Source organism: Bufo bufo, chromosome 6 (assembly GCF_905171765.1).
Source record: "Bufo bufo chromosome 6, aBufBuf1.1, whole genome shotgun sequence".
Classification (NCBI taxonomy): Eukaryota; Metazoa; Chordata; class Amphibia; order Anura; family Bufonidae; genus Bufo; species Bufo bufo.
In genome coordinates this window covers 362,097,548-362,169,636 of record NC_053394.1, presented here as the reverse complement: position 1 = coordinate 362,169,636, position 72,089 = coordinate 362,097,548, and the positions used below count along the sequence as shown (strand labels likewise).

General features: G+C 43.8%; 1 long non-coding RNA gene across 1 annotated transcript; it reads right to left on the bottom strand.

The window, feature by feature from the left end:
- Positions 1–37,197: 37,197 nt before the first annotated feature.
- On the bottom strand, positions 37,198–52,064 carry LOC121003824. The gene is made up of 3 exons (XR_005779609.1): positions 52,053–52,064; positions 41,344–41,357; positions 37,198–37,302 (listed from the first exon to the last, which is right to left on the bottom strand). It is a non-coding gene; the product is annotated as an uncharacterized LOC121003824 (long non-coding RNA).
- Positions 52,065–72,089: the final 20,025 nt, after the last annotated feature.

The following is a 72,089-nucleotide window of genomic DNA, read 5'->3' as shown; positions in this document are numbered from 1 at the left end:
GCTCTGCCCACTGATATAGTTAGGTTTTAGTTTTTAAACTAGTGAAAGGTCCTCTTTAAATACCGCCATTTGGTGCACCAATATTGAATTCAGGCCTACACTGGTTCAGGCCCTGTGAGATACACCCTCTACATACAGGGGTTTGATTCAGGGATTTGAAATACAGCCATTTGAAATACAGCCATTTTGGGCAAATTAATATTTACTTCAGGCCTACACTGGTTCAGGCCCTGTGAGATACTCCCTCTACATACAGGGGTTTGATTCAGGGATTTGAAATACAGCCATTTGAAATACAGCCATTTTGGGCAAAGAAATATTTACTTCAGGCCTACACTGGTTCAGACCGTGTGAGATACCCCCTCTACATACAGAGGTTTGAATCGGGCATTTGAAATACAGCCATTTGAAATACAGCCATTTTGTGCAAAGAAATGTTTACTTCAGGCCTACAGAGGTTCAGGCCCTGTGAGATACATCCTCTACATACAGGGGTTTGAATCAGGCATTTGAAATACAGCCATTTGAAAAACAGCCATTTAGGGCAAAGAAATATTTAGTTCAGGCCTACACTGGTTCAGGCCCTGTGAAATACTCCCTCTACATACAGGGGTTTGATTCAGGGATTTGAAATACAGCCATTTGAAATACAGCTATTTTGGGCAAATAAATATTTAGTTCAGGCCTACACTGGTTCAGACCGTGTGAGATACACCCTTTACATACTGTCGTTCTATTCTACTATTAATTAAACACCCATTTAGGGCAAGATCCTAAATTCGAAAAATATGAGGAGAGCGTCAAATAAGGGACGTGGCCCAGGTCGTGGTGCGGCTGGTGGAGCTCCTGTTGCAGGGAGAGGACGTGGTCGATCTGTGCCAGCTACACGCACAAGTGGTGCGAGTAGGCGACAAAACCTGCAGCGGTATTTGGTCGGGCCTAATGCTGCTCTACGAATGGTGAGGCCTGAACAAGTACAGGCTATAGTAGAGTGGGTTGCTGACAGTGGATCCAGTTCCTTCACATTGTCTCCCATCCAGTCTCCTGCTGACAGACCACAGTTGGCACCTGCAGCTGATGTCCATCAGTCTTTCACCTCACCCCCTTGCAAATCAGCCAAGCAGTCTGAGCCCCAAGTCATGCAGCAGTCTCTTCTGCTTTTTGATGACTGTTAGCAGGGTTTCCCAGGGCCATCCACCTAGCTCTGCCCCAGAAGTGGAAGAGATTGAGTGCACCGATGCCCAACCACTTATCTTTCAAGATGAGTACATGGGAGGACCATCGCAGCACATCTCAGATGATGACGAAACACAGGTGCCAACTGCTGGGGCTTTCGAAAGTGTGCAGACCGACAAGGAAGGCAGGGGTGAAGACTGGGTGGAAGATGATGTGGAGGACGATGAGGTCCTCAACCCCACATGGAATCAAGGTCATGCGAGTGACCTATGTAGTTCGGAGGAAGAGGCGGTGGTCGCACAGAGCCACCAGCAGAGCAGAAGAGGGAGCAGGGTGCAAAAGCGGAGTACGCCTCCTACTGCCCACCGCAGCAAGGGACTGAGCACACCAAAGCCAGCTCAAAGGAGTTCCCTGGCGTGGCAGTTCTTCAGACAATGTGCTGACGACAAGACACGAGTCGTTTGCACGTTGTGCAATCAGAGCCTGAAGCGAGGCATAAACGTTCACAACCTGAGCACAACCTGCATGACCAGGCATTTAAGTGCAAAGCATGAGTTGCAGTGGAGTAGACACCTTAAAAACCAAGAAAGGTCTCTGGCTCCTCCTGCTTCCTCTTCTGCTGCAGTCGCGGCCTCTTCATCCACCTCTGGAGTGACAGTGCCACCTGCCACCCCGCAAACAGAGAATCTGCCAGCAACACCAACACCTGGGCCACCAAGCATCTCCACAATGTCCCACGGAAGCGTTCAGCTCTCCATCTCCCAAACGCTGGAGAGGAAGAGGAAGTACCCCCCTACCCACCCGCGATCCCTAGCCCTGAATGCCAGCATTTCTAAATTACTGGCCTTTGAAATGCTGTCATTCCGTCTGGTGGAGACGGATAGTTTTAAAGGCCTTATGGCAGTGGCTGTCCCACAGTACGTCGTGCCCAGCCGCCACTACTTTTCAAGGCGAGCCATCCCTTCCCTTCACAACCAAGTAGGGGACAAAATCAGGCATGCACTGCGCAACGCCATCTGTGGCAAGGTGCACCTGACTAAGGATACGTGGACCAGTAAGCACGGTCAGGGCCGTTATATCTCCATAACAGCACACTGGATAAATGCAGTGGCGGCTGGGCCTGAGGCGGATAGTAGTTTGGCGCATGTCCTTCCACCACCGAGGATTGCAGGGTGCTTCAGTTTGCCTCCTGTTGCTTCCTCCTCCTACTCTGCTTCCTCATCCTCTACCAGCTCCTCATCCGGTCAGCGTAACACCTTCACCACCAACTTCAGCACAGCCAACGACAGCAGGCAGTTTTAAAACTTATCTGTTTGGGGGACAAACCCCACACCGCGCAGGAGCTGTGGACGGGCCTTGAACAACAGACCGATGAGTGGTTTGTGCCAGTTAGCCTCAAGCCTGGCCTGGTGGTGTGCGATAATGGGCAGAGATTCCTTAAAAATTACCCCGATATGTCAGAGCTGCTGCATAAAGTGTGGGACGTCTGTGCGCTCTTTCGGCATTCCCACCCTGCTGCTGCTCGCCTGTTAGCGCTGCAGCGTAACTTCGCCCTTCCCGCTCACCGCCTCATATGCGACGTACCCACAAGGTGAAACTCCACCTTGCACATGCTGGCCAGACTGTGCGAGCAGCAGCAGGTGATAGTGGAGTTTCAGTTGCAGCGGAACAGCACCACTTTACCACCAATGACTGGGCCTCCATGCGAGACCTGTGTTCCTTGTTGCGGTGTTTCGAGTACTCCACCAACATGGGCAGTGCCGATAACGCCGTTCTCATCGTTACTTTCCCACTTCTATGCCTCCTTGAAAAAACGCTCCTGGCGATGATGGAAGAGGATGTGGCACAGGAGGAGGAAGAAGGATCATTTCGTAGGGTTTCCGGCCAGTCATTCCCAAGTGGCTCCGAGGGTGGGTTCCTGCACCCACAAACCCAAGGTACACAATTGTCCAGCCAGGGCACAGTTCAGGAGGATGACGAGGTGGAGGAGGAGGAGATGGAGGAGGAGGAACCTGTCACGGATGGTGTTGCAGATAGCTGGAAGTTATGGATAAACATCCGACTGGCTTGATCCCAAACTAAGGAGCATAAAGGTGACCCCTATAAAACCCTAAGAGCTCACCCTGACTGCTATGCCCATGCAAAGGTCTTTATGGTAGACGATGGCATGCCCCCGTACCTTACTATGTGACACCTGAAAACCCTATAATAGTGCGGGGACACGACCACCGGCTCCCTGCACTTAATACGGACGGAGTCAGGGTCACCTACAATCAAGCCAGCCAGGAAACACAAATAAAGGAAACAGACTTATCAGGAGAAGCAGGAGAAGCAGCATCCAGCAGTGAACAACTATCCAGGAAGAAGTATAAACCGCAAAGTGAGGTAGTATGGGAGGGAATATAAAGGGAGGCAATCAGTGTAAATAGGTGACAGCTGGGAGCAGGAAAGGAGATGACAAAGTGAAACCAAAACAAAGAACATCATGCAAGAGGTACAGAAGAACGTCTACCAGACCTTCTGAGAGAGCTGGCGGTGACAGAACCATGTTCACAGCAGGGTGGCACCCAGACCAGCTCATGGCCATCACTGGTGCGTGGATGGGGGGATACAGAGGACACAGACGATACACCTCCCACAGAGGACAGCTTTTCGTTGCCTCTGGCAGCCTGGCACACATGAGCGATTACATGCTGCAGTGTCTCCGCAACGACTGCCGAGTTGCCCACATTCTAACTTGTGCTGATTACTGGGTGGCCACGCTGCTAGATCCCCATTACAGGATCACTGGAGCGTGATCGTAAGATGCGCGAGTACAAGCGCACGCTGGTAGACGGGCTGCTGGTGGCATTCCCACCTGACAGCAGGGGCACAGTGGAAGCACAAGGCGAAGTCAGAGGACAAGGAAGAGGTCGCCAACGCAGCTGGGGCACCGCCAGCACCTCAGAAGACAGGGTTAGCATGGCCGAAATGTGGAAAAGCTTTGTCAGCACGCCACAGCAATCAGCACCACCAGCTGATATGGAACATCTTGGCAGGAGGCAGCATTTCACCAACATGGTGGAGCAGTATGTGTGCACACGCCTACACGTACTGAATGACGGGTCTGCCCCCTTCAACTTCTGGGTCTCCAAATTGGGCACATGGCCTGAGCTTGCCCTTTACGCCTTGGAGGTGCTGGCCTGCCCTGCAGCCAGTGTATTATCTGAACGTGTGTTTAGCACGGCAGGGGGCGTCATCACAGACAAGCGCAGCCGCCTGTCAACAGCCAATGTGGACAAGCTCACATTCATTAAAATGAACCAGGCATGGATCCCTCAGGACTTGTCCGTACCTTGTGCAGAATAGACATGTATACACTTAGCAGCCATTGTTATACTGCAGCACAATTGCTCATGTTTGTATTTTGGATATTTCACACTCTTTTGGAGTGTACCTTAATTTTACTAAATTAACTAAAAACCAAAAACCTGTGTTGGCTATCTCGTCCTCCTCCACCGCCTCTTCCACCTACTCCGATACGTCCACCGCCTCATCAAACTCCTACTCCATATGGAACTCCACCTCATACTGTAAATCCATTTTTTTTTTTGTACGTGTTTTATTTTATATCATTTCACTACTTTGTCCTTTACATTTTCGGGTGAAATTCACCAATTTTTGGGTGTATAGTACCACTGCTATACCTAGTAGGCCGGTTAAAAAAAAATTGTCATTAACATTTTCGGGTGAAATTCACCAATTTTTAGGTGTATAGTACCACTGCTATACCTAGTAGGCTGGTTAAAAAAAAAAAAAATTGTCATCTACATTTTCGGGTGAAATTCACCAATTTTTGGGTGTATAGTACCACTGCTATACCTAGTAGACCAGTAAAAAAAAAATATAAAAATTGTCACTTACATTTTCTGGTGAAATAAACACATTTTTGGGTGTATAGTACCACTGCTATATCTAGTAGACAGGTTAAACAAAAAAAAAAATTGTCATTTAAATTTTCGGGTGAAATTCACCAATTTTTGGGTGTATAGTACCACTGCTATACCTAGTAGGCCAGTTAAAAAAAAAAAATAAATCTCATTTACATTTTTGGGTGAAATTCACCAATTTTGGTGGGTATAGTACCACTGCTATACCTAGTAGACCGGTAAAAAAAAAAAAAAAACAATTGTCAGTTACATTTTCTGATGAAATTAACAAATTTTTGGGTGTATAGTACCACTGCTATACCTAGTAGACAGGTTAAACAAAAAAAAAATAGACAGTTATATATTCTGGTGAAATTCACCAATTTTTGGGTGTGATGTACCACTCCTATACCTAGTAGACCGAAAAAAAAAAACTTTGTCAGTTACTTTTTTTGGTGAAATTCACCAATTTTTGGGTGTAATATACCTCTCCTCTACCTAGTTGACAGCTTAATAAATTTCAATAATTTTTCTGTTACATTCTTGGGTTGACATTATACAATTTTAGACGTGAATAAACACCTGCTATGCATAGGTGACAGGGAATAAAATTTAATATATTATTCAGTAATTAATGTGTGCCACATCCTATCATTCAATGCTTAAACTTTGAAAAGTTGTCACACTTTTATGCTTTAATAATTTCTCCCATATTTCAACTCTATATTTATTCCCCACCACACGTGATCACCATGGTAGGCGCATAAAAGAACATCGAAAGTTGATAGAGCAGATATCAAATTGGATCGTGAACATCACGGGGATGTGTGACATGGTGGGGCAGTAAGTATGCACACGCCTACACGAACTGACTGACAGGGGTCAGCCCCTGCAACTTCTGGGTCTCCAAATTGGGCACATGGCCTGAGCTTGCCCTTTACCCCTTGGAGGTGCTGGCCTGCCCTGCAGCCAGTGTATTGTCTGGACGTGTGTTTAGCATGACTGGAGGGGGTTATCACAGGTTATATTTCCCAATGTTTTGGGGTGTACCCTAATTTTAAAAATAAAATTTAAAACCAAAAAGCAGTGTAGGCTACCTCCTCCTCCTCCACCGCGCCTTCCACCTACACCGCCACATCCACCGCCTCCTCAACCTCCTACTCCATATGGACCTGGTCCTCCTAAATCAAGATTATTATTTTTTATTTTTACATATTTTATGTTATTTTAAGTCATTTCCCTATTCACATTTGTTTGCAGAGCACTTGCCATGCTCTTAACCACATTTAGATGCCATTTGCAGCCCTCTAGCCCTTTCTATGACATTTTTACAGCCATTTTAGTGCTCAAAAGTTCGGGTCCCCCTTGACTTCAATGGGGTTTGGGTTCGGGGTCAAGTTCGGGTCCCGAACTCGAACTTTTTTCCGAAGTTCGACCGAACCCAAACCCGAACATCCAAGTGTCCGCTCAACTCTATTTGTAAGATCTGGTCCTTTTAGTAGATGATCGTTCAATGCAACACCATTGTACTTTGCTGAGCAATCAAATACTACTCTAATCTTATCTGGTTTCTTTGAGTAGTAAACACCTTGAAGTGGGATGTACCACACTTCTGCTTCTTTAGGTTGGTTATTAACTTTCTCTGCATGTCCTTCTTCGAGGATGCCTTCCATGAATTTCAAATAATCATTCTGAGTTTGGGATCTCTTCCCATCCTTTTCTTCAGACATTTCAATCTTGCTAGGGCAAGATTTCTGTTATTTGGCAGACGAGGTCGTTCTCTAAAAGGTAAGGGCATTTCAAGATGATCTTGTTAATTCTGCTGAATACTTTCTTCTAGAGTGTGTACGAACTTTATGTCTTCTTGGGATACACTCTTTTCTTTAGAACGTATGTTGCAAAGTCGGATTCAAGGATTTTGATTACTTTCGCTGGACTTACAATTGGTAACTCTTGGACAGGTATTCGATGACACAATCCTGTCAACTGTCTTGAGTTTGCGATCTGCTGTTTTCCTCCAACAACACCCCATCCTGGATCAGTTTGAACAGCGTAGGGTTCACCCTTTCCTCCTGTGATTACCTTTCGTGGTACCAAGGCTTCAGGACAATCGTAGCCTATCAACAGTCCAATACCAGACTCCTTCAGTGGGGACATTTCATGAGATATCACAGATAGGTGCTCCCATTCATTGACTGTTTCACAGGTAGGTATGCGATCTCGATCTAGAGGTAAATCGTCTTTTGTATAAGCTGGAGGTAGATCTAATGTGAAGTTTGAATGAAGTCCTCTAACTCTCAGTCCTTTGACCCTTTGACTGTTCACTAATGTGTCTCTCCCCGTCATTGTGGTGAGTTTGGGCTTCACTGGTTCTGTAGCCACTTGTAATTTCTTGCAGATTTCTTGATCAATGATCAATGAAAGTGACGTCACTCTGGGCATCCAGTAGCTCATAGGCATATACCTTCTTGTTCCTTCTTTTAGAATTTGAAATGCAAACTGGTACAACCATTGATGTGCTGTTGCTTTCTCCTTTCCTCACTCTGTAAGAGAATGCTGATACTTTCTTTCCTTCCTCAGTATCTTTAAGTATTGAGGATTTATCTTTCTTTGGACATTCTTCATGTAGTGGTGTAGGATGGCGTCCTTTGCAAATGCTGCATGTGGCCTTTTTCTTACACTCCTTAGTAACATGGACTTTTCTTAGACAACCGAGACACAGAGCACCTTTCGGATTTCACAGGTCATTTACCTACTTACCACACATTAGGGCCCCTGGAAAATGCCAGGGCAGTATAACTACCCCACAAGTGACCCCATTTTGGAAAGAAGACACCCCAAGGTATTCCGTGAGGGGCATGGCGAGTTCCTAGAATTTTTTATTTTTTGTCACAAGTTAGTGGAAAATGATGATTTTTTTTTTTTCATACAAGGTCTCATATTCCACTAACTTGTGACAAAAAATAAAAACTTCCATGAACTCACTATGCCCATCAGCGAATACCTTGGGGTCTCTTCTTTCCAAAATGGGGTCACTTGTGGGGTAGTTATACTGCCCTGGCATTCTAGGGGCCCAAATGTGTGGTAAGGAGTTTGAAATCAAATTCTGTAAAAAATGACCAGTGAAATCCGAAAGAGGCTCTTTGGAATATGGGCCCCTTTGCCCACCTAGGCTGCAAAAAAGTGTCACACATCTGGTATCTCCGTACTCAGGAGAAGTTGGGGAATGTGTTTTGTGGTGTCATTTTACATATACCCATGCTGGGTGAGAGAAATATCTTGGCAAAAGGCAACTTTTCCCATTTTTTTATACAAAGTTGGCATTTGACCAAGATATTTATCTCACCCAGCATGGGTATATGTAAAAAGACACCCCAAAACACATTCCTCAACTTCTCCTGAATACGGAGATACCACATGTGTGACACTTTTTTGCAGCCTAGGTGGGCAAAGGGGCCCATATTCCAAAGAGCATCTTTCGGATTTCACTGGTCATTTTTTACAGCATTTGATTTCAAACTCCTTACCACACATTTGGGCCCCTAGAATGCCAGGGCAGTATAACTACCCCACAAGTGACCCCATTTTGGAAAGAAGAGACCCCAAGGTATTCGCTGATGGGCATAGTGAGTTCATGGAAGTTTTTATTTTTTGTCACAAGTTAGTGGAATATGAGACTTTGTATGAAAAAAAAAAAAAAAATCATCATTTTCCACTAACTTGTGACAAAAAATAAAAAATTCTAGGAACTCGCCATGCCCCTCACGGAATACCTTGGGGTGTCTTCTTTCCAAAATGGGGTCACTTGTGGGGTAGTTATACTGCCCTGGCATTTTCCAGGGGCCCTAATGTGTGGTAAGTAGGTAAATGACCTGTGAAATCCGAAAGGTGCTCTTTGGAATATGGGCCCCTTTGCCCACCTAGGCTGCAAAAAAGTGTCACACATCTGTTATCTCCGTACTCAGGAGAAGTTGGGGAATGTGTTTTGGGGTGTCATTTTACATATACCCATGCTGGGTGAGAGAAATATCTTGGCAAAAGACAACTTTTCCCATTTTTTTATACAAAGTTGGCATTTGACCAAGATATTTATCTCACCCAGCATGGGTATATGTAAAAAGACACCCCAAAACACATTCCTCAACTTCTCCTGAATACAGAGATACCAGATGTGTGACACTTTTTTGCAGCCTAGGTGGGCAAAGGGGCCCATATTCCAAAGAGCACCTTTCGGATTTCACTGGTCATTTTTTACAGAATTTGATTTCAAACTCCTTACCACACATTTGGGCCCCTAGAATGCCAGGGCAGTATAACTACCCCACAAGTGACCCCATTTTGGAAAGAAGAGACCCCAAGGTATTTCGTGATGGGCATAGTGAGTTCATAGAACTTTTTATTTTTTGTCACAAGTTAGTGGAATATGAGACTTTGTAAGGAAAAAAAAAAAATCATCATTTTCCGCTAACTTGTGACAAAAAATAAAAAGTTCTATGAACTCACTATGCCCATCAGCGAATACCTTAGGGTGTGAACTTTCCGAAATGGGGTCATTTGTGGGGTGTTTGTACTGTCTGGCCATTGTAGAACCTCAGGAAACATGACAGGTGCTCAGAAAGTCAGAGCTGCTTCAAAAAGCGGAAATTCACATTTTTGTACCATAGTTTGTAAACGCTATAACTTTTACCCAAACCATTTTTTTTTTTACCCAAACATTTTTTTTTTATCAAAGACATGTAGAACAATAAATTTAGAGCAAAATTTATATATGGATCTCGTTTTTTTTGCAAAATTTTACAACTGAAAGTGAAAAATGTCATTTTTTTGCAAAAAAATCGTTAAATTTCGATTAATAACAAAAAAAGTAAAAATGTCAGAAGCAATGAAATACCACCAAATGAAAGCTCTATTAGTGAGAAGAAAAGGAGGTAAAATTCATTTCGGTGGTAAGTTGCATGACCGAGCAATAAACGGTGAAAGTAGTGTAGGTCAGAAGTGTAAAAAGTGGCCTGGTCTTTCAGGGTGTTTAAGCACTGGGGGCTGAGGTGGTTAAAGAGCACACCAAATGCTTGAAATAACTTCTTTATTAACTTCAACTTTTCTTCACATATAACACTGTAGCAGATAGTCCATGTACATAACACTTGTTGAAAAGATATCACAAAATGGCGCTATGCATATATTTCTCTCTTGAGTATCTGTACTCTCCCTTTAAAGGGAACCTGTCATGTGGATATTTCATTATAATCTAACTAATTATATACAATCATTAACTACTAAAAAGTGCCTTAGATCTATTCACTTACTGGTGTGACAGATGGTTACCTCATAATATACACACAAAGATGCCACATGCCGCATGCTAATGAGCTGATTTGAGCCCAGCGTGATGTCAGTGAGTCCAGCATTTTTTTATTCAGAGCTATAGCCACCCCCCTGCCCACCTGATTCATATGGAAAATAACTGTCTAACTGTCAATCAGCAGCAGGTAGGCGGGAAGAGTCAGGAGCTCGTGAATATTCAGGACTCATCATTATGAGCTGGAGCTTTTCAATACAAGATGTTGGCAGATTGACTAGGTCAATTATAGAAAGTGACCCAGCCCTTAGTTAGGACACCATAAAACTGGTGACAGGCTCCCTTTAAGTTATTTAAGCACTTTATGATCTCTCTAAGAGGTATATCAGAGGTCTAACTAATAGTTCTACTTGCTGAATTTGGTCGCAATTTGCAGTATGCAGTTAGCAGTAACTATTTGCAGATTGGTTGAGTATGATCTGGTATGGTTGTATGCAATTTGGATTGCAATATGGAAGTTGATTGGTTGCAATTGTTTGTATGGTATTTGTAGTTTGCAATTGAATTTGTGGTTTGCAATTGGTGGAACTTTAAGTAAACACACATATAACTGGTTCAGTATACAGTTCTAATCACTATATTACCAGTAGGAACATTAAATAACTGTTTTAAATACCTAGTTTGGCCTCTCTGCTTCCATAAAACACAGCTCTTAGTGGAGTGAATGTCTGTTCAGCTTCTCTCTCTCTGTGGTGAATAATGATTCCAGCAGCTCCTGCTAGGGGAATTTCCCACACAAGCTGTGTGTGAGGCTTGCTGTAATTCGTCAACACTCCTGGTGTGTGTGAGGCTGGCTGTGATTTGTCTAGACTCCTGCCCAGCAACAACAGTTTAACTCTATGCTTTCTGTTGTTTCTGCTGTGTCATTGAGCTTACCTCAAATCCATATAATAAATCTTAAAGGCATATTATCTTTTCTGCTTCTGTGAACACAATATATATAACAGTTATATCACATCCAAACATGAAGTCACTGTAAATAACTCTGCTTTTGTCTTTAACACACAAACATAGGAGCTGTATTAAGGTTATTGGCAGGTTTAGCTGTATAAACATTTAAGCTATATTAGCAACCTAGGACAGGTCCTAGCTGGCCAGCTACACACAGTCCTTCTCTGTTCCTCTCAAGGTGGAGGCAGAGGCAGCTTCCTGGTTCTTCTTCAGACTGTCCAACCCCACTTCCTATGAATATTCAAACACTTGTACTATGTTAGTTGTGTTAAGAAACAGCGAAATCTAGTGGTTAAAGAACAGAATGACAATGCTAATGAATCAGTATTCATATACACAGTATTCGGACAATGGTGACTGTTTCTCCATCTCACATAAGCACTATGTGATCCAAAGAGGCTATGTATATAGGTAAAAAACTGTTCAACTGGCCACCTTATTTACAGTTCCTGAGTTATTGGCTGGTTGAATTTTCCCCTGGCTAGGAATAGGGAGTTCCTAGCAAGCCAAGCTAGAGAAAAGACATGTTCTGGTGTGCTCCACCAAATAGACCCTGAAAGAAATCTTCTCCAGAAAAACACTATTCCTGAGAGTCGAAAATTGCCAGAAAAAGCAACTTTGCTGACAACAACGTCTGAGAGAAAGAAGCATTGTAATTTTGCAGATGGTTGAGGATCCTGCATGCCGTGTTTGGACTCAGTCTTTTGGAGTCAGTAAAGGTAACACACGTTTATGGTTTTGGACTTTACTGTCTGTGGTCTGGGTTTTTTGCTCTCAGTGCCTACCACACTTCTGAAACAGACGTTCCATCCACTCTAGGACTGCACCCCTGGACACTGCAGATGAATTTTAGAAATTGCACGCCTGTGATCATTTGGAATGATTGCTTGTTTTTGTAAGAGAGAGATTCAGGGTGGACTACTAACATCATTGCCATCTTCTACATACAACCTTTTGGGAAAGCCTACTCTGTGAAGTACTTCAGAACTGTGCCTGCTGCATGTATTTGAACTGTGACTCCTATCATCTATTCAGTTAAGGAGAGCCTTTATTTTACCATAATCAAGCCAGCCTGTAATCTCTATACCCGATCATTATCACCCTCCTCCTGTTCTCCTGTCTCTCACCCTACTGCTTATTCTGACATCAAGGACACCCTAGCCACCACCAGACAGGAGACCCCACAAGTCCAGGGTGTGTCCCAAAGGGGAGAAGGGCTTGCATCCTCCCATTCACTGCCCACGTGTCCTGAAGGAGAGATTGAGTAGGATCAGCCACCGTAAGAACTATGAGCACTCTCATTGCCTCAGCCACCACTTCTATCCTCTCCACACCCGTGCCTCTTCCCCCTTTGGGCCGGCACATAGCAAGAGTTGTATACCTTGTGCCAAAAACTGGATTGGATCCTTTCAGAGGAAATTATGGAAGCCTTTTTTCTAACGGGATTTGATCCTGGTTTGGCACAGAGCATATGGCACTCACAACAGTGTGAATGAAGCCTTATTACAATAGGTGAACAAGTTTAGCTTGTAAGAGGGGCTAATTTTTTGCAATAACATATATTTACGGTAAAGGTTTCTTTTCTTCACTCATACTATTGATTTCTGCCAAACTTGTTGAAATGACAGTGTCTCTTCTAATATGCCTTTAACCACGTCTATTGTCATGCCACATTGCAACTGTTACTGCATATATTTTGGTGAATCGATCATTGCATGACCATTTATCAAAAGAGAGTCATTAGTCATGGTTGTCAATTTTCATGGTTTTATGGCCCAGTATTTATTAGACCATTTTAGAAGGCCAAGGGCTAGTATGGTTCAATTATATGATGTTACAATATACCTACAATATAATGACGCCATATGCAGTTTTAAAAGAAATTCAGTAGTGGCTTTATAAAGACTAAGGTAAACTGCTTACAATATACTACCCAATAACAAGATCATGAACTGCCATACTGAGAAATGCATAACACAGGAAATTTAGTCCCCACACTAAAAAATGTAGGACTTTAATATACATGTATGTGTTGCAAAGCTCATTTAAATGGTTCTCTCCCTTTAATTACGGTCTTACTTTTTAATGCAGTGAACAGATATAAAAACCTATTGTTCTGTGGTGCCTAAGGCTACTTTCACACTAGCGGCAGCCTTCTCCGGCAGGCTCGTCATAGTTTTATTCCAGCTGCCTCTCTGCATGTTTTTCGATGCTGCCACCGGAACTCTGGCCCGCCCCCATTATAGTCGATAGAGCCGGAGCGGACCTCCGCCGGCACGCATGCACTAGCGGCAGCATGGATCCGGCAGGCTGTTCACCCACCAATACAGCCTGCCGGAGAAGGCTGCCACTAGTGGGAAACTAGCCTAATACAGATGGGCACCAGGCTGCATTCCCAAGGGCTGAGTTCACTGCATCTATCCCCTAAGGTCCCTTAGGAGCTCTGGGCGATATAGGAGTGTATTTTGCCCATACAGAGGTATAGGAGGAAAGAGGTCAAAGGGGCTGTAAAAGCTTAAGGCGCATAAATGCAGGAGGTACTTGGAATAAGATATCTGCTGGGTCTTCTACTATCACGGATCTTGGGCTGTAGCCATGCTTTATTAGAGATTCAAGAACCGAAGCTAAGTGACTTCCTTATTTTTGCATGCTTACTTCATTATTCTATCATGTTTTGTACAAGGGTACAAAATTCTGCTGCAATGAAAGTTCCAAAGAACACTGTGGCCTCCATAATTTTTAAATCGAAGAGGTTTGGAGCAACAAGGGCTTTTTCTAAAGCTGGCCTCCCCTCCAAACCACAGTAAGTAATCAAAGGAAAACGGCTTTGGTTAAGAGAGGGGACCAAAAACCCAATGGTCACTAAGGCTGAGCTCCAAAGATCCTGTGTGCAGATGGGAGAAATTTCCAAAAGGTCAGTCATCACTGCAGCACTCCATCAATCTGGGCTCAATGGCAGAAAGAAAAAGTTCTCCTCAGTAAAAGACACACGAAAGCCCTTCCGAAGTTTGCAAAAAAGCACCTAAAGGACTTTCATACTGTGAGAAACAAAATTCTCTTGTTTGACAATGAGAAGAGTAAACTTTTTGGCCTCAATTCTAAGCGCCATTTTTGAGGGAAACTAAGCAATGTTCACCACCTGCCGAATACCCTCCCTACAGTGAAGCATGGTGATTAGTGTTGAGCGAGCACCAAAGTGCTCGTGTGCTCTGGCCAAACACATTGCTCATGTGTTCTACCGAGCACAATGGAAGTCAATGGGAGAACCCCAGACACCCCCTGCTTGGAAGAGAAGAGAGTGTCTGGTTCATAACAAAAGGTTAGAAATTTATAGAAACCCCATCAAAATGGTTTGGAAACAGCATTAAGAGGATAGCTTAGATGCGTCTTAGACTCCTATTATGTACAACATACAATAGACAACCACACAAAGGCTATATGCCAAAAGCCAGGTATGTGCAAGCCATCAATCTATCCATGAGACAGATAACAGCCAGCATACCTTACAATGGCAGCCTTGTGCACTATGAGATATTCCAAACCAGCTCTCATCTGACTGAGAACCAGTAAACCTCAAAGTTATTTTGCATCTGTTGGATGGCTTGGGTGGACCTGCACACCTAGATCAATATCATTAGGTCGACAAAAAGTTTTCTGATTGTCTTAACATAATATTCAATAACCTTTCTATACAGTTTTGTCATGTAAAAACTCGTTTGCATAAACATGGGCATATGGGAAAGACATGCAAATGAGCAGAATCTGCCTTGTTTTTCAGCTGTCATAAGACTATAAAAACCAATGGATGGCGCTATTGAGTTATGAACAGCACCATCTATTGGTTTCACAGTCTTATGACAAGAGTAGACTAGTAGTTTTGTCAGAAGACTATGAAACCAATAGATGGTGCTGTTCATAACTCAATAGCGCCATCTATTGGTTTCATAGTCTTCTGACAAGAAAATTAGACTATGAGTCTTATGACAAGCTTATTAGTGTAGCCTTTTGCATGAAAAATTCGCAATAAAAATTTGCGATTAGAATATTTGCGATCTACATTGAGTTATAACCCAGCTTTCCCAGTGTCAGATATCTTCACTGAGTTATTACCCAACTTTCCCAGTGTCAGATTTTATCACTGAGTTATTACCTAGCTTTCCCAGTGTCAGATATATTCACTGAGTAATTACCCAGCTTTTCCAGTGTCAGATATCTTCACTGAGTTATTACCCAGCTTTCCCAGTGTCAGATTTTATCACTGAGTTATTACCCAGCTTTCCCAGTGTCAGATATCATCCTAGTGTAGATCGCCAATATTCTAATCGCAAATTTTTATTGTGAATTTTCCATGCAAAAGGCTACACTAATAAGCTTGTCATAAGACTTATATTCTAATATTCTTGTCAGAAGACTATGAAACCAATAGATGGCGCTATTGAGTTATGAACAGTGCCATCTATTAGATTTATAGTCTTCTGACAAAACTATTAGTCTACTCTTGTCATAAGACTGTCTCATGGATAGACTGATGTCTTGCACATACCTGGCTTTTGGCATATAGCCTTTGTGTGGTTGTCTATTGTATGTCGTACATAATAGGAGTCTAAGACGCATCTAGCTATCCTTTTAATGCTGTTTCCAAACCATTTTGATGGGGTTTCCATCAATTTCTAACCTTTTTATATGAACCAGACACCCTCTTCTCTTCCGAGCAGGGGGTGCCTGGGGTTCTCCCATTGACTTCCATTGTATTAAATTGTACTCGAGCACCTGAAGTATTCGGCCGAGCAGTCGGATCTCCCGAGCATAGAGTCTGAGACAGGGAGACTGGTCATAGTTGACTGAAAGCTGAATGCAGCAAAGTACAGAGATATTCCTAATAAAAATCTGATCCAGAGAGCTCTGGACCTCAGACTGGGCTGAAGGTTCACCTTCCAACAAGACATCGACCCTAAGACCACAGCCAAGACAACACAGAAGTAGCTTAGGGAATGTCCATGAGCAGACCAGTCAGAGCCCTGACTTGAACCAAATCGATCATCTCTGGAAAGACCTGAGAATACCTGTCCAACGATAGTTCCTATGCAACATGACAGAGCTTGATAGGATCTTTACTGAAGAATGGTAGAAAATCCCCAAATCCAGGAGTTCAAACCTTGCAGTATCATACCCAAGAAGACTGGAGGCTGTATTTGTAGTGTCTCACTTATGTGTGAATGGGCCATTCCAAAATGTTTATATGCCATCCTATGTCCATTTGCACTATTAATGTATTTTCCTTTGTCACAGCTGTGAACTTCATATTGCAGGCTGGTGGATGCACTACACATATCCAACACTAGGTGTCACCCTCACACCATTTAAATAGGTCAGCACACAGGAAGAGACAGGAGATTGGAAATGGAAGTCTAGGAGTGAAGAGTTAGGAGGAGAGGAGCCAGACTTGGCTCTGTCCTCTGAGCCTTTCCCAGAGAGGGAAGCTACTTCAGCCCATGTAGTCAAAGTGTAGGACTCATTGATCCTGAAAATGTAACACCCCTACTAGGAGCCCTTCAAGGGACTAAAGGGATAATTGCTGTATCTTATGCACCTCTTCAAAGAATGGAGCAGAGTTTGCCTGCCATAAGGGAGACAGCCCTTTGGTTGCTGGATTACTGAATTACGGAACTATAGAATATTGACAAAGGAAGATAACTGCCGTTGCAGGCTCTAGTCACCTTTGCATGAGGTGGAGAGGTTCTAAGCTACAAGCTGTCCACCATCACCAAGGACAGAAAGGCCATCTGTCAGAATATTTACTTACTGAGGATCCAAACCATTATTGAAAGGCTGAGTAACAGAAAACAAGATCAGGAACCAAGTACAAGTAAGATCATCATTTCTACATAGTGGAGCTGGAACCTATAGACACCACCTCACTGAGCCTGGTATGGGAATTTACAGATTTACCATCTGTATGAATGACAAATTGCTGCTAATGGATTATATTTATTGCAAGGCTACAATTTACAAGTAACGTTACTGTTTTGTTCAACCATTGCCTATCTCATCATTCCACTCCATCTCCTCATTGCACCTTACGGTGCTGGCCTCACGAACAACACAGGGGCCCAGACACCAAAGCACCTTAAACACCTATACCATCAAGGGCACCTCCACTTCCATCTGGCTGGTGTTCCCTGCAATAGAGAGTGCCCCGGAGGATTTAGTGCAGTCTTCCCCTCCACTGCAGGACGGCCCAGGGGACAACTGAACTGTGAGTACTACTACCCTCACTCGGCACATAACCACCGTTACACTCACATGGCTCCCCTAGGGTGAGAGCTTCAACTAAGGGTACTTCCACACTTCCGTTGTGAAGATTCGTCAGGCAGCTCCGTCGCCTTAACTGCCTGGCAGATCCGGAAATCCACGTGCAAACGGATTGCATTTGTAGACGGATCCGGATGCGGATCCATCTAACAAATGCATTAAAACACGGGATCCGTCTTTCCGGTGTCATCCGGAAAAAACGGATACGGTATTAATTTTTTCTTGCATTTTTAAAGGTCTGCGTTTTCCTGGAACACTTGGTGCCGGATCCGGCATTAATGCATTCCAATGCTGCTGTATTTTCTCCAGCCAAATACCGTAAGAGTGACTGAACTGAAGACCTCCTGATGCATACTGAACGGATTGCTCTCCATTCAGAATGCATTAGGATAAAACTGATCAGTTTTTTTCCGGTATTGAGCCCCTAGGACAGAACTCTATGCCGGAAAAGAAAAACGCTAGTGTGAAAGTACCCTAAGTAAAGAGTAAAGGGTCTGACTGTTTATGTCAATGCAAGATTTTAGTTTTTTCTTTCCAATAAATTAGCGTAGATTTAGGACATTCTGTTTTCACTGGGAGAAAATGTGAACAGGTCTGAAGACTTTCCGAATGTATTGTATATTCTTTTGATGTTTTCACTGCCTTTGCATAATCTAGTAAAGTCACTTTGTAATTTACCAGTGTGGTTTGCATCCTTGTCTGTCACTATCCTTCGAAGGACTGAAGGTCACCTGAAAGCATAAGGTGGTCCTAACCCTCATAAAGTAGCTCCTAATGTCCAAGGATGTTTCTGTTTTATATGAACATGAGGGCTTCTTGACTATAAAAGTAAATGCATCATCTGGGAAAGCAAAACTACAACTCAGATAATTGTTATATAAAACGAAGAATAAATATATTCACATTTTCCCTGTTAGCACGCTGTAAATAATAGACGGGAGTGTGCACTCGGGCTGTTAGTAACCAGGCTCCGAGATTTTACACCCTAATGACATGCAACAATTATGCCTTCAGGGGCAAGCTGTTTGTTGATCTACAGTTAAATTATGTGGCTGATTAAAACTCACACATTCCCATGAGATACAGGCGACAGCTGCAAAGGTGCACTGAGCTAGGATTTCATTTTACTATCTCTCCACCTTAGCTTCAAAGAGTTGTTTGTTGTCTCTATATATATACTGTATATATACGGGTGCACACACATTTTTAATTTAGCTATTTTGCGTTTTATTACTTTAATTATGAGTAATTAGCTGATTAAAATAGATTTTCAGGGTTTTCAGTGACTTAAAAAACATGGAAGGTGGTGGTTTAGAAAACATGTTGATATGCTGTAGTTGTGTAAGGCCACGTTCACATATGCGGCATGAACTCTGGTAGTCTGTTCTGGCAGAGGAACATATTACTGGGGTTTAACATATCCTTTAGATTCCCATTGATTGTAATATGATCTGATGGTTTTCTAGCTGGTTTCAGGCATAAATGCCGGCTTTTGACTGGACAAAAAATACTGCATGCAGAGGTATTTCTTCGGCCGAAAGACAGCTTTTATATCAGGAACCATCCAGTTCCCCGTTGGATCCTTTTATAGTCAATGGGGTTCCGGTGGTATGTATTTGGCTATGCTGGATACAGTCAACTCCGGTAGTCTGTTACTCTGCCGCATCAGACTACTGAAGTTTGTGCTGCATATGTGAGCATACCCTTAGAAGATCAGACCAAGCCTGCAGGCCCATGGGATATTAATCTAAGCAAACACTTCCTGGTTTTGAATGAAAAGAGTAGAGGGATAAATAGACATATCGATGGTCTTATGGATCGACAGGCAGATAGAGAGATTGATAAATAGATAGCGTGAGGTTTACATTTATAAGACATGTATAGTACTACTTTACAGGAGTTTTCTGTGATCTAGTTTGTCCTGCAAACCCACTATAATTACTCATATCTTTCCTGTAGAAGAAAGTTTGTGATATACCTACTGTTCTTAAAATGAGTGCATCAGCCTTCCAAGAACTGGAGGTGCTGGGGAGAGGTATAGTGCTAGCCCCATCCACAGAGGAAGTAATGCCCCAGGACAGGAACCTGGTAAAGGATGGGATGTCAATGGAAGAGGGACTTTCAGTACATGATTGTCATATCATCAGGTTCCCAAGAGGCCGATTCACACAAATGTAGTGCCCTGGAGCAAGGGTACTTTAGAGTGTAAACATTTCTGGACATTTGCCCCTATTGCTGCTATGCAACTGACTATTTTAGTGCACGTTGAAGTGTTAACTTGCACTGTGATTTATCCAGTTGTTTGCACTTATACTGTTTTATGCTTTTGAATCACATTGCATATAACATATCCTGTTCATTTGCACTGTTATTGTGGAAAGGGTTAATGCGCTGCCGGTTCAAGAGACTTTGGAAATTTCCAGCCTGTGCACCGAGAAGCTAGTAATTTTGCACTGTGGTCAATAAGGACTATGCAGAGCTGAATTTTGGACGGAAAATTCACACACTTTTGACCATCATGTTTAGCTCTGTCAGATGGTTTTTTATGACGGCAAACTGCTTAGTCATTCCCATTGATTTGTATTGAGGCCCAATACAAGTCTATGGCAGTCACGAACTGCAACACTGTTTCTGTTAGGCTGTGCTTCTCCAGTTTCACCCCTCCCGCTAGAATGTTTTAGATCTGTGATGGCTAACATCCGTCACTCCAGCTGTGGTAAAACTATGACTCCCAAGATGTACACTTGCTTGGCTGTTCTCAGAACTTCATGGAAATGAATGGAGCATGCTGGGAGTCGTAGTTTCACCACAGCTGGAGTGCCGAAGGCTAGCCATCACTGTTCTAGATCAATTAGAAACTGTATACAAGTAGAGAAGTCATAGCCCCTTGTTGCCTGCAGATGAAGAGCAGTGTTTAGTAGACTCTCTTTAGAGAGACTTTGCCAGACTACACAAGTGACCACAAGAAGATGCTGAGATTTGGATACTCTGCCAAAGACCCAGAGTCACCAACCCTTTGACCAGGAAACCAGCCAGATGCCTGAGCCCACCTGGACAACCAACCCTTTGGCCAGGGAACCAGCCTTATAAGAAAACGAAGGACAGCTAGCTCAGGCCTTCCTTAAACCATTCTGACCACTCAAAGCCTTGCCTGTATTGTTTTGTACTTGCAAACCCTGACTCTGAAAACACTTTCTGCTGCTCTCAGATTGTCCAGCGCTGCTCATTTGAGCAGGACTGGACAAACAGGTAGTGTTGTGGACTACCGATGCTCAGTGTGCATCAGGTAGTCTGAAAAGCGGTGCGGTCATCTTGGACGACAGAAGAGCAGTTTGAAAATCGGCAGATGAAAAGATGTAAAGGAGGTCACCATATAAGAGTTCTATTCATTCCCTAGTTAAAGTGATTCCTAGGCCAGTCCAGTGACATCACATTCATTGGTCACATGGCCTATGTGCAGCTCAGTCCCATTCAAGTGAATAGGGCTGGCCTGCAATGCCAAACACAGCCACTATAGAATGTATTGGTAAGCTGTGAAGAGGCTACAGCACTCACAGGAGCATCGCAGCCTCTTCAAACAGCTGTTCGGCAGGGGTACTGAGGGCCGGACCCCACTGATCAGATGTTGACCTATCCTGAGGATAGGTCATCAATATTGAATTCCTGGAAAACCCCTTTAATGTTTGTTCTAAGACAACCCCTTAAACTAGTGATCCCCAACCAATGGCTCTGGAGCCTGATGTGACTTGCGACCCCATATTGTGTGGCTGGCCATAGTAGTCCTGAATTATGACCATATGCATTGGCTACAATAATAATAATAATAATAATAATAATAATAAGCTGACAGGTCAGAACCATGATGCCAATGCAAGCAGAACCTCACCTGCATCTGTGATCCTGCTTTACTTCCTGACGACCCTACCAGGAATCTTCTATAGTACAATGCTCTGTAATGTACTACACTGGATTCTGCATTCTTTTCAGAGTCTATCTTTTTGACTAGTTGTTGCATAATGTAGAAAAAAGGGAATTTAATTATGCAGGGCACCCAAGGAGGAAGACAAATTGCTTGAGCCTGGCATCAGTGTTTTTGATATTCTGCCCAATGCATGGAAAATACGGTATCTCTGCAAAGAAATACCGTATTTTTCGCTTTATAAGACACACTTTTTAACAAGAAAAAAAATCTTGTCTGTGTCCCACAACTTAAAGTCATGCAACATTTTTCATAATGATAGTCAATGGTGTTGCACTGTGACATGCAGCGACTGCAACATGACAGTCGCAAAAAATCCATCCATGTTCGATTTTTTTGCAGAATGTCACATGTCGCAGTGCGACACCATTGACTATTATTATAAAAAATGTTGCGCAACATTGGTGCGAAGTGAATGTTGCGCGATACATGTCGCAGTGTAGTTGTTTCCGATTTGCCTAGCCTTATAAACGGCAGTCAGGGAGAGCAAGCATGGCCAGACACTGCTTCCTTAATGATCCGGCAGAGCACAAATACAGCGCTTTGGCCATTGACTATTTATGTCCGGGGGCTGGGAAAGAAAGCATATCTGTATGTATCTATATCTGGGTGTTTTTAAATGTCCTTGGAGAGACAGCAGCTGCACGCTAATCATGCATCTGCAGGAGAGGATAGCCTGCAGTCATTGATAGCCTGGCTGCCCTTAGAGAAGGCAGGGTTGTTGTCTTTTAATGTCACTGCATACACAGTTCTCAAAGGGAGCTGTGTGTACAGATCAGGAAGCGGTATCGCAGCTTCGGGCGTCAGACCTAACAGTGATGTGATGTCTGGAGGGTGGGTAACTGAGTGAGCTGCTGGGTCTTACTAGACTATGTCAGCCCCAGTTACAAAGGAAATCAGCAATTAGAAAAAAGTTATGTTAAATGTCCCCCATGGGTCTCTTATAACAGAACATGTCAAATAAATGAATACGTGTCCGGTGACCAGGCCGCAGGGGCATTTGTCAATATGGGTGGCCTGATGGGTGTGGTAGTTGGTACTCATGGTTTATCAGAGCTCCTTGGGCTGGTGTGCAGTGACGGGAAGTAAGCCATTGGATTCCTTTGGGGCACACTTTGGAGTTGAGGGATCTCCTGTCAGATGTTGGATGCAGTGCCCTTGATGGTACAGGGTTTTAGGTGCATGGAAGGCAGGTTCCCTGATGTCATGGTGACGCCAGCACCTTTGGGTGCAAATGAGGTGGTAAAATAAAGAGGAGTCAGTCTGAATAAATAAATGGAACATTTACTGAGAATCACTTGTCTTGAGATAGATGTACAGCTTATTGCAATGCAAAGCAGTAGTTATAATCCATTCAAAGGACATCACAAGTTAGTTGTATCTGTAATCCTAATAATAGGCTTTGAAAAGGTATTGACTCTGGTCACACTTAGGGTATTGTCAATTCTGGCTGACTGTCTATCTTCCAGGTGTGGAGTATACATCAATAAACTTCTCTGTCTCACACAGCCAATACATATATCTTGCCTTCCTGGTTTACTCACAATTTCGAATAATACGTCCACACTGTCCATAGATGAATGTTGCTCCAAATACAGCTTGTACTTCACTGTAGACTGTGAACAGGCACCGTAGGCTAACTTCCGTCTCACATTGGGTGCTAATAGAGTCTATAGGCTGAGGTAACACTCTCACCTCCACTAGTTTCTCCTTATACTCCTCAGAACTGAGTTTCTGTTATTCCTCTCTAGAGGCCTACCTTTGGTCTGCGCACAACTCAGAGGGGTAGCTACTCGTCAGCTATCCTTTACTTCTGGGTTTAGCAGGTCCAGCCATAGCTTTGGTTAGCAGGCTCTGTTGTCTGACTCTGCAGTCTGGCTGCGGCGTCTGACTTTGGTGTCTGACTTGGGAATAGCGTCTCTTGGCTGCAGGCTAAACTTCTACTGACCTGACTGCATTCAACTATATTGCACTTTCTTGACTCCCTTAGCCTGCCTTACCATTACTACTATTACCACTACTATTAAAGAGTGGAACACTGCAAGTCAAAAAACTTAAAGTGTAAAATAAGTAAATACCATTTTTTTCACCCTATAAGACACACCTACCCATAAGATGCACCTGCCCATAAGATGCACCTAGCTTTTAGAGGAGGAAAATAAGAAAAAAAATGTTTTTCATCAGACCCCCATTGTTAATCATACCTCAGCTTAGAGCCCCAATTAAACCCTCAATGTTAGGGCTCATGCACACGACCGTATGCCCTCCAAAACATATGGTCTGTAAGCGGGCCATATGTCCCGGACTGGCATACATCGTGCGCACGGGAGCACACAGCATCATGATGCTGTGCGCTACCGTTCGCACGATGTATGCCGCTCCGGGACATGTGGCCCGCTCACAGACCGTATGTCTCGGAGGGCATACGGTCGTGGGCATGAGCCCTTAATAAGACCCCAATAAGACACCCAATGTTTATAAGACCCCCAATCAGATCTCAGATCGGATCCCCAATGTTAATAAGACCCCATTCAGACCTCAGATCGGATCAATTACCTCTACTGATTCCTTCAAATCAATTACCTCTCCTAATTCAGACGTTGCCACCACTTCTAAGATGAAGTGCTTTTCCTGGTCTTCCTGACATGCTGTGCTGTGACCCGAGGTCACAGAGCATGTTGGCATCCACACGCTCTGCCCAGGAGAAGACCAGGAAGCAGTGAGTACAGAGCTAGCACAGGGAGCGCTGAATTTACCGCTCCCTGGTCCTCCTGTACTAAAGTGCGTCTCATAGGGCGAAAAATACGGTAAGTGTAAAAAAAATTTAAGTGTTAAAAATAAAGATAAAATATCTAAAAAAATATAATAAAAAAACACTGCACACCAATTTTGCACGTTGTCCTATTAACAAAAATATGAAAAACTGTGAAAACAGATTTTTCCTATTTTTTTTTCCATTTTCCTGACTATAAAAAATAGAAACAAAAAATGCTACAATAAAAATAACATTAAAAAAGCCCCAATAAATCACAAAAAAATGCACAAAAATGATTTACGACATGAAATGGAAAAAAAAAAAGCTACGGCTTTCAAAGGCACATGAGTTAAAAAATTGGAAATTGCGCCTGGTTATGTAGGACTTTATTTTCCGTGATATATAATGTAAAAAACCGGAAGCGTTATTTGTGCCCATAGAAATGTATAAGGAAGGAGCAAAACGGAATGCCTCTTAACTCCTTAAAGAGTACCTTTCACCAGAATAAAACATCTAAACTAACTATACAGACATGGAGAGCGGCGCCCAGGGATCCCCCTGCACTTACTGTTATACCTGGGCGCCGCTCCGTTCTCCCGTTATAGCCTCCAGTATCTTCATAGTTAGGGTCCACCCAGGGGAACCTGACTGCGTCTCATTCTCCCATGCTGTAGCGCTGGCCAATCGCAGCGCTCAGCTCATAGCCTGAGAGAAAAAAAAGACTCTCAGGCTATGAGCTGAGCGCTGCGATTGGCCAGCGCTACAGCATAGGAGAAAGAGACGCCGTCAGCTTCCCCTGGGTGGAGCCTAACTATGAAGATACCGGAGCCTATACCGGGCGAACGGAGCGGCGCCCAGGTATAACAGTAAGTGCAGGGAGATCCCTGGGCGCCGCTCTACATGTCTGTATAGTTAGTTTAGATGTTTTATTCTGGTGAAAGGTCCTCTTTAAGGACACAGCCTTATTTCACCTTAAGGACAAGGCCATTTTTTGCAAATCTGACCAATGTCACTTTAAGTGGTCATAACTTTAAAACGCTTTGACTTATCCAGGCCATTCTGAGATTTTTTTTTCGTCACATATTGTACTTCATGACACTGGTAAAAAAAAAACATTTTTATTTATAAAAAAATACCAAATTTAGCAAAAATTTGTAAAAAAATTGCAAATTTCCAAGTTTCAAATTCTCTACTTCTATAATACATAGTAATACCTCCAAAAATAGTTATTACTTTACATTCCCCATATGTCTACTTCATTTTGGGAATATTTTATTTTTTGGGGATGTTACAAGGCTTAGAAGTTTAGAAGCAAATCTTGAAATTTTTCAGAAATTTTAAAAAACCCAATTTTTAGGGACCAGTTCAGGTCTGAAGTCACTTTGTGAGGCTTACATAATAGAAACCACCCAAAAATGACCCCATTCTAGAAACTACACACCTCAAGGTATTCAAAACTGATTTTACAAACTTTGTTAACCCTTTAGGTGTTCCACAAGAATTAATGGAAAATAGAGATACAATTTCAAAATTTCACTTTTTTGGCAGATTTTCCACTTTAATAATTTTTTTTCAGTTACAAAGCAAGCGTTAACAGCCAAACCAAACTTAATATTTATGGCTCTGATTCTGTAGTTTACAGAAACACCCCATATGTGCTCGTAAACCGCTGTACAGGCACACGGCAGGGCGCAGAAGGAAAGGAATGCCATATGGTTTTTGGAAGGCAGGTTTTGCTGGACTGTTTTTTTTGACACCATGTCCCATTTGAAGCCCCCCTGATGCAACCCTAGAGTAGAAACTCCATAAAAGTGACCCCATCTAAGAAACTACACCCCTCAAGGTATTCAAAACTGATTTTACAAACGTCGTTAACCCTTTAGGTGTTCCACAAGAATTAATGGAAAATAGAGATACAATTTCAAAATTTTACTTTTTTGGCAGATTTTCCATTTTAATATTTTTTTTACTTTTACAAAACAAGAGTTAACAGCCAAACAAAACTCAATATTTATGGCCCGGATTCTGTAGTTTACAGAAACACCCCATATGTGGTCGTAAACTGCTGTACCGGCACACGGCCGGGCGCAGAAGGAAAGGAATGCCATACGGTTTTTGGAAGGCAGGTTTTGCTGGACTGGTTTTTTTGACACCATGTCCCATTTGAAGCCCCCCTGATGCACCCCTAGAGTAGAAACTCCAAAAAAGTGACCCCATTTTAGAAACTACAGGATAGGGTGGAAGTTTTGTTGGTACTAGTTTAGGGTACATATGATTTTTGGCTGCTCTATATTACACTTTTTGTGAGGCAAGATAACAAGAAATATCTGTTTTGGCACCGTTTTTATCTTTTGTTATTTGCAACATTCATCTGACAGGTTAGATCATGTAGTATTTTTATAGACCAGGTTGTCACGGATGCGGCGATACCTAATATGTATACTTTTTTTTTATTTATGTAAGTTTTACACAATGATTTCAATTTTGAAGCAAAAAAAATCATGTTTTAGTGGGCCATTACCTTGGGTAGGGTATAATTTTTGCGGGATGAGATGACGGTTTTATTGGCACTTTTTTGAGGTGTGTGTGACTTTTGATCGCTTGCTATTACACATTTTGTGATGTAAGGTGACAAAAAATGATTTATTTAGCACAGTTTTTATTTTTTACGGTGTTCATCTGAGGGGTTAGGTCATGTGATATGTTTATAGAGCCGGTCGATATGGACGCGGCGATACCTAATATGTATACTTTTTTTTTTTGCCCTATTTTTTACCAATTTTTTTTTACTTTATTTGGGGAAAATGACGTTTTTGTTTATTTTACGTGAAACTTTAAATTTCTTGGGGGGAAAACTTTATTTTTTCAACTTTTTTTTCCACTTAATTTTTTTCCCACTTTGGGACTTGAACTTTTGGGGGTCTAATCCTTTACAATGCATTCCAATACTTCTGTATTGGAATGCAGGGGGCTGGATCTCACAGGCTCGTCACCGGAAGGCAGCGCGATGCCTTCCTTAGACATCGCGCTGCCTTCCATGCCATTGGGTCCCCCCTACAGCCGCATGGGGACCCGATGGCACCGCCACATGCCACCACTGCAACTTAGAAAAGCCGCAAACCGCAGGTCTGAATTGACCTGCGGTTTGCGGCGATCGCCGACATTGGGGGGTCACGGGACCCCCCGGGCATTTAGCCGAAGTGCCTGCTCAATGAAGTGCTGCGCGGCGGTGATCAGAAATACACAGGGCGTACAGGTACGCCCTGTGTCCTTAAGTACCAGGACATAAGGGCGTACCTGTACGCCCTGTGTCCTGAAGAGGTTAAAGGGTTCAGTTTTGCATTCTGTCCTAAAATTCCCTTATATTCTGTTATAACAATACGATGCAGAGTGCACACGGCTGGTGCCTGTGTTTTGCGGACCAGTGGTATGTGGTCTGCAACACGGACATTTCTGCCCCACGGTCGTGTGAATAGGGCCTAAAAGAAATAAGTTAGTAAGTGGCTTATACTGACGTGTTAGGCCCCTTTCACATGGGCAAGAATTCTGTGCGGGTGCAATGCGTGAGGTGAACGCACTGCGCTCGCACTGAATCCGGACCCATTCACTTCAATAGGGCTGTGTACATGATCGGTGATTTTCGCGCATCACCGGTGCAGCAAGCTCTATATTGTGCGTTTTTAACGCAACGCAGGCCCCATAGAAGTGAATGGGGCTGCGTGAAAATCGCAAGCATCCGCAAGCAAGTGCAGATGCGGTGCGATTTTCACGCATGGTTGCTAGGAGACGATCGGGATGGGGACCCAATCTTTATTATTTTCCCTTATAAGTTATAAGGGAAAATAATAGCATTCTTAATACAGAATGCTTAGTAAAATAGGGCTGGAAGGGTTAAAAAAAAACAAAAAAACAATTAATAAACTCACCTTAATCCACTTGAACGCTCAGCCTGGCATGTCTTCTTTCTTTTTTTGATGAAAAGGACCTGTGGTGACATCACTGCGCTCATCACGTGGTCCATCACATGGTCCATCGCCGTGATGGACCATGTGATGAGTGCAGTGACATCATCAAAAGTCCTTTATCCAGGTCCAGAAGAAAGTAGAAACAAGAAGAGATCCGCTACGCGATCAGATGAATGGGGTGAGTTAAATTTGTTTATTATTTTTAACCCCTCAATGGACATTTTACTAAGCATTCTGTATTTAGGCCTCATGCACACGGCCGTTGTTTTGGTCCGCATCCGAGCCACCGTTTTGGCGGCTCGGATGCAGAACCATTCACTTCAATCGGGTTGCAAAAAATGCGGACAGCACTCTGTGTGCTGTCCGCATCCGTTGCACCATTCCATGGCCCTGCAAAAAAAATATGGGCCACCCGTTCCGCAAAGTGCACGGTCGTGTGCATGAGGTCATGAGGTCTAAGAATGCTATTATTTTCCCTTATAACCATGTTTTGTTTTTTTTTCAAAAATCTCTTTATTGGATTGAGAAATCAGTTGTACAGCATTGGGTATCGAAACAATACAATACAGGAAATTTGCATCAAAGCACAGTTGTGCAAGCAGTTTGGAAAATAAGATTTCTCAATACACATTTTATCATAATATTCCCCAACTCCCCCCCCCCCCCCCCCCCCCCCCCCCCCCCCCCCCCCCACCCCTGAACACCAATCTAAGCTTTTCCCTTATAACCATGTTATAAGGGAAAATAATAAAATCTACACAACACCGATTCCCGAACTTCTGTGAACAAGTTCGGGTCTGGGTACCAAACATGCTGATTTTTCTCACGCGCGTGCAAAACGCATTAAAACGCTTTGCACTCGCGCGGAAAAATCGTGCATTTTCCCACAACGCACCCGCATCTTGTCCGGCCCTCACACGCGAGGCTCGTGTGAAAGAGGCCTAAGGCTTTTTTGAGATTAGACAACCCCTTTAATACAGTTATAATAATGGTGTGCATTGCTCCAGATACCTTTATTTAATATGTGGGATATCCTCTTTAGGCCACCTGCACACAGTGAATGCACATTAGATCGGCACAAATTTCCATGTGGATTTGTGTATTTAGGAGATAGGTGCGGTTCCCAGCGGTGGGACACTCAACTATCAGACAATGGGGGCATATCCTAGTGATATGCCCCCATTGTCTCAGATGAGAAAATCCCTTTAAGGTTACATGCTGTGTGTTTTGTTTTACACTATTCGCCCCGTCAAATACTGCAGATAAATTCTCAACCTTTATAGGTGTCCAAAAATTCATTAGGAACCTCTGCCTTAGGAAATACTATATAAAAAATCCTCTAACTAGAGAATTGGCTGATGGGAAAGTAGTTGATTCATTTAAACATACCTCCGTAAAAAAGAGATCTAAAATGTTCCCACGGAATGAGATAAGCAAAGAAATTGCAACCTTTCAAAAATGTGTTGAAGATGACCTAAGGAAGATGAAAGTTAGACCTCCTGCTAATAATAATTTAACGAAACGGGAGATTCAGGCCATCAAGTCACTCCAGAAAGATAACAAGGTAACTATACGCCCGGCTGATAAAGGCGGAGCTACGGTAATTCTAGACACTGATCAATATAACAAGGAGTGTCTGAGACTGTTAGCTGATCAGGCTACATATATAAAACTTAAGAGTGATCCAATACAGGGTTTTCACCGAGGTTTGGAGGATCTATGTAAGAGAGGATTGGAACAGGGTATTCTCCTAAAACAAGAACTGGAGTTTATCTTGGACACAGAGAAAAGGTTACCTACCTTCTACTGTCTGCCCAAGGTACACAAGAGTCTGACGGACCCTCCGGGACGCCCCATAGTGTCCGGAATAGGATCCGTCACCTCCAACCTATCTAGATACATAGATCTTCAGCTCCAACCTGTGGTGAAAAATACTAAAACCTACTTGAAAGATACCACACAGATTATCCAGATTCTGGAAGGATTGATAATTGAACCGGACTGGATTATGGGAACTCTAGATATCCAATCCCTATATACAGTCATAGACCATCAACGGGGATTGGAGGCAGTCGAACAACAACTGATAAAAAACGGTACATTTGAAGACCCCCAAATAAAATTGATACTGGAAGGGATCCAGTATATTTTAGAACATAATTATTTTTATTTTGAGGGGGAGTATTACTTACAGAGATGTGGCACCGCCATGGGGACCAGATTTGCCCCAAGTTACGCCAATCTATTTTTGGCAGAATGGGAATCTACTACCATCGTGCCCAGACTTGGGGCGGATCTGGTCCTATGGCGACGTTACATCGACGACGTGATATTCATTTGGAGAAAGGGAGAGGCAGAATTACTGAAGTTTCTGGAAGAGATCAATAGCAATAATCAAAATTTTGTTTTTACATCTATTATCAGGGAGGAAACTGAATTTTTGGATCTATTGATAAAAAAAGAGGGTGACCATTAATTTTGCAGCACATATCAGAAACCGACTGCGAAGAATGGTTTCATCCTCTTTGATAGTTGCCACCTACCTAGGTGGCTACTAAATGTTCCATTAGGTCAATTTCGGAGAATTAAAAGAAATTGTACTAAATCTGATAAATTTGAGGAAGAGGCAGCCAGAATGAAATCGCAATTTATGGATAAGAGATACCCAGCAACGGTTTTGAATGAATCTCTAAATAAGGTGAGAGAACTCGAAAGAAAGTCCTTTTTTGAAGAAAAAAACAATAACTGAGATAACTGAGGATCCTAAGAGTGATATCAAAGTAATCTTACCTTTTAGTAGTGACTATAAAAAGATAAAAAGTATTATATCCAAACATTGGCATCATGTTGTAAGTGATAAGGTAATAGGCTCACTACTGCCCAACGTACCGAAAATAATATACACAAAGGCCCCAAACTTAAAACTTAAAATAGCCCCGTCAGTGAAAGAAAAAGGACCCATAATGACTAACTTAGGATCCTTTATGAATTTAAAAGGTTTTTTCAAATGCGGGAGATGTATGGGGTGCAGGATGAGCCTACAAGAAAGAAAAACAACTACAGTACACTCAGCACATAATTCTTTTGTCTGGGAAATTAATAATTGCCTCACTTGCAACTCATCTGGAGTTATCTATTTAATACAGTGTCCATGCTAACGCCAATATATTGGCAGAACAAAAAGACTACTAAAAACTAGAATAAGTGAACACGTATCAAATATCAAAAAGGGCTATTTAAAACATTCTCTCTCTAAACACTATAATGAAGTACACAATAGGGATCCATCCAAATTGTTTTTTGTGGCTTTAGAAAAAATTGACAGACATTGGAGAGGGGGTGATTATATCAGAAGGATGTCCAGAGCCGAATCGAAACACATCTATGAATTTGGCTGCTTACTACCAGCAGGCCTGAATTCGGACCTGGAGATCTTCGGTTTTCTATAGGGTGCTGGTCCCTTCCCTGATGTGGGGTCCCATAGTTAGCCGTTTATCGGCTCTGGGGCCCCCCCTCGGAGTAGAGACCAGCACCCCTAATCTCTGAACCCCACTTTCTACATTTATTTCATGGGCAGAAATTCTCACTGGCAGAAATTTTATTTCTTTTGCAACCTCCATCCTTATTCATATATCTATATATTAATGTCTCCTGTAGGCATATCAGCCGATGTTTATTAATGGGTTTATAGAAAGGGTTAGTATGTATGTGTATTTATTCATTTTAACATATAGTTTTTATATTTTTATGTATTAAAGTATTAAATTATCATCTTTTATCCTAAGTACTGAGTCGGACATAATATTGCAATGTGTCTGACACAATTGGAACAAAAAACGCAATAGGTTTAAAAAAAAACGCATATATATCGCACCAAAAAACGCACCGGAAGTAATTATATCCAGATCATCCGGATTCCTGTTTTTCTGGATTACCATACAGACTATAAAAGGTGGATAACGATTAATGGCGCTTTGACCACTGAGGAAGGGGTGTAGACGCCCCGAAACGCGTCTGGTAAAGAAAAGGAAAAAAGCGCCCACCTAGTCTACTGGACCCCTTTATGGATTGCATGGCCATGCATGAATAAATCTTCAGCGAACAACTACAGATCCAGTTTGCAGCGAATACTGCTGATCAGATAATATCCTTACCTGCTGAATCCCGCGATATTGTGACGTCATCGGCCAGAGACGTGCGGCGCAAGACGCTTGAGCAGCCGGCACCGCTCGCCTCGTGGAAGGACCGTGAGACGCCACACAGCGAGACACATTATCAGGAACCAGGTAGGAATTGAAAAACTGTAGTTTGGGACACGGACTATGCCATTATCCTTTTTGGCTGGATTAAGCACTTTTGGAGGAATTGCTCAGCACGGTGACTGTCTACATTGGAGATAAGTTACTTTAAAGTGCCTATCTGAGGAATTCTCAGGACGTCTTCATTTAATGTGCGGTGTGTGATATAATATGTAGTGATTGGACACTGCTACATAAACTGTCAGAGACTGTGCTTACAGATTCTTATCCCGACATCAGTTGGATAATATTGGTACCAATTTGCAACATTTTAAGTTCATTTTATGCTAATTTATTTTATATTGTGAATGATATATTGTGAATGATATATAATTGTTTGACCGTATAGGTCTCATTAAGTAAAATAATCTATTACCATATGACGCAGATGTTGTGAGTGCTCACTCTTCTTTTTGTTCCTTGTTTTACACTATGTCTTTTGGGTATTTTGCTGCACAACAATCACCTAGCATTGCATGTGACTGTGCAATCACAGGGCCTGCAGCTAGTGACTAGTCATTAATTTGACTTATGTCTGTGACCCCTGATACATGAATCAATTCCCTTTTCCTAAATTCTGAAATATTTATCAAACAGTTGTAATCTCAGTGCCATCTCTCTTACCTATCTTTATTGTGTGTCACTTTTGAAATATACAATTCTGTCCCTACACATTATAAATACATTGCAGAATCCAAACTGCAGCCTCGGAAATACTCTACGATGATTCTCCCATCACCTCTCTAGACATGTCTGTTTTAGTAACTATTTGCATTCCCTATGTATTAACAATTCTGGAGCATCTATTCTTATAACTATTTTTTTGTTCCCTAACTGTATTATTCCTGCTAGAGTTTATGAATAAAGGTACAACTGGGTGTTACCAGTTGGGAGGGTGTCCTTGCACTGTCTGAGACTGTCCAATCAGTGCTGCCAATGTCAGACTGTGCAGTGCCACACCCCAAACTGGTTACACAGGAGCTGTGTTCAGTCCGGAGCTGTGTTCAGAATTCTGCTGGTCTCTTTTGCAAACAGTCGAAAACAGCTTTTTTTTTTTAACACAGCCGATTACTGTATACTTCCTGATGTAAAAATGACACTTTCCATAATGTAAATCACTGAAAAAAGACATTGAGACTTCAAGGGATGCTGGGAGATTGCAGCTCAGAAGCCTACAAGATTGTGAAGGCAGCTGTATGCTCAGAATCATTATCCGTGCAAAATAAGTAAACTGTAAAATTGTGCTTATAGGTGATAACACACATCAGAGGCAGCTTGCCCCTTTGGAAAATACATTTCCTGAGATTGATCCAGCAAGGATTGCTGGGAGATTTCAGCTCAGAAGCCTACAGAATTATGAAAGCAGCTCTATGCTCACAATTAGAATAGTTGTAATTGAGTAAACTGTAAAATGGTGCTTCTAGATGACCATACACAACAATGGCAACTTTTCCCTTAGGAAAATACCTCTCTTGAATTTGAGCCAGCAAGTAATGCTGGGAGATTACAGCTCATAAGCCTACACAATTATAAAGGCAGCCCTATGCGCACAATTAGGATAGTTGGAATTAAGTAAACTGTAAAATGGTGCTTTTAGGAGACCATACACAACAGATGCAACTTTTCCTTTAGGAAAATACCTCTACTGACATTGAACCAGCAAGGAATCCTGGGAGATTTCAGCTCAGAAGCCTAAAGGATTGTAAATGCAGCTCTATGTCCAAAATTAGAATAGCTGGAATTAAGTAAACTGTAAAATGACATTGAACCACCAAGGAATCCTGGAAGGATTGTGAAGGCAGCTCTATGCTCAGAATTAGGATCATCGACCACACACAAAAATTAGCTTTCCCCTTTGGAACATGCCTTTCTTGACTATATATGGTCCCAGTTCTGATAGCGTTCCTCCAACAAACTGAGTGTTTGAAATGAGCTCAGCTCAGTTAACCTCTTACACTACCTTGGGCTTTTTTGCATTATTTTGATGCAAAAAGGAAGAAATTGTCATCTGTTCATCATTTAGCTCCAAAAAATGGCCTCCCATCCCTCCACCTACACATCAGTTTTGCTTGATCCTCCTTTGGTACAGCAAGAGCCATCTCGAAACCCCAGAAATGGCAGTAACAATACAAATGTATTTGCATGATAGCCATAGAAACAGTTAAAACGGATGACGTCATGCATCCCTTACATGAACACCATGGTAGCCATGTAAATAGCAATAGAAAAAAGAACACAACAGCAGATAAAACCTACAGCACATATACATGAAAGACTCCTACACAGATGCACTTCACAATATGCAATCTTGAAAGGTATAATACGCTGAAGAGTTTCTAATCGAGAGAAATTCCGTCCTCCGTGAAAGGAACAAAAATACCTAATTACATAAAAGTACTGAAACCTGTTCTAACCGAAGGAAGTGTGTATTTTTTTCTGTTCAGTATAAGAAGGAAAGGTTTTAGAAATAAAAAAAGGTCATAAATATAATGAACAATTTTATGCTAAATACAGTCAATCACATGGCACAGCTCTGGGGACAAAAATATGGAAAAAGGGGTTTTACACTCAAAGAACCAAATGGTTCTCTATTACTGGATTTCAATTTATTTCGTATACTCACGGGAGACTAATATTCTGTATTTGAAGCTCTCAGAATCATTGCTGAAAAATAACAATTTAACTGAGATGATCTTGGTCAGGTTACCCTTCTAGGGACAATTTCTTGCTGCCGGAGCAAAAAGATTGCTATAGAATGTCTACGGACAAATCTAAAACTTTTATTTTAGAAATATACGTAATATCAAGCCATTTAGTATAGTAACATAGGACATAAGGCTGAAAAAAGACATTTGTCCATCCAGTTCGGCTATTTGGGAGTATCTCTGGCACTGGGACTACACAAGCTTTGTACATTGTGTTGTGGATGGAGCTGGCTGCTGCAGCGCTGCTTCCATTCACTTTGGTGCAGTAACCAGCTCTGTCTACTACACAATGAACAAAGCTGTGTAACTCTCACATGTACTTCCAGTGCTGAGGCTACGCATAAACAGCTGATTGACATGGGTATGCTGAGTCAGACTCCCACCAATCTGATAGTCATGGCCTATTCTGACAATATGCCATCAATATATAAGTCCAAGAAAACACCTTTAAGGGACTTAGAAGAAATTTTGGAATGTGAAAAATCCAATAGACTTATTGATATCTTCTGTTATAACTTGTTTTTTCTTTTATATTGTGTTGCTACCTGGAAACAGACAACAAGCTGCTTTTGTCAGATTTGTTACTGTGTGTCTCTAGTTACATCCCCTTGCAACCCTTGTCCATTAATACATGAATACCCAATGCAGGTATTAGGGTGGTTTGACACTGGCTCAGATTTATTAATGTGTATGCACCTAAAATCTGTCTAAAAATGGCACAAATTGGTGTAATTTGGTGAGGTTAGGGTTTATACACTTTTTTTCGATTTGCTCAAAAAGTGTCGGCGCGTATTGAAAAGAAAGTGGAGCTTTACAGAAAGGAGTGTGGTCTAAGTTTTGCACCAAAATTACACTATAACTATGCACGGTAAAATTCTGTCTCAAAGTAAGTCAACCAATAGTTGGTAAAAAGTCAGTCTATCCCTGCACCATATTTAGTAACCAGCCTGAGCCCCTGTGATAAATGTAGTGCAAGTCTGTCTTTTTGAAACGATGGGGAACCATAAGCTTATTACTTCCACCGGTATGCAGAGAAGTCTGTAGCCACAATGTAGGGGCATTACCTTTCTCTGACAAATGCTCTGCACTTCCCATTATGTGGTTGCTGTACTGTCTGCCACAATCATTAGAAATCTCTCAGGGGCTGTCACATCTGCTGTAACTTCACTGTGTGTAATCCACAGGATAACAGGTTCCCCCGTCAGGCTCTGCTCTTTGCTGCACACATGACCACAGCTCACACTAGACTGCCTTACTAGACTGCCTGTCTAAGCTTACGCCAGTTATAGAATTATAAAGTAGAAGTATCAGAGGTATAGTCAACCTTATCATGTCTACCTCGACAACCATGGACTGCAGGTGCTAAGGATTCGGTAGGATTGGGGGTTGCAGCTCGTTTAGGCTATGGGTACACAAAATGAAAAAAGTAGCCATAAAATCTGCATGAGATAAATGCAGATTTTGTCTAGGTAGAAGTTCTAGGAAGAGCATCTATCGTTACTTCTGTGGAAAACCATGATTGTGACAAATCATGGAAAAATCGCAACTGTGTACCGTGCAAGTGTTTCTCAATGATGCATTCTTTCCTCATTGTAGTACCCAGGTGTAGGAATGCCAGAGTGGAGTAAGGGTAGCCTATAATGTCCCTTTAGATGTGGCTGTGCATGTATCACGGTGCTCCTACCTGGATATCCTGGACCACGGGCATTGTCGTCCGAAGCAGAGCAAATAGGGTGAATAGTTGAGGGATTTGTAGAATAAATTGAGTCCAGACCTTGTGCTGAAATTGAAACAGCTTTACTTTGCATAAACATCTCTCCAAACAATTTACAGGCTTTCTCTTGGTTTACAGCAGGTTTTAGCATAAACTGGTAGGCAAACACACTCGGCTCTGCTATGCTGACAGGCTTAAATAGGAACCTTTCCTTTGATATATGCTGCAACTTCTCTCTCTGTTGTCTGTCTCTAGATTATGTACCAGGCCACTTTTCCTTTGTTGTATGAGGCTCCAAGCTGTGTCCTCTATATCCAGCAGAGCTGAAGGTGTTCATCACCTATACTGAACTGAACCAGTAGCCCAAAAATAAAGTACAAATGATAAGTATAAAATATCCAAAGGGAGTGTTCTGCGCCGGTAGCACCGGGTTACCAGCCTACCATGGGTAATTACTATTAGTTATCTTTCATCATTGCTTCTGTTGTGTCCCTTGATGGGCTTTATAATCTGTGCTTTGGGTATTGTATTAGGCTTTGACTATGCCTTTCTATTAGAAATGTGACCTGCACAGTTTACAGTATACTGTCCTGAGGATAGACACTTTATATGTTATTCATGGTTATGTAACTCCATGCTGGGCATGTCATCCGGTGACTTACCTGGTTGGTCTCTGATACACAGGGGTTTCTTTGTTGGTGTCTCTCTTTAGTTGGTACTCCCAACTAAAGTCTTCACCATTACTTTTATTATTTTTTTATATTCTGTATTAATAAACTTTGGATATTTTATACTTATCAGTCCTACTTTACTTTTGGACTATTGGTTCAGTTCAGTAAAGGTGATGTTTAAGCAGTACTAGGCCCAGATGTAATTGTTTATATCATCTCCCGAGGTACGGATTGGTTTACAGAGCTGAAGGTGTTCTGCTGGCTTACTTTGCTTAGCTGTTGTAAACTAGGACTTTCCCCTAGAAGGGAGTAAGCTGAATGACTAAGCTAAGACTTTCCCCTAGAAGGGGGTAAGCTAAACTGACCTCTAACCAACTAGTCTGCTCCCTTCCTTAGGGTGCATTCACACGTCAGTATTTTTACCTTTCCAGATAAACGTTCCTGTTTTTTGCGGATCCGAAAATTTGGATGACATGAGGATGCTTTTAGCATGTCATTCGATTTTTTGACGGATCCATTGACTAGAATGGGATGACGGAACGCAAAATCGGACAAATAGTAGGACAGGGTATATTTTTTTTCCAGGATCCGAATAACGGAACCCAAGGAACGGAACGGAATCACGGAATCGGAGAGCACCATGAATGCTCTCCGATTATTTGCGGATTCCATTGAAAATTAATGGATCCGCATAACGTTCCGTTTTTAATCGGAACGGATGCGGAACACCAAAACGGAAGTGTGAATGGACCCTTATGGAGGGTCAGAATGGAAAGCAGGTTCCACTCTCTTCTAACAGTAGCACTGCCAAGTCTGCTGCCACCTCTGGTGAACCAGGTACATTACATGAACATAACAGTTTCAAACATAGGAAATGCACAATACGGAGGACTTGGACAAAATACATTGAATGACACCGTACCAGCATACACAGATAGGAGCAGGGCGTAGGAGTGATAATGCCACTCGGGGCGTTACATAGTCAATGGGACAACTCTCTAAAAAATCCACCTGTTTTTACAACTGCTTGGGTTTTCTGGGACCTACATATTGATGTTCTATACTCAGAATAGGTAATCAATAACAGATCAATGGGGGTCCGACATCTGGCACCCCTACTGATCAGCCACCGACACAGTAAACTATACAGTGGATGGAGCCAAAAGGAGAAGGCTTGGTCCTCTATTTAGTGGCCATGCCAGGGTACTGCAACTCAGCTCCTATTCAAGTGCTTGGGAGCTGAACTGTAGTACTCCAGTGCCTGAGACTAAATAATAGTGGAGCTTTCTTCCGGCTTTCTCCAACGTATAGTTTCCAGGGCTAGCAAATGATCGGTAGGGGTGCAGGGTGTTGGACCCCCAACAGATCTGATATTGATGACCTGTCATGAGCAAGCCCCTTTAATGAACCACAGGTACAGTAGTCATGCTTTAATAAAGCTTATGCATTTCACACAAGCCATAATGAGGATAAAACAGAGGATAATAAGATCAGTCAGCAGCAGCTAGTCTGCAGGTAACAGCAGGATATTATGTTCAAATTCAGCACAAAGCAAACACTTGAAAATAAGTGAAGATTGTGGACAACGATTTAATGAAGATACAGTACGAGGATGCTAGATTTACATTCGCTGTCTATATTGTCAATGACAGTCAAAGGCGGGGTTTTATTTTAATACATAACGGTGGATTTTACTAACTAATAGTTGAAGAAAATGGATAGAATGCCAAATCTACTATAAAAAGCATCTGTGATGTAAAGGGGTATTCCGGTTATATAAAGTTATCCCCTAGCCACAGGATATGAGATAACTATTAGATCGATGGGGGTCCTACTGCTCAGACCCCCACAGATCACAAGAATGGGGGCCCTGTACCTCATGGAGCCCCCCTGAAATGAACAGAGAGGCAGGTCAGAAAAGTTCATCGCTGCTCCAATCATTCTATTGGACTGCTGTGCTCGGCTTTCTCCGGGGCACCCATGGAAATTAATGGAGCAGCGGCACGCTTTTCAGACCTTTAAAGAGGGGGCTCCATAGGGTACGGGGCCCCCGTTATTGTGATCGGTAGAAGTCTCAGTAGTAGGACCCCCCCCCCCCCCCCATTGATCTGATAGTTACCTCCAATCCTGTGGATAGGGGATAACTTTCTTTAACGGGATACCCCTTTAGTAGTTTATGTATAAGTGTCAATCTTTCCCGTGGATAGCGGTTGTCCAGGATTTTTATATTGATGGCGTATCCTCACGGACCCGCACTCTTGCTGATTGACTATTTAAAAATGCTTCGGTGATGGAAGTAGACTCAAAAACTACATAGTCCACATAAGTGAATGCTGCAGTAACCATATCCGAACAACTACACAATGGATGGAGCTGTGTAATGGCAGCGCCAATTTCTGGTGCCAGATCTACTTTGGAACGGCTGATTGGCAGGTGGTGAAGTGCTGTTGGACTGCCTCCAATCCTAAAAATAGGCTAATAGATATAAAAATCTTGAGCAATCACCCATAAATCTTGGGGCAACCCCAATGGAAATTCATACGTTCAGAATTTTTTGAAAGCTGTGGGCATTTCTTTTTAACTTTATGATTGTTTTTCTTCATGATAATCAGGATGGGGGGAAGAACGAGTAAAAACCAGACTGAAGCTGCCGGACCGCTTGAGAGTCGTTTCTCTTAGTCTCCCTCGAAAATTTTCTCCTAATTTCTTTTCTCTCTTAAGTGAACAATTTCCCATTTTTCACAGTTTATGAATATTTATGGAGGAATATTAAAAATGTCCACATGTGAAATTAATCTGACATTGCGTGATCCATGCTGCGAGTGGCTGCTCTGGAATGTGAACCGGCAGCGAAATCATTTTTCTAAACTTGGTGTTAAAATCCTGAGTGCCAAGGATATGGAGCTGAGAGAGAAGAATTTCAGGCTAAGCTCCCCTCACACGCTACGTCCCACTCTTTTTTTCCAGACTCAGGTGCTATGTGAATTTAAAACCGTATTCTGCCCAAACAAAGAAGATTAAATGCACCTGAGTCCCGGCTGCGGAGAACTTAGTGCTGGAGGGAACTTAAATTAATCAACTGTGACAAGCTTATCAGACTTTGTCAATTACTCTGCATATCTCTATTAGGAGTCGTCTTGGTACTGTGGATTGCGCTTTCCGTGTGAAGAGGCAGCGTGTAGACAGCGAGCAGGAACAATAAACATCACGGTAGATCTATGGCTCATGTAGCGACGCGTCGTCACGCACATTCACTTTTCATTTCCTATACAACGTATAATAACAATTTCTTATCTATCACCAGAGTTGGGATAGGCACCATGTAAGCAATTTGCGTAAGTAGTAAGGGCCTACTAATTCACCTGACTGTTCATTATTATGTTTAATGATCCAGAACTACAGATAGTAGTGATAGATAAGTCATCAGTATCAAATTCCCAGAAAACCACTTTAATTCAACTGGTGATAGGGCAGTATTTTATGCTGCACTGTGGTATTTGGTTTTGCTGAGGTGGTAGTTTGTGCAGTACTACGCTATTGCTGGCCTCACCTACTTCTGTTGCCCTGCCTTCTGTTAATTTGGACTCACCTACAATTTGTGACTGCTTTCAGGTTCTTTTCCAAGGTCACTTTAAGTTCCCAATCCGCCCTGGCTAAGGAGCAGTACTGACAGGTAAATCCATCTTTTCTTGTGAGTTACAAAAGCAAAAGTGACAGCATACATGCCGGCTCTTGAAGGCAGCAGAAATTTGGGTGGCCACAAAAGAGGATTGCAGAACATTTTGTTAGAAAAGGGTAAATACATTTACGCTGAGGCATGTGGTGGGAGCAAGCTTCAGGTTCCTCATCACATGAAAAAGGACAGAAAGGGCCCTCTGTCCCAGAGACTGTATTTCACTGAGGATACTGGATATAAAGGCTGTGTTTCATGAACACAGTGCTTGTTTGAATCACCTATTGAACATCTTCAGTAAAGTACAGTGGATTTGGTGTGTGGCGAAACCAACCTCGCCACTGGGTTTCGGAGGGGCCTGGCTACCAGCCTCTTGCCTCAGGATTATGGCCCATACTAACTTTAAAGGAGCAGACAGACCGGCCGCACAGCTTAAATCTGTCTTTGCAATTGTATTTTGTTATGTGAGGATACCCACATAGCTCATTTTATTGTATTCAAGTTGTCTGCGTGCCATTCACCTAATAATATGCACTCAGACTTGAGCTATCTGTGGATATGTTAAATGTCTGTGTTTACTGTAAGGGTTGTGACATTGTATGTTTAAATGGTGATTCCTGTCCTGTTGTTCCCACATGTGTATTGGTGATTTCCCTTTGTCCTGAGAGATAATTGAATTGCTCCTCGGGTGTCTCCAGGGCAGAGAGGAGGAAACCATGATGCATTGTGGGGATGTCTTGTGTCTGTGTATCTTGAATTGCTGCATATCTGTCCTGTGTCACAGTCTTCATTCTGGTCCCCTAGGGGCGTGTCCACCAGATGGGGACCTGCATAAATACGGGCGGGTAGCCCTCAATAAAGAGTTCCTGTTTTACCCTTTATCATGTTGAGGCTGATGTTTGGGTAACTGATCGATGCTGGGGATTGCTATACGCTGGGAGATTTGCTATACTCCTCTGGCTATAACTACTAGCTCTTTTAAGAGCTGTTCCTGCTCTCTGGTTTTAGGAGAGGTTCACCCACTGGAGCCTGGAGCCTTGTCGTAGGTCCAGGGTGGGTAGGAGACGGTGAGGCCTCAACCATGCTTCGGCGGTTCGTAGGGTCTGCAGTGCGTACGGTGTCAAGTGGAGTGCTTGGAGTCCTCGGAAAGCACTAGGAGCATCCATTCAACGGAGGTACCCGGTGTGGGTGTTAGGCGTTCCGTCACAGGTGTATGAAACCAGGCTTCATAATTGACTCAAGTTACAAGGAACCCTGCCTTGCACTTCACGGTTATTACTAACACCATCAGGCACTCCTAAACACCAGCAGTCAGGAGAATCCTGACATCAGGAAGTGAGCCCAAGATAAGCACAAGTATGCCCTCCGTGAGTACTATTACTCCCATCTGGCTGCACTCACATGATCCTCTGTCAATGTAGCCGTATACGGGCTTCTTTTTCATGGGAGAAGTAGTTTTTAATTGCACTATTTTCAGATACAAATAACTTAATTAACTTATTATTAACCCCTTCTGAGTGGGGGGGGGGGGCAGCAACCCAGGAGCCTGGGCAAAGGTTGGATGTGGTAGTGGCCCTGATGAAGTGCTGTATCACGTTTTACTCCCTCAGACCGTTGCTCCCTTGGGATTAGTGCAGTGGAAATGTATATCTGTAAAGAATAAATCAAGGCAACTGGACTTACTGTAGATTTCTTGAAAACGTTTCACTCGTTCTTCCAACGAGCTTTCTCAATTCTGAGTGACTGTACAAGAATTCTCTAGGAATAAATATGTAACTAAATCAACATCTGGTAATTATACGTTTTCAAGAAATCTACAGTAAGTCCAGTTGCCTTGATTTATTCATTACAGATATACCATGACCTGGATAAATGAGAACCTTCACAGACAGTGGAAATGTAGTTTGAAGAATGAGGCCATAAATAAATGTATAATAGTCTCTTTTGACTAAGTGCAAAATATATCTTTTGATATATTCAACAGCAGCATATTCAAAGTGCAAATTCTGGCACCAGTAAAGAAAATGTGGAGGGATGTTGGATGGCTGCAGCTTAGCACTTTTGGGTGTAGATTTTCACTATCAAGTCTAGACTTTAGCTTTAACTGGCCTGTAGTATTCTTGGGTGATGGGTGTTTGAGCCGTAGTCCCTCACCTTACAGCAGTGTCAGTATTGCAGTGTTTAGCTGATCACTCTACTGTCTTATTTCTCGAGTTTAGTTTGCGGGTAAATCAAGTTGGTCTCCCTGTGGAAAATCTCTACCAGTAGCAGGAGCTCTGTAGTGTGCTTCCTCTCCCTTCTAAGGCTGCCCAGGAAACCCCCACCTTTCATCCCCGGCAGGAACCAGGACCAGCCCACTCCTCCCAAGAGGGGAAGAACAGGGTAGTTAGCCCTGTACTGCCAACCTTTTGCCATATATATTTCCTGCTGGAATGTATGGACAATAAATACAGTAGCAGGGTTAACACACAAACTCTTAACTCAAATTTCTTAACTCTTCGCGTTATCTCGAAACAAAAGCCATTGAAAAGAAATTCAAGGAGTTTGCTTAACGCATTGAGTTTAGATAACATGTCTCATAAAGCATGCGTGTTAACTCTACTACATCTGTAAAATGCATAACATTATAATACACATTACAAACATTTTCAGATACCCCCAGGTCTGGGGTACTGCAGGGGTATGGGTAAAAAAAAAACAATGCTGCCACTAAGTTTTTGTTATAATCATTTTTCAGCGTAAATAACATTATACCTTTATTCTCTGGGGCAGTACGACTACAGTGATAGCAAATACATATCCTTTTTTTAAGTTTTACTGTTTTTGAACATTAAAACCCCTTTAAAAAAAAAGAAAATGTTTTTGCATCACCACATCCCTAGACCTATAACTTTTATTTTTCTCTCTACAGAGTTGTGTGAAGGCTTAATCTTTGAGCGTCAACTCTTAGTATTCATTTGTATCATTTTGAGGTACATAACACTTTTTGATAGCTTTTTATTCTTTTTTTGTGTTGTATAAGCAAAAAACTGCTATTCTGGCTTTTTTTTTTTTTTATGGAGTTTACCATGTAGTACTGGTCATTACAGACGTGATACCAAATATGTGAAGGGGGTTTTTATTTTGACTATTTTTTTCTATTGAAAAGCATTTTTTCTTTGAGACATTTTTTATTTCATTAAACTTTATTCAACTTTTATTTTTACAGTTTATTAGCCCCATAAGAGGACTTTGACATGAGATCTGATTGCTTCTATAATACACTACTGCTTATGAATTACTGATAGGAAATCACTAAGGGCAGGCCTGGGGGCCTTCATTAGGCCCTGACTGTTATATTCAGACATCAGCAACCCGCAATCTCGTTCACGGTAGTGCTGATGGCTGAGAGATGGAGCTCCTTCCCTGTAAACCACTCGCTACTGATCCTGGCATCTAAGGGCGTAAATCGGTGCTTTTGGCAATCTCATGTGAGAGCTGGGATCCTGCTCATTTCTGCATGGGAGACCATTGCAACCCTTAGACTAGGCCTCCATAAAAAGGCAGCATAAAAAGGCAGACATTAATGCGTTAATTACAAAAAATGCAGCGATAATTTTTTAAAAATGTGGTTCTTTATGTCTTATTTGTCAAATTTTCCATTGTATTAAAATATTATAACTGGCTTAGTGTGATATGTATGCAATAATAGGGTTATGCAATGATAGGCTATTGATAAGGGGGAAAATACTTTTAATCACACAAAATATGATTCTGGGAGAATAATGGCCCCAAGACTGCAGGGAATCATCCCTGTGCTGTGACAGATTTCCCATCGCAGCTTGCATTATGTCAGATTAGGAGGGGATATATGAGATGAGTTTTGTACAGATTTAATTTTTAGCTACACACAAGCTGACTAAGCCAGGAATCCACTCTCTCCAATTTTTAATTAGTGGCCAAAAAATTTCTGATAAGCTAGAGGAGATGCCTAAAGGGCCTTTTACATGGACAGATGATCAAACGTCCTTTGCAAAATTTGTATGGAATTATTGCTCCCTATAAACAATCCATAAAATGCTTGTTTGCCATCTGATCGTATCATTTATGCCGACACAAACATTATCACTTGACCGCAGCACATCTCCCATGTAAACAGAGGATGTGCTGCAGACGTAATGTAAGTGTTTGGGAGGGAGGAACGAGCAATAACAATCATGGTTGCTTGTCCAGCCCCTGGTCAAACGTGAAGTGAAGTGAAAGTAATAACGAGCGCCAATCGTAGACAAGTGCTCAATATGGGCAGAAAATTTGCCCATGTAAAAGGTCCCTATTGCAAGTTAATGGAAAATTAAAGGGGATACTAATATTAACACCCAGCATGCAATCCTGGCAATGCAGCGGGTCCGGAAATGTAGTGTAGAGGACAGGAGTGGTGGTAGACATGATGGAGGTAGTAGATATTCACAGTGTCTTCCCTCCAACACTCCCTGGTCTGTGCAGTGATGAAAGGGCGCAGCCTGTCTTTGCTTGGGGCACACCCTGGTTTTATAGGGAATCCTCCCGCCTGGTAATGGTTTGGGGTGCCCTTAGTGTCCATGGGTGTTAGGAGTGCATGGCAGGATCACAGTGAAGTGCAGGGCAGTGCTGTGACAATGTAGATGTTGGTGCAGGCAATGATGAGGCTGATTTTACAGTATAAAAGTTCATTACTAGCAAAAAAGTCAATCGCAGTAGTCACAGTTCTCAGCATGCATGGACCAGCAGATCTTACACAAATGTCCACAGCTCTTACAGTTTCACAGGCTGCCAAGGTGGTAAACAGATCTTGATTTCTGTCTGCGTCTGTGCTTTTCTCTCAACTTCAAGCATCCAGACATAAGGTTGGAATACTTTTCTTGCTGCTCTCGGCACTATCTTACCGTTCCTCACTTTAAAGGCATTGACCTGTTTTCTGTTTCAATAGTTTTTAAGTTCAAATGGTTAAAGAAAGTACATTACAGTTTGATTTGTTACAGGGTGAAGCAGAATACCATTATAATCAGGTAATCAAAGGAGAATATAAGTTCTAATTGTAACGGTCACGTCCACACACACACAGGGGGAAGGATAGTGACCACTGCGCTCCACCCTCACCCAGCTGCAGCTGCCTCGAAGACGCAGGCTGGTGTGTGTACGCAGGCGCGATCTAACGGCACGGCGGGGCGCAGGCGCAGAAGATTGGGCATGAACGATGCCCGGAGTATTGAATTGCGCAGGCGCAGGATCGGGACTGGGGAGAGTTCTAGCCGCCGCCCAGCGAAGTGAATAATGATGAGCTGGGCGGGGCTTAAGAACGGCAGTTGGGAAGGCTGGCTGGGCGCATTTTCACATGAAACGCCGCCCCTTGGGCAGATTGCTGACAGGAGAAGCAGGTTATAAAACTTTATATTTCGCTCTTTATAAGGTGGACAGGGGGGATAGTTATATGCTTTTAAAAGACTGTATAAGACCTGTAATGTGATATATCTAACTATATATGCTGATTTGGCCTGTCAGTGTCCCTTTAAGGCGTTCAGTCTGCCCATTACTCTCAGGATGGTAGGTGGAAGAAAAAGACAATGAAATTTTACATGTTTGACAGAAGGCCTTCCAGAATTTGGACACAAACTGCACACCCCTGTCAGAAACAATATTTTCCAGGATGCCATGTAAACGAACAATCTCTCTCACAAAAATGGATGCCAGGGTTTTTGCATTCGGAAGTTTAGACAGGGGAATGAAATGAATCATCTTGCTAAACCTATCAACCACTACCCAAACCACAGTCTTACCCTCCGCCAGCGGTAGGTCAGTTATAAAGTCCATCGAGATATGGGACCAGGGTCTACTGGGAATGGGTAGGGGTCGTAGGTTACCAGCAGGGCGAGTCCTAGGTGGCTTAGACCTGGCACAAACCTCACAGGCTGACACATAGGACTTGACATCCCTGGTCAGAGTGGGCCACCAATAAGATCTAGAAACCAGATCCTTAGTGCCCTCAAAACCCAGATGTCCACAAAAGGCAGAATTGTGACACTCCCCCAACAGCTGGAGATGAAATTGTACGGGAACAAACAACTTATCTTTTGGGGTGGATGCCGGTGCCAGATGTTGTTCAGCCTTAATGCGAGCCGAGATATCCTGGGTTAGAGCCGCTAAGAAGATGTTTGCTGGTAGGATGGATTCAGGCGGTGCCTCAGTGGGTTGAAAAGCATGGAAGCTCCGAGATAATGCGTCTGCCTTCACATTTTTACTTCCCGGCCTGAACGTAATGGAGAAATCAAAACGGGTAAAAAAACAGAGCCCATCGGGCTTGTCGGGGATTCAACCTCTTAGCGGACTCGAGAAACATTAGGTTTTTATGGTCAGTGACAACAGTTACCCGATGCCTTGCCCCCTCCAAAAAATGCCTCCACTCCTCAAATGCCCATTTAATAGCCAGCAGCTCCCTATTCCCTATGTCGTAGTTTCTCTCTGTGGGAGAGAATTTCCTGGAGAAGAAGGCACACGGTCTCAGGTTAGTGAGGCTAGCAGGACCTTGTGAAAGGACTGCTCCTGCACAGTCCTCGGATGCATCCACCTCCACAATAAAGGGTCTCTCCTGATCAGGCTTCAAATGAAGAAATGGCCTTGGTAGACCAATTCTCCAAATCCGCCCCTTTCTTAGTAAGGTCGGTCAATGGTTTAGCAATTACAGAAAAATTCATGATAAATTTGCGATAGTACAGTGGGATGCGAAAGTTTGGGCAACCTTGTTAATCGTCATGATTTTCCTGTATAAATCGTTGGTTGTTACGATAAAAAATGTCAGTTAAATATATCATATAGGAGACACACACAGTGATATTTGAGAAGTGAAATGAAGTTTATTGGATTTACAGAAAGTGTGCTATAATTGTTTAACCAAAATTAGGCAGGTGCATAAATTTGGGCACTGTTCACATTTTATTGATTCCAAAACCTTTAGAACTAATTATTGGAACTCAAATTGGCTTGGTAAGCTCAGTGACCCCTGACCTACATATACAGGTGAATCAAATTATGAGAAAGAGTATTTAAGGGGGTCAATTGTAAGTTTCCTTCCTCTTTAAATTTTCTCTGAAGAGTATCAACATGGGGGTCTCAAAACAACTCTCAAATGACCTGATGACAAAGATTGTTCACCATCATGGTTTAGGGGAAGGATACAGAAAGCTGTCTCAGAGATTTCAGCTGTCTGTTTCCACAGTTAGGAACATATTGAGGAAATGGAAGACCACAGGCTCAGTTCAAGTTAAGGCTCGAAGTGGTAGACCAAGAAAAATCTCGGATAGACAGAATCGACGAATGGTGAGAACAGTCAGAGTCAACCCACAGACCAGCACCAAAGACCTACAACATCATCTTGCTGCAGATGGAGACACTGTGCATCGTTCAACCATTTGCCGCACTTTACACAAGGAGATGCTGTATGCGAGAGTGATGCAGAGGAAGCCTTTTCTCCGCCCACAGCACAAAAAGTGCCGCTTGAGGTGGGCTAAAGCACATTTGGACAAGCCAGCTTCATTTTGGAATAAGGTGCTGTGGACTGATGAAACTAAAATTGAGTTAATTGGCCATAACAAGGAGCATTATGCATGGAGGAAAAAGAACACAGCATTCCAAGAAAAACACCTGCTACCTACAGTAAATTATGGTGGTGGTTCCATCATGCTGTGGGGCTGTGTGGCCAGTGCAGGGACTGGAAATCTTGTCAAAGTTGAGGGACGCATGGATTCCACTCAGTATCAGCAGATTCTGGAGACCAATGTCCAGGAATCAGTGACAAAGCTGAAGCTGCGCCGGGGCTGGATCTTCCAACAAGACAACGACCCTAAACACTGCTCAAAATTCACTAAGGCATTTATGCAGAGGAACAAGTACAACGTTCTGGAATGGCCATCTCAGTCCCCAGACCTGAATATAATTGAAAATCTGTGGTGTGACTTAAAGAGAGCTGTCCATGCTCGGAAGCCATCAAACCTGAATGAACTAAAGATGTTTTGTAAAGAGGAATGGCCCAAAATACCTTCAACCAGAATCCAGACTCTCATTGGAACCTACAGGAAGCATTTAGAGGATGTAATTTCTGCAAAAGGAGGATCTACTAAATATTGATTTCATTTCTTTTTTGTGTTGCCCAAATTTATGCACCTGCCTAATTTTGTTTAAACAATTATAGCACACTTTCTGTAAATCCAATAAACTTCATTTCACTTCTCAAATATCACTGTGTGTGTCTCCTATATGATATATTTAACTGACATTTTTTATCGTAACAACCAACGATTTATACAGGAAAATCATGACGATTAACAAGGTTGCCCAAACTTTCGCATCCCACTGTAATTAGCGAAACCCAAAAACCGTTGTAAGGCCTTTAAGGATGAAGGCCTTACCCATTCTTTAATTGCCAAAACCTTACCAGGATCCATCTTAAAGGCGTGAGGAGTCAGAACATGCCCTATAAACAGTATCTCCTGTACACCAAAGACACATTTCTCTTGCTTAGCGGATAGCTGGTTCTCCCTCAACACCTCTAATACTTGTTTGACATGAGACACATGAGATTCGAAATCAGGAGAGAATATCAAAATGTCGTCAAGATAGACAATAATAAATTTACCTAAGAACTCTCTAAGAATATCGTTCATTAAGTTTTGGAACACAGCTGGGGCATTGCTGAGTCCAAAAGGCATCACCTGATATTCAGAGTGTCCTATCGGAGTATTGAACGCTGTCTTCCATTCGTCTCCCTCCTTGATTCGGATTAGATTGTATGTCCCTTTCAGGTCAATCTTGGAAAACCAGGTTGCCCCCAGAACCTGGTTAAATAAATCCGGAATCAATGGGAGAGAGTATCTATTTTGGACAGTGATTTTATTTAATCTCTGGTAATCAATACAAGGCCTAAGACCACCATCCTTCTTCTTAACAAAGAAAAACCCTCCTCCCATAGGAGAGACTGAAGGTCTAATATGCCCTTTAGCAAGGCTCTCCTTAATATAATCTTCCATAGCCTTGCGTTCGGGCTTAGAAAGATTATAAATTCGCCCTTTAGGAAATTTGGCACCCTCTACTAGCGCAATCATAATGTCTATAGGGGGGGGGTAGAACCTCTGGAGTAGGGGATGAGAATACATCAGAATATTCCTTAATAACTGAGGGTAACGTATTAGACCTTACTGAAACCCTAGCCTGGACCACGGACAAGCATGAGTCACACTTAGGTCCCCATTTCACCAACTCTCCTTTGGACCAATCTATTGTGGGGTTATGTAAACGGAGCCAAGGCAACCCTAGTACCACCTCAACCGGTAGGTTCTCCAGGACTAAAAGAGAACATCTCTCAGAGTGGCACACACCCACGGTTAGAGAAATTTCAGAGGTACATGACCTCACCGTACCACCAATCAGGGGAGTAGCATCAATAGCCATGACATGGATAGGTGTAGGTAAAGCAAACATTGGAATACCCAATTTACTAGCATATTCAAAGTCAATAAAGCTGGCCGCTGAACCGGAATCAATAAAGGCCTTACCCGGCCACTTATTAACCCCCAGAGAAATTGTTATGGGTACCAAAAGCTTACATTTAGAAAAATCAGGGTGTTCCTGGTCTTTAGGTTGTCTTGCCTTTGGAGACTTGTCAGAGAGGACCCTCTTAGGACACTTGTTGATCCAATGGCCAGGATCTTCACAGTAGAAGCACTCTCCGCGTCTGCGACGAAGATTATGCCGGGTCATGCCAACCTGCATGGGTTCCTCGGTGGAGACCTCAGTGTTGTCCCTGGAAAAGGACTCTGGCTGGACCACCATCTGAGAACAGAACTGTCGTTCTTGTCGTCTCTCTCTAACTCGTCGGTCAAGTCGGACAACTAGATCATCATCTCCTCTAAGGTCTCTGGAATTTGATAACTGACTAATAGATCTTTGAAATTATCAGACACACCAGACCTAAACTGACTCTTCAGGGCTGGTTCATTCCATCCTGAGGGGACACACCACCGTCTGAATTGGGTGCAATACTCCTCCGCAGGGAGATGGCCCTGAACCAGTGCCCTAAGAGCCGTCTCGGCTACCAGGGCCCTGTTTTTTCGCCATAGAGGGTACTGAGGGCCTGAAAAAAAACCTCCACAGAAGTTAGACAACTGGCCCCAGGAGGTTACGAGAATGCCCAGTCCTGGGGATCACCCTGTAGTAGAGAAATGATAATACCCACGCATTGGCTCTCGGGACCGGAGGACACGGGGCGCAAATGGAAGTAGAGTTTGCAACTCTCCTTAAAGGAGAGAAACCTCTTCCGGTCTCCAGAAAAGGGTTCTGGGAGCTTGATCTGGGGCTCAAAATGTGGACTGGAGGGCTGAGGAGTGGAAGAACCTTGCCCTAACTCAAAAGAACGGAGTTTCTCTCCTAGCTCCTGCACAATCTGTGTCAGGTTAGAGACATGGTAAGTCAGGGTCACAAGAGGATTCATGATACAGTGGTTATTGGGCCTGTTAATCTGTAACGGTCACGTCCACACACACACAGGGGAAAGGATAGCGACCACTGCGCTCCACCCTCACCCCTGGCCCTGCCTACCTGCCTCATGAGTCCTGATGAGAGGGGACAACTGGACGACAGTCCCTTACTTAGGATATGTGCAGGGAAGACAGACAAGACAAAATACGGAACGTGAACGGACCGGGTCAGAACCAAGAGAGCTACGCAGTACAAAGGGTTAAGCAAAGAATGGTCAGGAGAAGCCGGGGTCAAATACCAGGAGAGTAGAGAAGTACCAGAGGAGTCCGCAAAGAGTAGTCAGGTGGGAGCCGAGGTCACAATACCAGGAGGGATGCGCAGTACAGGAGGAGCAGGCAAAGGATCGTCAGGGAACAGGATCAGGTGAGTATTCAGTAGTCTAACAAATAGCCAGGAACCTAGAATTAACAGGCAACCTGTGGTCAGCAGGCTGCCTGTATTTATAGTGGGGTCTGAGGGTCATGTGACGTGGCCAGCGTCACATGACCGACAGACAAACAAGTCGAGCACTGAGTGATCAGCTCGGTGCTCAAGGCAGACCTAGGAGCAGGGAGCCTCCCAGCTAGCAAAGCCGCCCTGGGAACGAGGCCAAACACAGATCCTCTCTCCCGAAGCTAAGCAGCAGGTCTGCGGCTGATGGGACACAGAGTGTGCCTTTGGCACCCCGTGACACTAATATAATATAATTATTCAGATAACATTCCTTATTTTATGTAAAGCATCATCCTATTCTTGTTTGTGCTTCAATGAAGCAATCTGACCTGTTTTCTATCCTCAGGATAGGTTCAGTTGCCTTGTGATGGCATAGCAAAGTTCCTGCTAAGCCTTGCCTATGGCAGGGCTTAATATGAACACAGCAATTTAATACAGCCATTTTACCATAGACTTCCATCTATGGTATAAGCTGTCCAAGGATCGTATGTTTCGTTTGTATGTGTATGCTTGTATGTATCGTTTTAGAAAGGAAAAGAAAAGATAAAAAAAAGATATGAAAAATAGAAAAAAGTGATCAAAAATGTATACATACCCCCAAAGTGGTGTCAATAGAAACTGCAACTCGCCCCCCTAAACAGAGTCCTCAAACAGCATAATTAACAAAAATATAAAAAACGTATGGTTGTCGGGACATGGCTGCAAAAAACTATGGCTGCAAAGTTTTTTTAAATCTATTTTAAAAGCATTAAGACATAACAAAAACTATATAAATGTGTTGTCGTTGTCATCATACTGACTGTTGATTTTAATCAGTCAATACTGTAACTATGAGACCTATAAAACAATTCCCCTGTATTAATAATTTTTAACTGCTTATCTGTCCATTGTATGGAATATTAAATGGAGATATTAGAAAGAACAGCTTGTCCTGCAAAAATCAAGCTATGTGAATAGAAAAGCAAAAAAGTTATGGATCTTTGAAGCCCAAGGGGTTAAAAACTAGACTAAAAATGTAAAAAAAAAAGCTAAGAAAACTGCTATATGTCAACCTGTCCTAAATGACAAACATTATGGTGTTTGGAAAGAAAGCTTTTCTCAGGTGCTCGGGACCTCAGCAATAAAGAAGATGTCATGGTAAAGCTCAGCACGGGTGCGCAGTACCAACGCTAATGTTCCTGAGCAGTACAAGTAAATGAGGCTATAAAATTTCTCAGCCTGAGTTCTCTGAGGGGGCTGGCTGCCCTCAATAATCAATGCAAACCAGACTAACAGCACAACATTAAAATTGCAACATGTCAAACTGTGAGCGTGTATGCCCACTACACCTACATTAATACCCTAATACATTTCTTTTTTCTCGCATCGATCTGCCCTGAGCCGTTCATTTACATACATTTCATCTCACTAGATCTTTTCGTACAGTTATATTTTTTTCTTATTTTTTAAGCAAATTTAGGTCATTGGACAGGAAGAAGAGAAATGCCTTTACAGCTGGCTGCCTTAGTTTTACAACCGCTCAGCTACTGTCATCCCCCACCCCATCCATACACATGCACACGAACAGCCGACCTCCCGATCAGGCCATCAATCTACTCTGTTCTCTTCCTGTTCTGTTTCTGTCAAATATTATTAGTATGGGCAGCATCATATTTTGCTTTATGCCTTTCTTGATTTGGAAAAGGAGCATGCCCCCAAGTGGGGGCGTCCTCAGGCAACACAGTTGCAGTGTCCCACTGCTCACGGCATTAGAAGAAAAAAAAATGTGTTCATATGTGTTATTTGCATTTCCTGTCCACAAGGTGCAGACAGGGTTAACAGGCTGTTTAGTTACAGTCTCTAGGTGGAGCTGGTCCCTCCTCCCCATAAGGAAGAGTAGATCCAAACAGCCTAAGGGCTCATGCACACGAACGCATTTTCTTTCCATGTCCATTCCATTTTTTTTCCGTATGCGGAACTATTCATTTCAATGGGTCTGCAAAAAAAACGGAAGTGTGCATTCCATTTCCGTATGTCCGTATTTCTGTTCCGCCAAAAAATAGAACATGTCCTATTATTGTCCGCATTACGGACAAGGATAGTGCTGTTCTATTAGGGGCTAGCTGTTCCGTTCCACAAAATACGGAATGCACACAGACGTCATCCGTATTTCTACGGATCAGTTTTTTGCGGACCGCAAAATACATACGGTCGGGTGCATGAGCCCTAAGTCAGAGGAGTGAGCAGAAGCAGTAGAGAACAGCTTTGGATAGTGACCCAGAAAGTGTAGGAGGGTAGAGAATGGTGACCCAGGCCAGGAGGAGTATAGAATGGTGGTAGTGGCTCTGGCGGTAAAAGTCAATCACTGTGCCAATCCTCACACTGATGCTCCCTAGGGCCAGGGTAGTGAAAGGAGGGCACATCCTTTCTTCCCTCTCTGTAAACCCTGATGTTGGGGTTCCTGAATGATGGTAGTTGGGGTGCCTTTGATGCAGGTGCAAGGCAGAAGGTCTAGGGTGTAATGGCCGGCGTATGGTGCGGGAGTCTTGTAATCAGGCCAGATGTAGAAAATTTTAGCAGACAAAAATTCCCAAATGTTGCAAATTTTGAGCAAATGTGATAAAAAAAAATCTAACACTTTTGTAAAAATTGCTTGGTAAATTCCAATCTCTGGGTTGATTACATCTATAGCCATCATGGCGATGGACACAAGAGGTGCTTAGATAAGACGAAGACTATACAGGCAGGCAGGGTAGAATTTCAATTGCAGAATATTGAAACATTTTTTAGTTTCGAAACTTTTGATGACATTAAAGAGTATTCTCGTAAGTAGTTTTGAAGATTTTATTTTCAGCTGCAAAATATCAAGAATCTCTTCAGAAGCTATTCAGCTTTACATTATCATGGCTGGTTTCATCATAGTTTATTGAACAGCATGGAACTAATGAAATCAGTTTCAAATTCAAAATTCCTCCAGGCAGGAACATACTCAGCTTAGTACACCGTCTACTGCATCTTCCTAACTGATATTGGTGAAGAATATAAGTATAGAGAACCTACTGTCACTGCTCGAGCTCAGAGGCAAACGTAGGGTTTCCAAATGTATTACTGCCTTGGACAAAAGCAGTAAAATTCCTCTCCTCCTCCCACCAACAGTTATACTCACTTTGCTAATTTAATTTAGGATTGAATAACTAGTATCACTGGTGGTCTAGGGTGATAAGGGGGGTAAAATCAATATCTCTTATCTGTGACCTTGGATGATCATGAGTTTAAGGAGTTATCCATGTCCAGCCTTTTATAAGTAATGGCCTATCCTCAGCGCAGTTCAATACAGCACTGTCAACATGGTAGCGGACAATATTTGATTTAAATGGGAGTAGCGTTGCAGTGATGAGTGCTGTCCAATACAATGTTAATGGTGCAGTGTAGTTCTGGCCCCGACTTCTGGCGATGAGGCCACACAGAACAGCTGATCGGTTGCGGTGTGGGGTGCCAGACCCCGCTGATCAGCTAGTGATGGCCTATCCTGTTCTAATATCCCTTGGGGTCTAGGGTGACTTACTGGTTAATTCTTACATAGTTTATTATTGCATGGTTTTCTGGTGGTGAAAGGGTTAATGGCGGTGGTTTAGTGCAGGAAAGTTTACCTATAAAAATAGGCCCATGATCTTTACAGGGGTCAGAGGTCTGATTTTCTGATTTGCAGAAACTCTCTTCACGCAGACATCCAGTTAAAGGCAAAGTATCACCGTGAAAATTCTGTTTAACCCTTACAGGACACCACCTGTTTTTATTTTTTCATTTTCATTTTTTACTCCTCACCTTCCAAGAGTCATTTATTTTAATTTTTTTGTGGGATAAGTTGTATTCTAAATGGTACCTTTTAATTTACTATAGTCTGTAGTGGAAAAGGGCCAAAAAAATATTGTGGGGTAAAATTTTTTTAAAAATCGCCATTCAGCCTAGGTTTTTTGGGCTTTGTTTTTAAGGCATTCATTGTGTGCTGAAATTGACCTTATTCTGCAGGTCAGTACAATTACAGTGATACCAAATTTATATAGATTTTTTTTTATGTTTTACTAATTTAAAACAAATAAACCTTTGAGAATTTTTTTTTTTCTTTGCATCACCATATTGTGGAAACCCATAACTTTTTATATTTCTGTCTACAGAGCTGTTGTGCGAGGGCTTGTTTTTGCTGGGTGAGCTGTAGATTTTGATGGTACCCATAAGAATTTTAGATCAACTTTTTTTGGTGGGCGAGGTGAACAAAAAACAGCAAATCATCCATTTTTAGTTTTTTTTGTTATGGCATTTACAAAGCTGATAAACATTTCAATATTTTAATAGTTGGGACATACTAATTATGATTATGTTTATTTTTCATTCTTTATTTTTATATGTAAAATTATTTAACTTTTTTTTTTATATTTAATTTTTTTTTCCGCTATAATGTTTTGTTCCCTTAGGGCACCTGAATGTGCGATCTTTTGATAATTGCTTGTACCATAGACTGCAACAGAATACTATTGCAGTCTATGTTTTTTTTTAGGCTGCCGGTCAGTCTATAACTTGGGCATGGCTTTGCAGGCATCTAGGGTGATAAGGGGGGTAAAATTAATAGAGGGGCGGCTGTGGATGTAGTATTTCGGGATTTTGCAAAGGCCTTTGATACTGTCCCTCATAGACGCTTAATAGGTAAAGTAAGGTCTATAGGCTTGGAAAGTATGGTTTGTAATTGGATTTAAAACTGGCTGAAGGATCATGTCCAGAGTTGTGGTCAATGATTCCTATTCAGAATGGTCCCAGGTTATAAGTGGTGTACCCCAAGGTTCAGTGCTGGGCCCTTTATTATTTAATTTATTTATTAACTAGCAGAAGGACATGGCTTCGCACGGGTGTATTTCATCTATTTGATTTCATGCTTCCGTGTATCGTAAAAAGATATCAACAGTATCCCCCATAACAGTGACCTCTACAGTACCCGCCCCTTTACCAATGACCTCCACCGTGCCCGCCCCTTTAACAGTGATCTCTACAGTGCCCGCCCCTTTAACAGTGATTTCCACAGTGCCCGCCCCTTTAACAGTGACCTCCACAGTGCCCGCCCCTTTAACAGTGACTGCATCTTTAACAGTGACCTGTACAGTGCCTGCCCCTTTAACAGTGACCTCCACAGTGTCCGTCCCTTTAACAGTGACCTCCACAGTGCCCATCCCTTTAACAGTGACCTCTACAGTACCCGCCCCTTTAACATTGACCACCCCTTTAACAGTGACCTTCATAGTGGCCGCCCCTTTAACAATGACCTCCACAGTACTCGCCCCTTTAACAGTGACTTCCACAGTGACCGCCCATTTAACAGTGACCTCCACAGTGCCCGCCCCTTTAACAGTGACTTCCACAGTGACCGCCCCTTTAACAGTGACCTCCACAGTGCCCGCCCCTTTAACATTGACCACCCCTTTAACAGTGGCCTTCATAGTGGCCACCCCTTTAACAATGACCTCCACAGTACTCACCCCTTTAACAGTGACTTCCATAGTGCCCGCCCCTTTAACAGTGACCTCCACATTGCATGTCACTTAAATAGTGACCGCCCCTTTAACAGTGACCTCCACAGTGTCTGCCTCTCTAACAGTAACTTCCATAGTGCCCACCCCTTTTACAGTGACCTCCACAGTGCCCGCCCCATTGACATTGACCACCCCTTTAACAGTGACCTTTACAGTGCCCGCCCCTTTAACAGTGACCTTTACAGTGCCCGCCCCTTTAACAGTGATCTCCACAGTGCCGTCCCTTTAACAGTGACCTCCACAATGCCTGCCACTTTAACAGTGACCTCCACAGTGCCCGCCCCTTTAACAGTGACCTCCACATTGCACGTCACTTTAATAGTGACCGCCCCTTTAACAGTGACCTCCACAGTGTCTGCCTCTCTAACAGTAACTTCCATAGTGCCCACCCCTTTTACAGTGACCTCCACAGTGCCCGCCCCATTAACATTGACCACCCCTTTAACAGTGACCTTTACAGTGCCCGCCCCTTTAACAGTGACCTTTACAGTGCCCGCCCCTTTAACAGTGATCTCCACAGTGCCCGTCCCTTTAACAGTGACCTCCACAATGCCTGCCACTTTAACAGTGACCGCCCCTTTAATAATGACCTCCACAGTGCCTGCCCCTTTAACAGTGACCTTTACAGTGCCCGCCCCTTTAACAGTGACCTCCTGAGTGCCCACCCCTTTAACAGTGACCTCCACAGTGCCCGCCCCTTTAACAGCGACCTCCACAGTGCCCACCCCTTTAACAGTGACCTCCACAGTGCCCGTCCCTTTAACAGTGACCTCCACAGTTCCTGCCCCTTTAACAGTGACCTCCACAGTGCCCGCCCCTTTAACATTGACATCTCCTTTAACAGTGACCTTCATAGTGGCCGCCCCTTTAACAGTAACCTCCACAGTATCCGTCCCTTTAACAGTGACCTCCGCAGTGCCTGCCCCTTTAACAGTGAACTCCACAGCGCCCGTCCGTTTAATAGTGGCCCCTGCCCCCCAAGTATGTAGCAGTGTAGTTGTGCCTTCATACAACTGAATATTTAGGAACTTCGAACTGCTAAAACCTGTGATCAGTTGTTATGGCAACCTGAAGTAGGACCTGCGAGTTTCTATTGGCTAATAAGGGACATGTGATCGTGTAAATGGCAGTTCGGATTTAAGTGAAAGACTTGCTGGCTTCTATTGGCTAATGCAGGTAATTTTTTAAAAAATATCTCAGGAACAGTAAGTCCTAGAGAGCTGAGACCCGGTCTAAAACCTTCCCGGACACCTGATGTACCTGTGTGCCAAATTTGGTGAAGATCGGTCCAGTCGTTTGGTCACGTATAAAGAACGTCTAGACGTCTAAACAGACAAACTCATTTTTATATTTATATATATATATATATATATATATATGAGATGATATTGAGGATGGGATTAATAGCACCATATCTATTTTTGCAGATGACACTAAGCTGTGTAGAACTGTACAGTCTATGGAAGATGTCCACACACTACAAGCTGACTTGAACACTCTGAGTGATTGGGCGTCAACTTGGCAAATGATGTTCAATGTGGATAAATGTAAAGTTATGCATCTTGGTAGTAATAATCTCTGTACTTCATATGTCCTAGGTGTAACACTGGGGGAATCACTTGTAGAGAAGGATTTGGGTGTCCTTGTAGATAGTAGATTAAATAACAGCACACAATGTCAATCAGCTGCTTCTAAGTCCCCCAGGATATTGTCACGCATTAAACGAGACATGAACTCGCGGGGCAGGGATGTAATATTACCACTTTACAAAGCGTTGGTGCGGCCTCATATTGAATATGCAGTTGTCGGGATTCGAACCAGTGACCAGCCATGTCCCAGGCAGTAGCTCTAGCCACTAGACTACCAACCCTTTTGGACATTTCCTTCTACTGAACTCTTTGATCTACCTTGTTCCAGCCTTGCCTTGTTAATCTCTGTGATTCCTTGCACCTGCTACTTCCTCTTTATAAGCCCAGCCTCTTGCACCAGATCCCTGCTGGTTATTGTTCTTCTGGACTTGATCCTGCTGCATCTACTGCTGTTCCTCTGCTGCTACTGCTACCAACTTGACTGCTGCCGACCTTGGAATTGTTCCCGACTACTCTTCTGCTTGTCCCTACCAACTGACCTGCTTCCACCGTTCCCGATCCGGATTGTCTGACCACGCACACTGCCGCCTGCCCTGACCCACCGCCTGCTAACCGATTACGCCTCTGTCTGATTACGCTGCAACTACAACCTGCCTGCGGTCCTTGCCACTGGGCTCCACCTCCAGCCAGCTATCCTCTGACTCAGGTGAGCCTGTAGGATTGTAACAGAATAACCAGCCAGAAAATGGAGTCCGCGATGGCCACCCTGCGCAAACAAGTCTCCGAACTTCAGGAGTTTGGCACCTCTGCCCAAAAGGAAATGACTCAACTTCAAGGCGCAATCCAGAGCCAACAGAGAGAAATTATCGATTTACAGCGTCAACTACTGGACGTACGCAGCGCGGTCACAGACTCCCGCATGCCTCTCCCGTCAAAGTTTAACGGCGATCGGAGCCAGTTTCGGGGGTTCCTCAACCAGTGCCGTATCTACTTTCAGATGCAGCCGGGCTCCTTTTCCTCGGACAGAAAGAAGATCCTGTTCATCATTAACCTTCTAACTGACGAGGCCCTGGCATGGGCATCCCCATATGTGGAGTCCCACAGTCTCTTATTAAATAATCTAGACAACTTCACCGCAGCCATGAGCCAAGTCTTCGACGACCCTAACCGCTGCGCGACTGCCGAGGCTAGGCTGCACAGTCTACGGCAGGGAAGACGCTCTGTAGCCGAGTATTCCTCCGAGTTCCGCCGCTGGGTCACGGACACCACCTGGAACCCCGCTGCTCAGAAAAGTCAATTTCGCCGCGGACTCTCCGAACTTATAAAGGATGAGCTCGCCAGGGTAGACGCCCCAGACGATCTGGATGACTTCGTCCAACTGTGCATCCGAATTGACCGGAGACTCGCGGAAAGAAGGAGAGAAAGACTCTGGTCCTTAGATAACAGGCCCGCGTACCCTTTCACTCCAATGACTCAGCCAGCTCACCAACCCTCCACCGAACCGATGCAGGTCGACACACTGCGCAAGACTCTATCGGCTGCTGAAAAGGAGAGACGACTGGCCGCGGGACTCTGCCTTTACTGTGGCGAGCCAGGGCACTTCGCTATTAGGTGCCCCAATAAGACTTGCCGAACCATTGCTGTCACTGAATTACGGGAATTACAACAAGCTACAATTTCACCCTTGGCCTCTGAAACCATGGACACTACAGGTACCGGGTCCCACTTCATTGTTCCCATCCTTATCACCATTGGGGAACGACAGCTTCCCTGCTCCGCAATGCTTGACTCGGGGGCCGGCGGAAATTTCATGGACTTGACCTTCGCCCATGAGAACAACATACCACTGGTAACCAGGGCAGCCCCCATCGATCTGGAAACCGTCGATGGGACCCCGCTCTCTTCTGGGCCGGTTACGCACCAGACCGCTGATCTTCAACTTCTCGTCGAACCCGATCATCAGGAAACCATTCACTTCTCCCTGATCACCTCCCCTAAGTTTCCGGTGATCCTAGGCATCCCTTGGTTGGAAACTCACAACCCCTCGGTGGACTGGGATGCCCGCTGCATACGGTTCCGCTCGGACTTTTGTTCTCAGAACTGTTTACGTAAATCCGTCCCTTCTCCGCCCGAAGAACCTACCATATTTGGACTATCCACCAAGGAGCTTTTACCCCCTCAATATCTGGAGTTCCAGGATGTCTGTGACAAAAGAAATGCAGACAAACTGCCCCCGCATCGGCCTTATGACTGCCCGATTGAGCTGCTACCTGGAGCCGAAATACCCTTCGGCAGTATATACTCCCTCTCCGAGCCGGAACTAAAGGCCCTGAAGGAGTACTTAGACGAAAATCTAAAAAAAGGTTTTATCCGACCTTCCACATCCCCTGCAGGGGCCCCTTTCTTCTTCGTGGAGAAAAAAGACTCTTCTCTACGCCCTTGCATAGATTATCGAAAGCTCAACAACGTTACTGTGAAGAACCGGTACCCTCTCCCCCTGATTTCTGAACTCCTTGAGAGACTTCGGGCGGCAAAAGTCTTCACTAAGCTCGATCTCCGAGGAGCCTACAACCTGGTCCGAATTCGCCCGGGGGACGAGTGGAAAACCGCCTTCCGAACCCGCTATGGTCACTTTGAGTATCTGGTCATGCCTTTCGGCCTCTGCAATGCCCCTGCTACCTTCCAACATTTTATCAACGACGTCCTCAGGGACATGCTTGACCAATTTGTGGTAGCATATCTGGACGATATTTTGATTTTCTCAGAAGACCCTGAACAACATCGTGGGCATGTCCGCAGGGTGCTACAGAAACTCCGTGAACAGTCTCTCTATATTAAGCTGGAGAAGTGCGAATTTGAACAGACTTCCACCCAATTCCTCGGCTATATTATTTCACCGGAGGGCTTAAGTATGGATCCCCGGAAAATCCAGGCCGTGACTGAGTGGCCTGCCCCGAAGAACGAAAAGGAGGTCCAGAGGTTTGTGGGTTTTGCAAACTTTTATCGGAAGTTCATCAGGAACTTTTCAAAAATCATCGCCCCAATCACTCAACTAACAAAAAAGACTGTCCCCTTCGGGTGGACTCCGGAGGCACAGGAGGCCTTTGCTAAACTGAAGTCCCTCTTCACCTCTGCCCCGATCCTGGCCCACCCAAACCCTGAATTACCATTTACGGTCGAGGTGGACGCCTCCGACGCTGCGGTGGGCGCAATTCTGTCTCAACGTTCAGGGGAAAAGATGCTCCTACACCCTTGCGCTTTCTTCTCCCGCCAGATGTCCCCCGCTGAACGGAATTACGACATCGGGAATAAGGAACTGCTGGCAATCAAGGACGCTTTCACCGAGTGGAGACACTTGCTGGAGGGGGCCCATAATCCCATCTCTGTATACACTGACCACCGGAACCTAGAGTTTATCCGCAGCGCCAAGAGACTCACCGCCAGACAGGCCAGGTGGAGTCTGTTTTTCTCCAGATTCAATTTTGTTATCTCCTATCGCCCTGGGTCGAAGAACGGCAAAGCGGATGCTCTCTCAAGGATGTTCTCTGAAACCTCTCAGATCAATGAGGCTCCGGCCGGTATCCTTCCCGACAGAAGCATCATAGGAGCCACCTACTTGAGGGAACTTCTGGGTTCCCTCAAGGAAGGGTATGAGAACGATCACCTCCTCACCTACCCACCTGGAGCTGTAAACCTTACTCTCAAGGGTGGCTACTGGTTGTACCGGGATCAGCAGTTGTACGTACCAGAATCTGCACGACTTGACGTACTTAAACTCAACCACGATTCCAAACCGGCCGGCCATCTGGGTATCAGAAGGACCCAGGAGCTCCTCTCCCGTTTCTTCTGGTGGCCAACTTACAGAAAAGATACCGAGAGGTTTGTCTCCTCATGCACGACGTGCGCCCGCAACAAGACCCCCCGCTCCTCCCCCGTGGGCTTGCTATGTCCACTCCCGGTTCCCTCCCGCCCCTGGGGTTCAATCTCCATGGACTTTATTGTGGAACTTCCTCCCTCCAAAGGCATGAACACCGTTCTGGTCGTCGTCGACCGTCTCACCAAAATGGCCCACTTCATCCCCTGCAAGGGCCTACCTACCGCCAAACAGACGGCCGATCTCGTACTCCGAGAGGTTTTTAGGCTACATGGGGCCCCGGACGATGTTGTTTCGGATCGGGGAGTACAGTTCACTTCCAGGTTCTGGAGAAACTTCTGTCAAGCCCTTGGGATCAAGGTGAACCTGTCTTCTGCGTTCCACCCCCAATCCAATGGGCAGACCGAGAGAACGAATCAAACCCTCGAGCAGTATTTGCGCTGTTTCGTCACCCATCTGCAGGACGACTGGCTGGACCACCTCTCTACGGCCGAGTTCGCCTATAACAATGCGGAGCACAGTTCTACCCAATACAGCCCGTTCTACGCTAACACGGGCCTACACCCAACCTTCATCCCTCACTTGCCCATTTCCACCACAGTCCCAGCTGTGGCCGAACGTCTTGCAAGTCTACAACAGGCACAGGAAAATATTCGGGACAATCTACATCGAGCCCAGAGCCGCTTCAAGCAGGCAGCGGATAAACACCGCAAACCCGCTCCGGAATTCCAGGTAGGGGACAAGGTGTGGCTCTCCACCAGAAACCTAAGCCCAAAGGTTCCCTCCCGGAAGTTGGGCCAAAAATACATGGGTCCTTTCCGGATCATGGCTCGAATCAACGAAGTCACCTTCCGACTCGACCTTCCCGACTCCATCCGAGTGCACCCGGTTTTCCACTGCTCTCTCCTGAAACCACATGTTGAGAACACTTTCCCAGGCCGCCACCCCCCTCCTCCTCCTCCTCCGGTAAGAGTACAAGACCAGGAGGAATACACTGTGGCCAAGATCCTTGACTCCAGACTCCACCGTGGAAGGCTGCAGTATTTAGTTGGGTGGAAAGGCTATTCCCCCGAGGATAACTCCTGGGAGCCAGAGGAAAATGTCCATGCCCCCAGACTGGTAAAATCTTTCCACCAAAGACATCCCGATAAACCATCATCTGCGGCACCCGGAGGTCACCTTGGAAGGGGGGGAGTACTGTCGGGATTCGAACCAGTGACCAGCCATGTCCCAGGCAGTAGCTCTAGCCACTAGACTACCAACCCTTCTGGACATTTCCTTCTACTGAACTCTTTGATCTACCTTGTTCCAGCCTTGCCTTGTTAATCTCTGTGATTCCTTGCACCTGCTACTTCCTCTTTATAAGCCCAGCCTCTTGCACCAGATCCCTGCTGGTTATTGTTCTTCTGGACTTGATCCTGCTGCATCTACTGCTGTTCCTCTGCTGCTACTGCTACCAACTTGACTGCTGCCGACCTTGGAATTGTTCCCGACTACTCTTCTGCTTGTCCCTACCAACTGACCTGCTTCCACCGTTCCCGATCCGGATTGTCTGACCACGCACACTGCCGCCTGCCCTGACCCACCGCCTGCTAACCGATTACGCCTCTGTCTGATTACGCTGCAACTACAACCTGCCTGCGGTCCTTGCCACTGGGCTCCACCTCCAGCCAGCTATCCTCTGACTCAGGTGAGCCTGTAGGATTGTAACAGCAGTTTAGTTCTGGGCACCAGTCCATAGAAAGGACGCTCTGCAGCTGGAAAAAGTACAGAGGAGAGCGACTAAACTGATAAGGGGAATGGAGGGTCTTAGTTATAATGAAAGATTAAAAGAATTGAATTTATTTAGTCTTGAGAAGAGATGTCTAAGGTGGGACATGATTAACCTATACAAATATATAAATGGGCCATACAAAAAATACGGTGAAAAGCTGTTAAATGTAAAATGCTCTCAAAAGACAAGGGGGCACTGCCTCCGACTGGAGAAGAAAAAGTTCAGTCTCCAGTTAATGCTTATGAAAACGTGTAGAAATCTGAGTCTCACTTTCTTTTGGGATTTGCGTCCCCACCTATCCCTTGGTTCAACTTGATGGACGTATGTCTTTTTTCAACCGTATTAACTATGTAACTATTTAACTATGTCTTTACGCAGGCCTGGGAGCCTTCGCAAGGCCCCAGGCTGCCATAGCAAGCAACTTCCCGAGGGGCTTCCATCGGAAGGCAAAGGGAGCCCCTCCCTCTGTCTACCCCAAAGATGTTGTGTTCCCTATGTACAGCAGCATTTCAGGGGTTAAATGACCAGGATCAAAGCCACCTCCAGTCCCGGTTACTGCTGCCGGGTGTCTGCTGTATTATACAACCATCACACTCTGCATATGGAGCTAGCTTAGCTTGCGAGCACGCTCGATACAAACGCTTAACACTTATGACATACAGGTACATTACATGGTGTTAAAAGGTTTAAAAGAGTTTTCCAGGAATTATTAAAGTTATACTCCCTAGCGTGAATCACCTAATGAAAGATTCATACTTAAATGCTCCCCAGTCTGTTTACTCCTGGCTGGGTATGGACATTGGCACATGGGCTGCTGCAGCCAATGACTGGCTTCAGCAGCGACATGTCCCCAATTGCCACATGACCTAGTATTTATGTGCTGGGTCATTAGAGTATAACCTTACACCCCGCCACTATAAGTATTGGTAGGGAAGGGGGTATAATCTCCTGTACAGCATCTCCTCAATATAGACATGTGCTATGACTATGAGATCACTGTAAACCTTGCAGCCACTTGTCTGCATTTATCTCCACAGCTTCCCTTTCTTGACTATATGGTGAGCTACATACTCTTAGGATTAAAGTGTAACTGTAATTTTTAATTTTTTTGTAGGGGCAGTGATAATGTCCATTTTGGTAATATACTATAATTACTGAAATCGTACATTTCTATTAGAAAAATAGCTCTAAAGTGTACATGCTCCACAATGACTGCTGCTGCCTCTCTCCAAAGTTATATATGTATATATTTGTGGAAAGACAGGGAGTTTTGTTAAAGCTATTTTTCTAATAGAAATGTACGATTTCAGTAATTAAAGTATATTACAAAAATGGTCAGTATCACTGTCCCTACCCATTACAATAAAAAAAAAGGGTTAAAGGGGTTATCCTGTCAATTATATCGATGACCTATCCTGAAGATAGGTCATCAATACCAGATTAGCGAGGGTCCAACATCCAGGATCAGCTGTTAGAAGAGTCCGCCATTCCGTGAGCACCGCGGCCTAGACAATGTGATGTCACCGCACATCAATCTCATGGCCTGGTTACAGCACAGCTTCATTGAAGTGAATGGGGCTGAGCTGCAATACTAAGCACAGCTGGTGTACTATGTATGGCGCTGTGCTTGGTGGGCTGCTAGGAGCCAGTCAAGCTCACCAGAGCTGTGTGACCAGAGCTCCCTGGAACAGCTGATCGACTGAGGGTGCTGGGACTCGGAACCCCACCATACAGATAATGATGACCTATCCTGAGGATAGGTCATTAATATAATTTCTATGGATAATCCCATTTAATGATATCCTTTCTAACAATGGGGATGTCCAGCATGAATCTTCTTTCTTGCCTCCTCCACTTCAGTGTCTCAGATTTACAATTCTTTGAATGTCAGACATCAAAGGAAATCAGAAAGGTGGTGGTGACACAAATAGTTAGGCTGAGTTCTCACGGCCGAGATTTCCGCGCGGATGCAATGCGTGAGGTGAACGCATTGCACCCGCACTGAATCCGGACCCATTCACTTCTATGTGGCTGTGCACATGAGCGGTGATTTTCACGCATCACTTGTGCGTTGCGTGAAAATCGCAGCATGCTCTATATTGTGCGTTTATCACGCAACGCAGGCCCTATAGAAGTGAATGGGGCTGCGTGAAAATCGCAAGCATCCGCAAGCAAGTGCGGATGAGGTGCGATTTTCACACATGGTTGCTAAGATGACTATTCACTGTATTATTTTCCCTTATAACATGGTTATAAGGGAAAATAATAGCATTCTTTAATACAGAATGCTTAGTAGAAGGTCAATTGAGGGTTAAAAAAATAAATAAAATTAACTCACCTCCTCCTCTTGATCGCGTAGTTGCCCATCTCCTTACTTCTTTAATCATGAGCTGCCGGCTAAAGGACCTGTGGTGACGTCACATCACATGGTCCAATCACATGGTCCATCACCGTGGACCATGTGATGAGCTCAATGACGTCACCACAGGTCCTTTGACTGGTCCTGAAGAAAGAACAGGAGACCGACAGCTACGCGATCAATTGGAGGAGGTGAGTTAATTTTTTATTTTTTTTTAACCCTCAATTGGCCTTCTATTATGCATTCTGTATTCAGAATGCTATTATTTTCCCTTATAACCATGTTATAAGGGAAAATAATTACATCTACACAACACCGAACCAAAACCTGAACTTCAGTGAAGAAGTTCGGGTCTGGGTACCACATTCAGTTTTTTATCACGCGCGCGCAAAACGCATTGCACCCGCGCGATAAAAACTGAACAACTGACTGCAATTGGGTACCTACTCGCGCGTGTTTGCCGCAATACACCCGGGACGCATCCTGAAAAAATCCATCACGCCCGTGTGAACCCAGCCTTAGTGTGGTGAGGGACCTTTGAGCCTCACTGGCTAGTGAGCCCAACTGCAACTGCTGTGATCTCCTCTAATTACTCTACTGAAGCTCAGCTCCTGACACCTCCTCCGCACACCCCCTGCAGCATTATGACGTACATGTACATCAAATGTCAGGGAGGGGTTAAGTGAAAGATTTGAGAGATTAAGCAAAAGTGTTGTCACTTGAGGTTCCCGGATTCAAGGTAAAATCTGTAACAGCGCCCCCAGCTATCACACATCATTTATGGTACTGCAACGAGACTGTTGGACATTGCCAGCCCCCTTACACCCCAGCCTAGCATCCTCAGAAGGCAAATAAAGTCTACATTGTAGTGGTGGTAGAAGTCACATCATATGCATTTTGCAATTTCTCAACCTTCTTTATAAACCCCGGTTTACAGTTTCTTTTTATAGTCTCGTGTTAGAATGAGTTTTTTTGTGTTTTTTTTCTATACAGCAAATCCACCCTGTTTTAATATGCCCATAGCATGGCAGAGACCCTGCAGGAACTGTAAACACTTTCAAGAATCCAGGCCATCAGGTATATCCAGCCTAAGCTCCAATTCTGGAATCAGTTATCCAACGGGGCCAGGGGGAGGCAGAGGCCTCTGTGGCTGAGTTTTTGGAAACCTAGATGTCCTGGCCGATCACGGGTGGGGATCCCCACTCCACAAATCGCGTGACTTGGCTGCTCAGGGAAGGCGCTGAGTAAATGAACCCCAGCCCTTGGCTCTAGCTCTCACAATATTCCGATCAAAATCTGCAGCATGGAATGTAAATTGGAAGCAGACTTGGAGAGAGTAACAGCAGATGTTACAAGGTAACTGGTATTTATTTTACTTTTCCTCACATTCTCATGTTATTCTGGGTTGAGCAGAGGAGACATGTCCAGCGCCATGTCCCACTGGAGGTACATAGCTTAAGACCTCGCGGCAGCTCGACGTACGAATGCACGTTAGCTGGGTAGAAATGAGAAAAGCTGTCAATAAGGAGTTAAAAGTACTATAGAAATTTCAGAATTTAGAGACTCTTCCGCCTATTAATGTGCAAATGAGTTGCATGCTGTAACATGGGAACTGTATACATACACGAAAGTAACAGAATTAATTTCCACTATGAGAGCATTATAAATTAGGCACTCACATCTGCTTTCAGGCATATTCCAGACAGACAAATTATATTTTCAATGCGCTGGGCTTTAAAAATAGATCACCATATTACGTACAAAATGTCACACTGACGACAGCCAGGATTGACCAAAAACAACAAAATGGAATTAAAAAGGAAAAATCCTTACGGTTATTCGATGACATATTATATTGATTGGGAAGCAATTTGTCATCTAGATGTACAGAGGTAGCAAACATCAACTTGCGGTTGCAGCAAACTTCAGACCGACTGTTGCAACAACAAAATGCCATTGAAAGGCAGGTATAAATTTGCCACAACGGCGTATTTAATGTGATAAGCGTCAAGTTAGGCCCCTTTCACACGGGCGAGTATTCCGCGCGGATGCGATGCGTGAGTTGAGCGCATTGCACCCGCTATGAATCCCGATCCATTCATTTCTATGGGGCTGTTCACATGAGCGGTGATTTTCACGCATCACTTGTGCGTTGCGTGAAAATCGCAGCATGCTCTATTTTGTGCGTTTTTCACGTAACGCAGGCCCCATAGAAATGAATGGGGTTGCGTGAAAATCGCAAGCATCCGCAAGCAAGTGCGGATGCGGTGCGATTTTCACGCACGGTTGCTAGGAGACGATCGGGATGGAGACCCGATCATTATTATTTTCCCTTATAACATGGTTATGAGGGAAAATAATAGCATTCTGAATACAGAATGCATAGTAAAATAGTGCTGGAGGGGTTAAAAAAATAAAAATAAAAATGTAACTCACCTTAATCCATTTGCTGTGTGCAGTAACAGGACCTGTGGTGACGTCACTCCGGTCATCACATGATCCATCACATGATCTTTTACCATGGTGATGGATCATGTGATGGACCATGTGATGACCGGAGTGACATCACCACAGGTCCTGTTACTGCACATAGCAAAGAAAGAAGACAGAAGCGATGCCGGCTGCGCGATCAAGTGGATTAAGGTGAGTTAAATTATTTATTTATTTATTTTTAACCCCTCCAGCGCTATTTTACTATGCATTCTGTATTCAGAATGCTATTATTTCTCCTTATAACCATGTTATAAGCTACACAGCTACGATACCCCGTCACATCTGCACCGCAACTTGCAAGTTACCACAACCTCAGAATTTGCGATTCTGGTGTTGCAGTTGTGGACAATTCAGTTCAATGGCCGCACTGCTAACCAGTGATCTTTCGTTGGGCAGCATGACCCGGAGGAGCCGGTGAAGAGAGTGGGGGTGTGGAAAGTGTAACTAAGTGGAAAGTGTAACTTCAGGTACATTCAGTAGCAGAAATTGCCAAGTGCAGTTTCTGGCACCAGTAAGGAGTATGGATGCAGGTTGGATGGCTGCAATTTTAGCACTTGTACTGGACGAGTAGTATTCTGGGTGATGGGTGTCTTTGAGGGCTGTAGTCCCTCACCTCACCGCAGTGTCTTTGATGCAGGTGTTAACTGGTCACACTTCTCAAGGATTTACTTGAGGTTTTAGCTGTTGGTCTCTCTGGAGAATCCTTCTTAGGAGCAGGAGCTCAGACGTGTGCTTCCTCTCCCTCCTCTGTTTACACAGGAACTCCCCCTACTGGAAGGAAGCAGGACCAGCCCACTCTTACCAAGAGGGGGGGAAAAGAGTGGTTATCCCTGTTCCTTGCCATCCTCTGCCATCTACTTCTTACTGGAAATAGGGCCAAATAACATACAAAAATACAGCAAAACATAACTATTTACACAGCAATTGAAGATACCACCAGGTCTGGGGTACTGGACTTGTTCGACGAGTGTCGCGCCAAGATCGCTGGTCAAGATCGCTGTTTAGCCCCAGCTTTAGGCGACAGCCTTGCATGGCAACATGTGTCGCACAACAGCAAGGCTCAGAAAAATTGTGTGACTATTTTACAGCTGTGATTTGGCTGTAAAAACACAACCAAATCACAGGAAAGTTGCATTGTGGTCTATGATGCAACTTGGACGTGGTTAGCCTGTCGAGCTGATTTAAAGCAAATCTGTCACTTGTATCTCCATAGTTATTGTGTCAAATTGGCTGCCGTCTCCAAATTCAAAGGTTGTTTCTCCCATCCCGATCTGTGCCCCGATTCCTTAGTGACTTTGTGATATACCAAATAGCTGCTTGGTGCAACGAGGGCGTCACCTTTGCATCTTGTTACACCGAAAGCCTTGCTCCGTATCGTTCCCCGCCCAGCTTAGAATGACAAGGCCTGCCAGGGGAAATGTAATCTGGCCTGGCCTAGTCTTCTCGTGTGTGTGTGCCGGTGCTTCGGTAATCAGCACACATACAGTACAGTCCTAATGTTTGCCAAGGTGGAAGTAGTCTGTACTAACAGGCCTAGCAATCATCAGGACTGTACTGCACGTGCGCTGATTTCCAAAGCACCGGATTACATCTTCCCTGCCTGGCCCTGTCAATCAAAACTGGGGGGGGGGGGGAGCAGTGATAATGATTTCAGTGCAACAAGATGCCACAGTGACACCCTCGTTGCACCAAGCAGCTACGACGAATTACCAAGCAGCTACGGTAATTATCGTATCACAAAATCACTGATTTCTCAGGAATGCCCAATCCTGCCTGAGCTACACGAAACCAGCGCCATTACAGTATGTACTCCTCCAGGAGGCAATGATGGATAAGGATCCACGTGTGACAGATTTACAATTCACTGTCCAGTATGAGCAGTTAACTTGGGGAAGCCTGTGAAAACAGCATGTCCTATTCCTGTATGCTGACAAGTTCAGTTAAAGCATGAGGTATTTGCTTTAAAAGAGCAAAAGTCCTGGTAGAAAAATGTTATTTGTGT